At 33.4% G+C, this 68,879-nt stretch overlaps 2 protein-coding genes across 2 annotated transcripts; one reads left to right on the forward strand and one right to left on the reverse strand.

The window, feature by feature from the left end:
• Positions 1–20,766: 20,766 nt before the first annotated feature.
• Positions 20,767–27,173, reverse strand: LOC128554843 (uncharacterized). The gene is made up of 2 exons (XM_053536155.1): positions 25,973–27,173; positions 20,767–22,339 (listed from the first exon to the last, which is right to left on the reverse strand). The coding sequence occupies exons 1-2, from the start codon at positions 27,060–27,062 to the stop codon at positions 22,077–22,079; spliced, it is 1,353 nt and encodes a 450-aa protein (XP_053392130.1). The 5' UTR covers positions 27,063–27,173; the 3' UTR covers positions 20,767–22,076.
• A 20,786-nt stretch (positions 27,174–47,959) lies between these two features.
• Positions 47,960–49,453, forward strand: LOC128554844 (uncharacterized). The gene has a single exon (XM_053536156.1). The coding sequence runs from the start codon at positions 47,960–47,962 to the stop codon at positions 49,451–49,453; it is 1,494 nt and encodes a 497-aa protein (XP_053392131.1).
• The last annotated feature ends 19,426 nt before the right edge of the window (positions 49,454–68,879 follow it).

The raw sequence follows: 68,879 nt of genomic DNA on the forward strand, positions 1-68,879 counted from the left end.
AATAACTCTTTTCAGCCATGAAGGGATTTTAATATTCCTTAGCACAAGCGTTTTCCATAATAAGACAACATACATGTATCTTACGCAACTCTTTATCCCTAACTCAAAGATCAAGATCACTGTCAAAGGTGAAAGGTCAATTGGAAGTTTACCCTTCTGGTCCATAAGCCTGGCATCAATAAATAGATTTAAATATTACTTGACAAATGTTCCCCATAACGAGACAATGTGTCATGTGCAGTACCTAGATCCCTAGTGCAAAGGTCAAGGTCATTCCTGAAGGTCAAAAGTCAAAATTGATCTTTTCCTGTCCACTCTGTAAAATATCTTTTATATAAGCTCATGTGTCTTGTGGACCCAGTCAAAAAATTGTTAGTTTATTTTCTTCAGAATTACTACTCTTTAATATGATGATTTCATTTTTTTCACCTATTTTCCCACTAATTTCGAAATGAAATGTCATCAAAATTGAAATTAAATGCTTTTTTATATTTCTAGATGTTATGAAACATTCAACAACTGTAGATTTTTGTATATGCAAATTTTAATCCAAGTGTTTTGTTATAACATATTGTGTATATAGAACAATATTGATTATACTTCATTGACAGATATTAGATCATTGTTATACTGCAGTAGAGAAAATTAGGTGCCTTCCAGTAGGGGACATTGTATTGCATGGCAATACTTCATTCACTTTTTTTCTGTTTTACTAGATGACCTTGTAATAGCTTCAAGCTTCAAAGTCACAAGATTCATTTTAAAATGCAACATAGTTATTTCAATGGCATCAGTTACAATTATGTGCGAGCTTGGTAATTTTAATGATTACTACCAAATATATGATGTGTTAACTGACAGGAGCAGGTTCGTATATTTATAAAGTGTTACATGTATTAAACACACAACAATACGAGATATTCAATGACAGGGGATTCGTTGTTTTTTCATTATGAAACACTATGCAGTCATAAAAATGTTACTTTTGTTTTATAGAATATTCTACTTCTACTTATTCAAATAAAAACTAGCATGTTAAGCAAAACTACACAGGTAAACTTAAAACGCATGCATCCGTTTTGGCCTGTTGAGGCTTAAACCAGACTAATGAGTGGATCTACCATCTTACATCATGGGTATGTTTTGTAAAAGTAAATTAATAAATAACACTGATACCAATTTCTGAATACGTCCTCATTGTCAATGAGTTTGCTTAAACTTAAAAAAGACAGACCACTCTCATATTGTATTAACGGATTTAAAAATCCCAATCCATCATGAACAAGTTTAGTATGTATCAAGGAACTCAATGACTCTACAACACCAGTGCCCTTCATAGGTTTATTTACACATAAACTGTATCATGACCGGTGCTGTATTTGGAAAAAAGAAAACATCATTTATCATAACTATTACTAAGATGGTGTACAATACCTTACGAAATTCATGAGCGTTTTTCTTTGAAATACCACTATACTTCTTTTCATTTTCACTAATGATGTGTAAACATACCTTAATAATTGTGAGCATACGTTTTTAAGCCTTTGAAGAACTCGTTAAATCTTTCATATTTGAACAAAAATCATCATTCTAATAGTCTAAAGAGGACTTAAACTTGACTGACCGGTACTAAATATTATTAAGGTTGAGTATAATGCTTTAAATACTCATGAGCGTTTTTCTTTGAAATACCATTACGCTTTTAACATTTTCACAAGTGATGTGTAAGCATTCTTATGTGAATGTGATCATACGTTCTTAAGCTTTTGAAGAAATGTTTAAATCTCTCACATTTAATCTAAATATTCTGTCAGAATAGACCTTTATAAAATATTCTATACTGAGGAATATACCACGTCAATTAAACCATTGTCTAATACACATATGCATTATGATCAGTTATCAGTCAGGAACAGCAATTAATGGGTTTACTAATGAATGGGTTTCTATTATTTGACTATTTCATGCTTTAGTTTGGGAAAATTAAAGAAAGATAATGAAAATTCGCAGTAAAACACAATCGTGACAAAACCATAGACAATAACATGCATTCTTCAAATGAAAAAATACACCATAAATTGAATAATAATCCAAGTAATGTGTTTCACATAACTTTTTTCTATGAGGTTGACCAAATACTTAAAATTTCTGATCTGATGTTAGTATTTCTTACCTCTGAGTTAAGTATTTAAGTAAGAGCATTATTACATATTGTTATCAAAATAAAAAAGCTAAATATTTATTCATGACCAAGTCAAAATATCAATCATAAAGATGAGAAAAGATTAACATATCAATCAAAATAGTGACACAAGTTCAATGCAATTTCAATATAACAAATATCTCCAGACATAAATACCAAAACTGAATTTAAATCGACCATAAGCAAAGAAAACATGACGCCATTTTTCCTCTCGATGGCAGATCGATTCAGCATTGATACAAATGGATATGATGTCTATTTAGGATAATAACAGTTATGTGTATGAGAGTATATAAATATGAATTGAAATATGGGCAAGATGCACATAATTGCAATTTGACATTGAATGTACGGAGAGATGATTAGGAGTACATTCGAAATATAAACGATATAAAGACTTATTAGCTCTTTGTTAGATAAATGAAAAATGATATAAATATATTAATTGCCGGTCATTACACATTTCTGTTGACTGCCAGTCGTTTGAACGAACAAAAAACACAACAGCAATAACTCTGTTTTTCATTTTATCATTGCAAATATATCAAAACGTGTTGCTGCTAATAATACCGTCGGAACAAAATATTCCCTTTTTCGTAAAAATAACTCTAGTTAATAGATTGTTTTTCAGCATCATTAAATTCGTTTTTATTTTGTTGGGTGTAACGTCGCACCGACACAATTATAGGTTATATGGCGACTTTTCAGCTTTGATGGTGGAGGAAGACCTCAGGTGCCCCTCCGTGCATTATTTTATCACAATCGGGCACGTGGGTATAACCACCGACTTTCCGTAGGCAAGCTAGATTGCTTCCTCACATGAAGATTTCAATGCTCCGAGTGAGGCTCGAGCCCATATCGATGAGTGTTAAGTGATTTGAAGTCAGCGACCTTAACCAATCGGCCACGTAGGCCCCTTTGATTTCATGAAAGGAGTTGGTACTTAGACAATAAATGCAACAGACAAAATGACTTTAAAATGCAACTTTTGGTCTGGAACTGATTTTGTTATTGGAATACTATAAAGTAAATGATTCTAAATTTAATTGTGACGTAAAATGTCCGTTTGTAGTGTCTTACACATAGAAAAATCCTTTGTAATAGAAAATTATGGAAACATCTGGGTACTAGCAACTAATTAAACTATTTAAACAAATAAATGCTTTAGATATGGAATTCGAGAATAAATGAAACAATGTGACAGATATAACAAAGTGTTTGAAGTGGGCGGATCAAAAGAAGATGTTCACAAGGAATCTGCTCTGATCCAGCGAGTAGTTGTTTAAATGAAAATCGATCCGATATATATTAGACATAATTATTAATATGGGAATATAAATGTATAGCATTTGTTTTACATTTAGTCGACTTGGTCGTATAAATAAAATATCTAAAACTTATTTAGACGAAGTACTTTTGATGTAAAAGTTAATAAATAACATCTAATTAGCTAACTATTAAGTACATATAAACGTTTCCCTCACTTATATTCAAAGCCTTTAAACTGTCTATATATATAAAGGTATTTACATAGTTGCTGTGTAATAGATGCATGTTTGGTCAAACTGCAGGTATATAGGAATATTCCATCCGTGGACAAGTAAGTTGAAATGCTCATAAATAATTATGAAACAGTAATTTAGTACGTATACAGTTCCTCAGTGGTCCATTTCGTTAAAACCCGTACGTTTTAATTCATAACCTAAAGCTAAGACATGCATTTTCAAAAAAGTGCTTATTAACAGGACATAAGACTTGTCGCCACAATCTTAAGACTGTAAAAAGTATAAAAAAGTCTTTGCAAGCATAAAAAGCAACCAAAATTAAATGAAAATATTATGTCAGACTTTACTTTAAGTTGTCTTAACAGAAGCCACCCAAAATGCAAATAAATACTGGTCTCCATGAAAGTTTTACCCAATTTGGTCAATATTTTTCATTCCTAACTCAATTATTAATCGAATACTATGATAATCTTTCTGCTGTTAGTAACAGTGACATTGACCCAAACTACATATAGTATAACCAAAACATTGGTCTCTTTGAAAGCTACCTATTCGCTAGATTTGGTATATCTACTTCATTCCTAACTGAAGACCATATTTCTATGTTAGTAACAACGATCTTGAACTTGACCAAATGCACCCAAAAAGAAACTAAAATACTAAAACATGGCCTTCTTTCAAGCTACCTAAATTCCAAGTTTGGTTGTAATTTCTAATTATTTAGGGCCGTCCATTTGATATTCTTGTATGTGTATGCTGGGGGCTTGGATTATTTTTGAAAAACATTTCCTTACTTTGGTTTTGCTTGAAAAAAATTCTGGCATTAACATATTGAAAAAAAATATCTGATTCCCAAAGTCACTGAAAAAAGATCTGGCTCCATATCACACTAGAATAAACTATTTCCATTACTCTTATAGCCATATTCTTTGCATTGACATTGCTTTTAGAATTAATATTTTATAATTACATAATAAAGTAGGTATATCATGACATAACACTTTTTCTTCATTATTAATTTGTTGGGTTTAACGTCGCACCGACACAATTATAGGTCACATGGCGACTTTCCAGCTTTGATGGTGGAGGAAGATCCCAGGTGCCCCTCCGTGCATTATTTCATCACGATCGGGCACCTGGGTAGAACCACCGACCTTCCGTAAGCCAGCCAGATGGCTTCCTCACATAAAGAATTCAAAGCCCCGAGTAAGGTTCGAACCCATGTCGATGAGGGGCAAGTGATTTGAAATAAACGACCGTAACCACTACATTTCTATAAAGGTTTAAATGTTGAACACTGCCGAAGAAGAGTGAGAGATTGATAGCTGTGTAGTGTAATTCTGACTGCAATATGTTATACTGATAATTTCAGTATATGTACATTAATCCATACTGTATACATAGGCTAAAGATCTTTTGAATAATAACTATATAATTATGTATTTACTTCTAATTTATAAGACCATACTGTTAATTTAGGATAATTTTAACCTAAATGCTCACTAGAATTCAGCATCTAGCTTTTGAAAAATTCAAAGTCATCTACAGTACCACAAAGATCTTGCACCCTAATTAAGATTTCTTTTTTTCCAAGGTTTATTGACATTATATAACTTAAACCTAAATCGACAACCATATTTTTCAGTGTTGAAATCCCCTTAGTATTCAGGATTTGGCATGCACAAGTTTTAACGGGGAGGACCCCTGTATACCCTTATAATATTACAACATCTTTTCAAAATTAGATAATCATTTAATCAAGAACAGCTCGTAAACACATAGACCAAAAATGCAAATATTATAAACGGTATTTATAATTTTTAACCCTTCACGATAAAAAATCATTTAAAATAAGAAAAGTAAAATACTTCAGTTAATGAAAGAATTGACTTTCTCTTACAACTCAGCCTAATGCCCGATTTAATGTTAAAAATATCAAAATATTGCAGAATAGGGTCCCCCCGCGAATAGTCTCTCCCACCCTCCTACATCTTGATATACATACATATATAATAGAGTCAGGGATGTACCCAACGCGCCACTGTTCCTAAAAACTGCAATCATATATTTTTAAAGCCTGGAATACATATGTCATAACATTTTAAAAGAAATTTTCTGCTTGCTACGCTTGCACATCTGGTATCAATAGTATTATATTAAGCTGAAGGCTAAGAGTTAATAGAAAACAGACCCACTGTCTTCTAGTTATACAAGATATTTTGCTTCCATTATTTTAACTGGGGATCATACGCCGCTTTTCATGGAATTACACACTAGTGTAGCATTGAAGGTTCCATGTGCACCGCCGTATGAACACATCTGCGGATGTCTGTAAATTGTTTTTGTACGTTAAGCATGTGTAAATGTCGAGTTCTGCTCAACCCGGGGCTGGAGGGCGTGGACGGTAGCATGCATTTCCACTATCGTCCTTGAACCTGCAACATTTTCGTTTTTGTTGTTGAGCGATCTGTGGCGTTTCCACTTTTTCTGTTTTATTCTTCTCCCATTCTGTACCGATCAGACTGCTTGTACCTTGTATTAGGTCAAGACAGTTATCACCTTTGTTTCACCTAAAAGGCATTATTATTCAAATATATGGGTAAACATTGTAAGACATACATCCACACAGGTCCAGAGGACAAGGTATGCTCATGAAATTCACAGGTATAATTATTATATAAAAGAAATCCAAAATTGGGGAGGGTATATCTCCAAATATACATAAAAATGCACAAGAGCTGTTCTGCAATTCCTTTTTCCTGTGGGAGCATACCCCCATAATTTGCTCGGATCAACATCCCAGTATATTACTGTATTCAAAATAAGGAACTGTAATTTGGGTAAAATTGCTTCTTTTTGAAAAAATAATCAAAGAGACTTGCATTTAGCTATTTCATGTGTGCTTCGCCAAATTACTCAATACAGAATGTCTGTCTTTATCGCGCTTGTTAGTTTTGAATAACATATGTTTAACAAAAATATATTATGTGGGGAAAAAAGAAATTATATTTGGTTTACTCTGAAAAATATATTCTGTCTTTCAAGTTCTGAAAAAAGATATTTTGACTTTCATTGAAGGCAAAAACAAAATTTCTTTGCTCCAAGTAAAATCACACCTCCCCTCACTCTCCCTCGCTCCCCCTCGCCTCCAGAAATTCAAATGGTCACCCCCTTGGTGAAGTTGTTAATCAGAAACATTTCTGTATTTTTAGAAATAGCAACCTTGATCACAGTGAACAGTAGCATACAGAGTCTCAGTCTGCAAGAAAGATACTATTAAACTAACCTGCGTCTTTTGCAGAGATATAACCAATATAGTGAACATTACTTACGGTCCATAACTCTTTTTTTTTTGTTTTTGTTTTTGTTTTGGGTTTAACGCCGTTTATCAACAGTATTTCAGTCATGTAACGGCGGGCAGTTAACCTAACCAGTGTTCCTGGATTCTGTACCAGTACAAACCTGTTCTCCGCAAGTAACTGCCAACTTCCCCACATGAATCAGAGGTGGAGGACGAATGATTTCAGACACAATGTCTTTTATCAAATCGTCACGGAGAACTTACGCCCCGCCTGAGATCGAACTCACGATCCCGCGATCCGTAGACCGACGCTCTACCTATTGAGCTAAGCGGGCGGGTTACCCATAACTATTGTGTTTCTCAAGCAACTTCATGTAGTCTTGCAGGGCCATAGTTTCCAATTACAGCTTATCGTATTGCCATGTTTTATTGAACTCCTGAAAACACCGTCTTTGATATTGCTCAGGAAAAACAGAAAGTTGAATAAAATACTATTTATGTAAATTTAAATAACTGAGGTACCTTTTTATCTTTTAAATATATGTTTCATTCTGAAGATCATTGTGACCTTGACCTTCGATCTACTGACTTCTGAGTTCAAAAACAAAATGAGTCGTTTAGTGACCACAGCGACTCAAGGTCAAAGCGTTCATTAGTAACTAAGCAGAAACCGTTTTCAGTCTCAAGGGCGTGGGTAAAATACCAAATATTTAGCCAAATCTTTTGGAAAAAAGACTAGGCACACTTTTACTTATAAAATGCCGAAACGCAAAACATTTTATAAGAAAACACTAGCCTAAGCAATAAATTCTGCAGCGAAAGAATCACGCTGAACGGTCTTCAGTTTCTCGAGATTATTGTAATATTTTTTATGTAACACATCCAATTATACCTACAGATTTCACCTTAGCGGAAAAAAGCCTCATCAGAAGTAACAAAGCTCAAAAGACTTGCCTTTCGATTGTTGTTTTGTGTAGTGTTGAACTGAAGATCCTTGCATTTTTCAGGTACTTTGCACCCTAAGTTAAACAAAACCGCGGTTGAAACTATTTAGATAAACACAGTGCATGGTAAATATATGTCTATTGTCGGTAGACTGATTTTTGAGAATATACCAGCAATGAATTTAATAAGCTGAAAGTTTAACTTAGAATGTGTCCTGTGTTCCCCCAATTGTTGCAGTGTTACCCAGTTATAAATGACATTTAGGAAATTACTTAATGGAATGATATATCTAAGTTTCCAATGTCTATATGAATGGTCGATCTTCGAAAGACTAACCTATTTTCGTGCGCACAACGTAAAACTTTTCGAATCAAAATATATTAATGAAGACGACAGTGGGTGACCAAAGTTCAAAATTCTCGTACAAACTTCGAAGAAATTTAACTTGAAAGTGTTTCATTGTAAATGAACACCTATCGTGCAAGTTAAATGCTATGAAGATGGGCTTATCATTAGTTTTGAATAATATATAAGATCATTGAATGGTGAACTGAAAATTTAAACATTTATGAACATGAGCATTTTGTTTACTTTACATACAATTTAGAAAACTACTTTACATTGAAAAACATCGACAACAAAAATGGTATCTTTTTTCCATACTGTCGAAAATTTCCCCTACATTTGAAACAAAAATAACGAATAACTATAATAGCAACATAAACAAAGTTCTTACAGCAAACAGTAAAAATGGTATTATATTGGATTAAAGATTTAAATATTTCCCTATTTGTATGTCTGACAGTGCCAAGAATTTTCCTTAACTTTATAGAAATATTTTGATGAAATGACCTGACAGCCAGCCAACTGCAGTTGTTTGAATAGCAACGTCTTGCCAACATACTGTATGTAAACAAATGTGACCATTGAGCGATGTGAACTCTGAACTATTCTGCATGGTGGAAATAGGTTTTGGTTTCCCTTTGGATGTTATAACATTTATTATTTGTAGATTATACAGACAAAGAAGGGCAATATAATATGGAAATATGATTTATTCAAACACGTTCCAAATGGGCATAGTCCCATGACAGTTACAATATACACAATGTAATACATAGTCTATTCGTTTCGATATATGTTAAAAATTTACACTAAAATATATTTTCTGCACGCAACAACTCCTCTTACAGTTATAGTCGTACACAGGTTTAATGTTGGTGACTGAAGATACATTGTCTGTGACCTGCAAAGGTACACCGAAAATAGTGTAAAAGTAAAATAAATGACTCAAACACAAAATCATAAAAACCATCGCAAAAAGGTATATTTCAATGTGCTTCTTCAAGATATATCGACAATAAAAACAAATAAACGACTGTGGGCTAGTAGAACAATCCAATCATATGGGCTCAAACCAGTTCCTGTTCTATACCTGCAAAGGCACCAGAAATAATGTAGCAGTCAAATGAATAACTCAAACACAAAATCGCGTGAACCACCGCAAAAAAGGATAGTTTAGTGTGCGCATGCATGTAGGTGTCGTCAGCCTACCTTTGTATGTAAATGAATGCAATATAGTTTTCGTCTGTCTAGCTAGTAAAGTTAGTAGAGTTAGCAACTGGGTAGTGATGGATGGTTGTTGTGACACATGTGTTGACTGTATTGATGTAGTCTTGCATGGTACATGGCACGTGTATATGCGAATATATATATATATATGCATACGACAAACAAGACAAGCACATACAAAATAGAAGTAAACTATGGAGGACAATACAGGATAATACAATACCGAAAGTGCATAAATAATGAAGTAAAGGAAACGACGTTGCGACAGATGGCATAAGTAAAAGTTCGCATACAAGGATCACTCTACATTTATATATACACAAAAGGAACCATGAAAATGTAATGTGCATTGCAATAACAGCAGCTATATATTAAAGAGTAGCTGGAACGCATTCTGTCAGGAAGAAAATTGTCTATTTTTACATAGCATTCCAATTTGTTGTTATTTAATCGTGATATGTAAAGGCAATTCACAAGTTAGAATATTGCTTGAGAATCACGTGTTAATACGTTGCTATTTTCTATTTCCGCTACGGCAAATCAGGACAGCCAACTATTTTTTTCAAATTTATGGAATACAATGCATAAACTGAGTCATAACCTCTTTAATAGAACATAATTTGTTATTGAAGTCTCAAATATAGGAAGTTTAAGTAATAAAATTATTTTCGACGACGACGGTAATATTTGTAAATTGCAAATAAATTAAAGGCCACAAGAGCTGAACCGCCGACTATAAGGCCCAGCTGCCATGTCCATTTCGTCTTGACACCGGACGATTCATCAACTGACACAGCCTCTTCATAAAATTTCACATCAAAGTCACTAGGGGTGAGGGTAGACTTTGTGCTGTGGTCCTGCGCTCGTATGTAAAGGACTGTCGTGTATTTGGTTCCGTCTAATTCAGTGGTTATTATACTCGCAGTTGAATCTGAAATAAGTTTACATGTGAATCTATGTTTCATTAAAACGAATATGCCAGTAGATATTTAGATTAAAAAGTGTACATATTCAACATGCGCACCTGCCAAACGGGTAACATTTAAACGGATTTTTCGTCGATCCGATCACTGATAAGCCGTTCGTAAAATACCTCCGTAAATCATCGGCGAAACATCCATGTCATATCGTACATAAAAGTTAACAAGAAATGTCTTTGATTTCCAGTGCTGCAAGAGCGCTTATGCACAGTTTTACTGTAAATTTATGCATTTAGATTTTCAGTATTGATAAATTGCTTATATTCTACGTGGAAATCGCAAGGAAATGTCAAATTTCGCTGATTTAAATATTTTCTGGTCCTTTGGAATCATGGAGTCTATTCAACATGTGTGTAATAGAGTTCCGCTTAAGCCGGTGCTAGGGGGCGTGCGAGATGTTGCACATTTCATCACCTCTCATGAACAGACTCAATCAAACCGAGTCTGCTATTATTCTTCTTGGTTGCATTCTTTGCTTCCAAAGGATCTTTTTTACAGATTTTATTAAAGTATCATAATAACGTCTGCTAAGCTCTCTAACAGTATACAACTGATTGCTCGGCCCAAAGCTGTTGTTCTAATAATTTCTTATAAAATTTGTTACAATGACTACGTTTTCAGTTTTAAATTTTTTCCAAGGTTCTTTTATGATTCACAAATACAATTGCTATGCACTTAGTCTAACTGCTTCGCATTAGTCTAACTGTTCTATTACTTTATTATTCAATTCATTCACGCCACTGGAATACCTTCAGTAAAATTTCTATTTAAAATTACATTTGACATTCACCGACCGACGATTTTCAATGTTATATAATTACTTTGCCATAATACAGTTTGTATCTAGAGCGTTTCCCTTCATACATACATTGAAGTATTAAAAATGTTCAAAATGTAATCAATAAGTAAATTGTTTCCGTTTTGCATAAGACCTTGCTTGAGGTAGATATGATAAACATTACAGCGACTAAATAATTGATATCTGAATGATTTTGTGAAGACCGTTGAATATGTAATTTGAAAATTTTCAAATCTGAATATGTATGCGTAAAATTACATTTCAATGACACAAAAGAGACAAACTACATTTTGGTTAAATAATATTCAATAATGTAGGGAATTATAAAGTTTTTATTGTATTGGTAGGAGCTACTTCTTTCGACTCTTTTAAAAGCAACAGAAAGTGAAGGAAAACTGATTAGAAAGATATGAAATTCAGGCGTCAGTTTATAGAAAAATATTGACGTTTCCGGTGTAACTTAACGGTGAATAGAACGAGTATGTAATATATTGACGTACATAGTTTTGTTACGATGACTTTTGTGCTAACAACGTTATAGAGCCATACCAAAGTTTTGACATCTAAATGTCACTTGTACTTTTGACTTAAGGGACACGAGCCAAATATGCGTAAGAAATTATGTACATGTATTTCTGTTCAATTTCACTGTATCAGTAGTATTCAATTATTTGTGGCCTATATAGAAATTATATTAAATAAAAAAATCTGTAAAAAGATCCTTTGGAAGCATAGAATGCAACCAAGAAGAATAATAGCAGACTCGGTTTGATTGAGTCTTTTCATGAGAGTACTAAAATGTGCAACACCACTCCTTGCACCGACTTAAGCAGACCCCTATTACACATAAGTTGAATAGACTCCATGATCCCAAAGGACAAGAAAATATTACAACACTGAATCCAAGTATGGGAGACTTTTTACAGCCTTACAATTACAAGACCAAAGATAAATTTTTCATTGAGGATTTTATGTTTTCTTTAGTATGACAAGTAAACTTGGACTTTATTTTATTTTTGTTGAAGTTATCAAATATCTAGTTCCAGTATGTATTATTTTGAACCAATTTTTACATACGTATCTTTATTATTTGTAAAATACGAATTCTTGACAACTTACTTTGATCGAGCAAAATCTTGAACTCGGCGGCCTGTTCTTGTGAATACATTAGCCAAAAGACTACGTCTTTGCCTAAGACATCAACGTAAGATATAATCTTGCTAGTATCGTCCATACAGTTCTCAAATTTTGTCGCTGATACAATTTTCTGAAGCTGCTCTGGGGTGATAGATAGCATACTGTCCTCTCCACTAACAACAACAAAAGGCATGGTGTTGTCTTTCATCTTCTTTAATATTTTAGACTCCATACACAATAACTTCCGCTGAGATAAAGAACGTCTGTTGCACGATATGGATATTTATTTTGGTTATTGTCAAAGAGTTCCGCGGGGTCAATGATGCGACTGAAGTCTTCCCTTGCTAATTCAAAGAATTTTCCTTTACATTCGTTTTTCTGTACTTTCATGTCATCAAAGAGAGATTCTATTGCCGTTTGCCAAGAAGAAAGAGTCTGATTATAAAGACTTTTCTCTGAGAGTCTTTCATTTAATAGAGCCAGTGCAACTACATCCGAAACCAGAGTCATATAGTAATTTTGAAACTCCTCCAGACTAGTCATCCCGCATTTCAATTCGTTGGCAATGAGTGAGAGCAATGTATTTGTTATTCCTGATACGTCGACGCTGAACGTTAATAGGGTTTTAACTTTATACATTTCAGTTTTATGCCTCGCAAAATCGTCGCGAAATCGTCTCTGCAACTCTTCTCTTGTGCCTTTACTTTTAGCTTTGATAATGTCCTCCATCTCTGCAAGATGTTGTTTGACAGTAAGAGCAACGTTGCGTAGTTCGGAGATATACGCCTGCAGCTCAATTTTAAAAACAATGGTTTCTGTTGACATTTCTATTCTCTCAGATATTCTGTTGATTATCGTGTCATAATCTACAGGTGCCGGTTTACTCTGTGTCTCATTACCTCCTAAGATAGAGTCAAAAAAGGAGTGAACATCTAATCCAAACGATATTACATCCGTTGCTTTTCCTAGAACCGACAGCACTGGTAAAGCAGCATCAGCCGTTTTGCTTGTTAGAATACTGAAAACAATTACTATATAAAATAAATGTAACGTTTTCATGATTTCAGTATTTGTTCTTCTTTTTAAGATTGTTTTTGATATAAAGGAATTATCGTTGTTTTAATGTGATATCCACACAATGAATGACGAGAATCACCGGTGTAGTCGTATAAATATATTCTGTATGCTCCACTGCAAAACTAAAGAGAACGTGTATTTGCGTAGTTGCTAATCAAACAAAGGCGTTGTACGTTTACTACATTAAGACCCTAGAACTAGGAAGTTAGCTAATGCAATTCACCTGCCGTTGAAATGTCTTTTTTAGCTAAAAATATAGCCCGTTTATTCAAAAAGACACACTCACACACGCTCGCACGCACGCATACACACAACACTTATGAATTAATCAATGAAGAGCAAAAACATTCAAATATTCATCGGTACATATTTCAATATATACAAGTATAAAATACAGTTTTGAGCGTGTAAAGTATGATGTTTATTAGGAGATAAAAGTCTAAATGCGACATAAATGCGACATAAATATAGCAGATAAGACTGAAACAGATTATTAAAGAAAAAAGGCAAATTAAATGGTCCGGAAGAATGTAAAATATCCCCCCTCTAGCTCTTCGGGAAAATGACAGCATCGCCAGCAAAAAGTGATTCTATAAAATCATGGTTTTTGATAAGGTTACATCTTTTATATGGGGCTCATGTTTTACCCTAAAAAGAGAACTTGTATTGCTATATTATAGAGAGATAGGGAGAAAGAAGACAGTCTTATCTTACGCAATGACTTAAATAAAAATATTCAGAAAGATGTCCATCCTTTGCAACACAAACTTATATATTACTGCGAAAAAAAGTGTCAATATATGGGAGATTCCAGTCCCGTATATTTCGAAAATACGGGAGTATACGGGATGTATATTACAAATTTACGGACCTAGTGTACGATCCCGTATTCAGAGCATCGGGTATACGTAAAGTCCGTATATTTGTCATGCATATATGGGATCCCGTGTACAGAAATGGTGTTTATTCATGTCCAGCTTTTACACAAATTTTTTTATGTGTTCGAAGGGTTTAAAAACTTTTTTCCGTATACTTACCGTATTTTAGAATATACGGAGCAATTGTATATTCGGAATATACGTAGTATACGGATTCCGTATTTTTGACATATAGCAGGCTGCATCTGCATATAATATACGGGGTATAAACGGACCTGTATTTTCTAATATATGGGCTTCCAATTTTTTCTGTATACGCATGATATACTTAGTATACGGATCCTATACTATTGTCATATACGGGAAAACCACGAAACTGTATTTTTCATATACGGGATACGGACTTGTCCTGTATATGAATGGTATACGTAATATTCGGATCCCGTACTTGTGTCGCATACGGACTGTATTTGCATCTGCTATTGGGGATATACGGAACTGTATTTTTTATATACACATTAGCTGAGCTGGATGATTGATATAACCATCTTCAGACATTGGTAAGTATTGTTCCTGCACAGATTATGTCAATGAGTAAATTTTCTTATTTCCTGTCATCTACTCACATTACCTGAAGAAGAAAAAATCTAGATGTGTGTCTAGAGGACATGGTTCCCACTCTTCCTATCATAGTAGGTCAAAACTAAATATATGGTAATATTACCGCGGGTAGGGGTGCGGTGATACAAAACAATCAAGAAACACATGATAATAGAAACTGAAGGAGGAAAAATATTTTTGGTAGGTGCGGAAGGGGGTGTAGGAAGAGGAAAGTGGTGTTAAACCTGTTAATCAGGTGCATAACTTCAAATGTATGTCTTGCAGAGCGATCTATCAAACAAAACTTGAGCAACATTCGTTGACAGTTCATGAATCAGCTGAAATAATTTGGATATACACAAACAATTATACCCTTAATACATATAAGGTCATAACTACGGTCTTATGTGAGATCCAAAGCAACACTCTCGTGCTCAACTTCACAGGCTGAATAATATTTCTGTATGGTTTCATAAATCTAGGTCAAATACACGTGATTTAACTTATTTCGATGTTTCCGCGCAAGATAAATACACAAAAGGCAAAACAATAAAAAAAAAACAGACTCAACAGATACTAGCAGAATGACAAATACAGCAAATGAGAGAGGCAAAACATGCAAAAATTAATTAAAGGAAATAAAAGACATCTTTAAAAATGTACTAACAAAAGATGACCACTCCCTAAAGCAAAGAACAGCTGAAACGATCAAAGAAATGAAATATGATATTTTAAATTCGATGGTACATCTAGAAGCTTTAATTCATATAAATCAGTAAAAATGAGAAATTAAAAAGAGATAGATGTACTCAAGGAAAGAAAAATATGGAAAACAAACAGACGAAAATATGAAATTCTATTGAACGAAACAAGACAAAATCGATGGAACATTTAAATGACCTAGATCAGTACCAAAGAATAAGTAATACGTATAACAGGACTTACAGACAGCCCAACTGAAACGGCAGCACAAAAAGCAAATCAAGTGTGCTTACAATTAAACCAATACAAAAAATACCTGACATAGATGACATCGACATTGGGCACATACTTCGAAAATACAAGGCTGTAAAGTACAGGTCAGTGACAGTTCGATTTATTTCAAGAAATGTAAGAAACAAAAACATACAAAACCGCAAAACACTTGATGGATCTGATATCTTTGTGAACGAGGACGTTACGACTTTAAATCAGTGTTTGGCTGAAACGCAAAGAAGATATATTGTACGAATACACGTATGATGGTACAATCTTTGACAAATGGAAAACTGACAACAAAATAACTCAGATTTACTTTGAGAATTTCGGGTACTGGCTAAAAGGAGAACCTAAAACACAAAGACAAAAGTCATGACTGTGATCACGACTCGAGCTGTTTAAGCTTTTCATATCGGGACACGCTATTTTGTCTCGGTAGTTACCATATACAACGCGATTATGGGTCGCTTAGTGTTCGATAAACAGGTAAACCTACACGTAAACGATTACCTGGTATTGCAAATTCAAATGAACTTAAATTGTAACTGACGTTTTCACTTCATTGCATATGTAATCATATTTTTTTCAAACATATTTGGATGAAGAACACTCTTCTTTATGGATTGAGTACATGTGGGTCGATAATTGCTAGCAGTATACACATGTTCGAAAACAATGTGTGAAATTAGCTATGCTTTATAGTTTAAAAAACTGGACATTGTTAGTGTTTATAAATGTTACGGTTTTTGAACTTCCAAAAGAGGTACATATCAGTAAGTTATAAATTTCAGTTACAAAGTACAGTCTATATTTTTTCTTCATATTTTAAAATTAGAAAATAAGGTCCTGAAATTGTAAAGTGAAAACATTACGATTATTATTGTTTTGTATGTATTCTGAATAGTCAAGTTATACTTTGTAAGGTCAATATGGGATGGTTCCCCAACCTATATTGACCGTTTGACGGGGAGAATAAATGGGGGCCCGAAACTAAAAAACAAAAACAACAACCTATTTTGATGATATTTTAGAGTCGACAGGGCAATTGATAAATGGAATAAGATTGAAACTAGGTTCTTCAGAAAGTGATGCAGATACATGTAACTACGTAAATAAAATTTGTCCAAAGTCGTACATGATATTTCTTTTCACACTTTTGGAGAAACGTTTTCTTCACAGCCTTAATAATATCAACACGATAGATTGTGACTATTATTTTTAAGATTTTATATTAGTTTTGATATATTATAAAAGACCAAACCAGTCGTTCCCTAAACGTCCCATAAATATATCATTTTATAATAATTCGCAGAACAGTTTGAAAAAAAACAACATATAATATAAATATACACTAAAAAGTGATGGTTTGATTGATCGCGGCCAGCGGCCAGGCCGCGATCATATTGAATAGGTAAAGTATATGCGCGCTGGGGAAAATATTTCATGATGGACCTGTGAATTCTTTACTTATGGGTGAAACAGGTCTCATAAGCGTAAATACGACTAGTTTCTACTGAATATAAAACATACCGTACGATTTGTTGTGAATTAACTGTTGTTGTACTTTTAGTAGTTCAACCGCCACCCTTTTTAAGAGCAACATTTAAAAACACGTTTTTTTTCATCCTCAAGTAATAAGTAAGTAGACTCGCCCAGGTTAATCAATAACCCACAATTGACCGACCCCTCTGGTACAGTATCTAGACGCATAATCTAACTCTATACATAGAGCGCCTACTTCACCCGATTTACATTCGGAACATTTTCACGCGTTTCGGGCTTTGTCATATGTTTAACATGGGATTTTTGAACCGTCCAAAGATGTTGGAAATGTTTGTCTCATTGTTTATTTTTTTTTTTAAGGTATAGGTCCATGTTTCGGAGAAAAAAGTTCGAACGTCATCAAATCATAAAAAAAAGCATTGTTTTACATGAAAATTTAACAGCATATAAAACATTTATATTATTCTACAAAACCATTGTCAATTTACTGATATATGTATTGAATTTCGGAAAGGGACTGCATGAAGGGGCCACACTTCTGGACAGTTCAGCGGCTTAAAAAACTCACCATTTTTTAAAAGCTGTTACATGTCTTCGTTTTGATGCATTTGCAACATCGTGCGAGTGTTTAAACTTTACATAACTAGGTAAAACATCGTTTTTGACAATTGTTTACATTTATTTCTTTATAAATGACATTCTTATTTAAAGGGGGACAACTCATTAAGAATATTTTAAGTATCCAACTCTGTGGGACTGAACAGTAAAACATGTATTGGACAGATAAGTTGTGTGTCGAGATGCTGTTCATTTACTAAAAAAATCTGTTGTTTTGTGATATACTGCTAAACCTTAATAAAAATGTTACTGCTTTCATTGTCTATCACTTTTTTTCCACCCTTGCCTGAAAAACAGTAATGAGTTTGTACACTGTTCAGACAATTGTGCTCTGTTGAAATTTAACCAAACACAAGTTTACCTGCATAAACAGAATGGCTTAAGCATGATATGTCACCATGCGCATCCAGAGGGGGGAGGGGCGGGGGCCGGACCCCCTCTGGAAAATCTTTAAAAAAAGAAAGAAGACAAGAAGGAAAGAAAATGTTTTCGAAAAAGGCAACATTAGGACTGCATGTAAAGTATATGCGGTTGCTGCTACATACGACCCCGACATAATTTGTATTATTTATCTAAAAGAAACTAAGAATTTTACCTTCAAGAAAGTTTGATTAGGTTAGTCGATAAAACTGTCCCAGAATGCAAAAAATGAAGTGCTAAAATTTCAAAATTTCCAGGGTGGGGGGGGGGGGGGCAGGGGAGCGGACCCCCTCTGAGAAAATTGGTTGTGTCCGTGCATGGTCACTATACCTGTCCAGTACTGGACATTATGGTAAACGCTTCTTTCCTGCACAAATGACAATTTCGCAACTTCTGTCCGGTTTGTACAAATTTCTGGCCGCGATAAACCATTTGACTTGTTAATTTTGATATTTATTTTTAAAACTAAACATGGTCACAAAAGTTTTTAAGTTTCATCTTAAGTTATGTGTTTTGATATAACTGACGTGATCTGAGTTTTTTGTCTGCTTTTATATTCGTCCATTAATATTAGCTTGTTCGCAGGATAGAGCTTTCAGTTTTCGAACAATGTACAGATGTTATGGACTCATCGCGAAAACCGGATACAATTCCCGATAGGCAGCTGGTTTTTGGAAGTTTTTCTCATACTCAGTTCTTTTGATATTAAATAAGCTTTTTCAAATAAAATGAGCAACACTCTTAACATTAAAATTAATCAATAGGCGACAGTATGATACACGACCAAAAGACACATTTTATGGCACATATTCTGCTATATGTTATCGTTACTTGCCCTGATATTTTAAATTTATAGGCATTTACCATATATAAATAATGCATTTGCCTTTTGTCTGTTGTCTATACCCTAGTCAGTAAAACACTAACGCTAATTTGCGAGGTTGGAGTATATATGCAAATGCTGAACCAGCATCTATATGCAGTGCAATTCAGGTTTGTACATAAAGCAGCATTGTAACCATGTCTGAAATGTAAAAGATGTTGAAGATCAAATATTTTAGTGAAAGATGGTCATTGGATATCTTTAAAAACATCGACAACAACAATGGTATCTTTTTCAATACTGTCGAAAATTTTCCTTACTTTCAAAATAAAAAGAAAGCATAACCAAAGCAAAATGAACGAAGTACTTTACAAAAACTTATAACCCCATAGTTTGCCTGTAACCCGCAGTTTCTATGATATCTTCGCTATACTTCCCTTGGGTCTACTCTACGAATGAATATGTCATATATATGTATAACGCCAAACCGAATGGTATTATATTGGAATTAAAGATTCAAAATTTTCTCTGTGTGTATGTCTGACACCAACAAGTATTTTCTTTAACTTCACTTAAATATTTTGATGAAATGACCTAACATGTGTGTGCTTGAGAGTTAAGTCCTTCTAAAGTTACGACAAAATTGCCAGCTAACTGCAGTTGTTCGAATAACAACGTCTTGCCAGCGTAATGTATGTAAACAAATGTGACCCACTGAGCGATGGGCCTGTATGAGGGATTTTTTTTGGGTTACCATTTGGATGTTGTAACATTCTTTTTTTGTAGACGACAGACAAAGAAGGGCAATATGATATGAATATATGATTTATTTAAACGCATTCCAAATGTGTATAGTCACATGCCAACTACAGTATGTAAAATATAATATATAGTAGATTCATTTCGCACTAAAATATACTTTTTGCACGCCAAAAAAAAACCAACTGATATGTTTTCGCTCGTACGTGGGTTCAGTGGTGTTTGAGGATATAATGGTTGTGGACTTATAGAACCTGTAAAGGCACCACATACCATGTAGAAGTCAAATAAATGACTCGAACACAAAATGGCGTGAAACCACCGGAAAAAGTGTATATGCGTGTATAAGACGTATGGCTATATAAATGAATACAATATTTATTATCATCGAACTATTTGATGAGTTAGCAACTGGTAAGTGATGGATGGATAGATGTTTTGTATACGAGTTTCAAAAAACAGTGTTGAGTGCATGGATGTAGTATTTAATGGTGCGTAGCACGAGTAAATGGGATTATGTATCTTTATTTGACAAACAAGACAAAGAAATATAAAACAGAAGTAAACTATGGAGGACAATTCAGGACACAACAATACCGGAAGTACCTAAAATAACAAAGTAAGGTAACCGGCCGTGCGACAGATGGCATAAGTAAAAGGTCTGTACACACAATGATATCTTTATATTATATACAATCCAGGCTTAATTTAATATTAAATTATTATATGTTAAAAAGCTAACATGACATACTCACAAGTCAACAAGTGTTGGTACATTGAATGCATCTTGTAAAAATAGAAAATATATTCCTTCGTCACATCACAGCATACACAAAAGTTAAGAAGTTGTGTTACCGCGAGAAAACAGGGGATTCGCCCTCGTGATAATATTAAATCGTCTCCTTTATCGGTGACGATACATTTCTTTATCACATTGAAACAAATAAAAAGTTTCTATTACTTACATAATGCTACTCGTGAAAATATTGTATCTTCTTACTACTGAAACAAACACAAATCCTTCAGTATGTGATAAAATGACAATTACTGAATACAAAATAAAAAGGGACCATTAAAAAGTAATGTGCATTCCGATTACATCGGCTTCTACGTTTAAAAGGGTTATTATAATGGTAGCTCGATCTGGGATGCTGTATTCAGTACGTAAGCGCCGTGTTATCCGACTAGCAAAATCCACGAGAGCAGAATACAAAGTTCCAGATCTAACTACTGTTATAATGACCCTTATATTATATACCTCTACATTTATTGTTTTGTTATTGAATCTTCAATGTTTATCGATATTGAAATGGAACTAAGTGAAGGTTTTGTGTACGCTATTTATAGAACTGTGCCAGGGTCATGCATATTAATGAAAGTAGTCCGGCAGCATACAATACAAAAGGTACAATGCTAAATTTAAAAAGGTGTAATAATAATTTTTGTCTGCCTGTCCATATTCAATTGTGAAATACAAGTTGATTTATTTGACAGAAATTATATAGGTATATAGAAAAATTCTTTATCACACTGAAACAAAAAGAAATTCTATATCTTACATCACGCCACTCGTGAAAGTATTGTATTTTCAAACCACTCGGTATAATATATATCTCATATAATTCTTTATATGCATGCAATTATAATGATAACACACTGTCAGTTATACATCAAAAGCATATTAGATATGTGATAAAATGACGAATATAAAATAAAAAAGGGACCATTGAAAAGTAATGTGCATTCCAATTACGATGAAAGGAGCCAGCATGATATGAACAAGCAAACCACCAGAGAAATTTGCACCAAAGTCAGGCATCCAAAACGTTGCTATTTTCTATAACCGCCACGATAGGAGCTAAACATCTGGACAGCCCGCTGTTTTCTCCAAATTTCAGAGCTGGGTCATAACCTCTTTAATAAAACATTTCATAAATTGTTATTAAAGTCTCAAATATGACAATTTTAAGCCATACAGTTAATATCGACGACGACAACAGCATTTGCAAAGAATTACAATTAAAATTATGACCACAAGAACTGAACCTCCGATTATAACGCCCAGCTGCCATGTCTTTAGACCAGACGATTCATCAACTGACACAGCCTCTTCGTGAAATTTTACATCAAAATCACTAGTAGTGAGGGTTGAATTGGTACCGGGTTCCTGCGCACGTAGGTAAACAATTGTCGTGTATTTGGTGCCCTCTGATTCAGTGGTTATTGTCCTCGCAGTTGAATCTGAAATAATGAGTCCATGTGTTTTAACAAAAAAACATGTAATTGGATATTTACATTAAAACGTGTACAAATATAGGTACGGACATCATGCGCACCTGTCATATGGGTAATATTTACACGGATCTTTCGCTGATTCCTGTTCTAATAAGTCGTATTTGAAATATCTTAGTACCTCTTCGACGAAACCAAAATTCTCCCATCGGACAACAAGAAAATTCTTCGATTTTCAGAGGGCTAAAACTTATGCACAGTTTCGAATCAGCTTTTACGCAGTTATTTTTCAGCACAGATAGTTCAAATTTGACTTTGAAATCGCAAAGACATGTCACATTTCTCCGCGTTGAAGTATTATACAAACATCAGATTAGCTTTCGCAGAGAGGAAATCATTTTCTAACATTTCGTAACTGATTGCTTGGCACAAAGCTGTTGTTGCGATAATTTCATATAAAACTTGTTAGAATGATTACGTTTACACTTTTTACAGATTTAATATTTTTTCAAGTGTTATTTACACGTTTTATAATACAATTTTATAATGATAATTTGATTGTTTATTTCATGTGCCATTAGTGATTGTTTATTACCTTGAAGCTATGAAATGAAACTGTTTGATGTATTGATTCGGCACATGTACAAATTAGTAGATAATTGGAATGGCAGCGAGTGGTAATTTTGCCCGATTTTCGGATGGGTAAGCGATTAAACTAATTATTTACGTTATCATTGCAAATACAGTGTACATTTAATTCAATGTACACTGTAATTATAATGGTAACAATTGAATTACATGTATTAAACTACATTGTGTACCTTAATTAGTTATTTATTATACGCTTTGTCATTTGCTAACTGATAAATGTTCTTTAACAGTCTAATATAAAAAAAAACCCAACTGCTCAACATTCTCCAGAGCATTGCCCATTGATATTTTATTCAGTAACGCCTTATCTGAGCATTATTTTGTAGGGTCTCAATAATAAGACCGATTCAATAATCAGACCACGTTTTACCAGTCCCCCGAGTGGTCTTAATAGCGGAACTTTACTCTACAACAATTTTTGCACAAATGGCTTCACAATAGATTACCTTCTTATTACTTTGATTTAACGCTTTGTGAATACTGTTGCAACCATCTTATGTAGCATTGATCGAACCAAGGCTTAAACCCAACCCGTTACATATGAAATATTCTTCCAATGCTGTAACAGGTGATAGCAATTTGAAAATAAGTTCATATATACATGCATCTTTCAATTTGAAGGAAACTTTTTTTGCAAGCGCTTCGGCAACTAATTTAAAGAGGTCGCCGGTTAGCTCCCTTGCCATGCCATACTATAGAGGTGAAAAAATGGTACTAGCATGTCATCACATGGCTTCCAGCATTACCAGGATACATGCAGTTCTAAAACTTGTCATCCTAATATTTAGTGGGGTATCGTGTTACGTGTCAACGGCGTGGTGTTCAGTGAAGCAGCACCGTAATGTTGGACATTGTGCTTACTGCTACAAGCAGACGTTGTCGTTAATTGTTGAAAAAGACGCTAAATCCGAATACACCCACGCACGCACTTTATTTGACTGAGCCATAATTTCCTATTCATAACAGCTTGGTTAGCTAAGAAAATATGCGCAAGTTACTGGTACCCACAAGCTTTCAAGCTTTTAAATCGATATTATTTATATTAAGTTCGTACAGTGTAAAGTAATGCTTGTCCCTTTTCTATTTCTCGGGTGATCTCGAAATGTACCATACAAATCAATTACCTAGAATTTTCAGGTCTCTCTCGTGACTGAAGCAAACAACTGTTTTTTTTTGTTCACTTATTTACATGACTTTTAATATCTGACGAATAATTTGAAGCAACTTATAGATCAGGGTGATTTCCTGCTATATTTGCGATTAGAGTCGCCAGAAGGTACTAAAATATTACTAGGTTTATCCAATCCGATACTTCAATCATTTAGAAGCATAATAATATAATTGGTTTGAATGCACCCATTCATCACATGATATAAAAAGTGCAATACTTCCAGGCGCCATCCGTGCCTAGTACCGACTAAAGAGAAACTCTACTACAATAACCACCACGATTCCAAATGATCAGAAATAGTCCAAACATTGAGTCATTGTACGGAAAGACTGTACATTTATTATGTATACACGAGAGGTATTGTGAGAGATGAGTTATATTAAAGAGATAAAAAAAAACACTCTTTTCATGCCCGCCGCAATAGCTTTAGTGAAATCTGATTTTAGTTAGATTGGTCTGACATTCACCGACTATAGCATGATTAACTACTTTACCACTCGGTTATGTACAAAATTAAATGCAAAAAAAATCATAGGTATGATTTTCCTTTTCCCATTAACATAAATTATGCCCAATGAATCGTTTACTGCTTAGTCGTTTCTATGATACAAATGTTTAATGTACCAGAACGTATGAATTTCAATGTCATATAATTATTTTGTCAAAATATAAAATCTAGTGGGTTAACATTGAAACATTATACACGAGTGTTGAAAATGTAATGTTCTCTTTTTTGCATAAAACCTTGGTTGTGATCAACATTACAGCGGCTGAATAGTTCATACCTGAATTATTTTGTAAAGACTGCTGTAATTTGAAACATTTTAAATACGAATATAGGTTACTCGGCGTAAAATTACATTTCTTTAACATGTAGGAGAAAAATACCTATAACAGTTAAATAATATTCGATAGTTTATATTTCGACTCTTCTTAAAACAAAATTTAACAACCCTAAGAAAGTGAAGGAAGACTGCTTGGCAATACAACATCTCCTTTCTGATGAAGAGTAATTAACATAAGAAACAAATATCACTCGTCACGACGAATATTTGTAGCCTATGAAATAAATACCTATACACGTGCCCTGTTAAATGAATCATGTTAAATAAATACCTATCCATACATAACGGATAGGAACAGGGACGTTTCATTTGGTGACCTTGACTTTTTAGCTCGCTGTCGACACATTGTTATTCTGGTGAATGTATTTGAATATCAAGTTGTATATAACAAAGGTATAGACCGGAAACAAATGATCTAACATTGGTGATCTCTCACTGTGATACAAACATTTAACCTAGGTTCAAGGTCTTACAAGGGATATATGGTTTTGATACGATGACTGTTTGTGCAAACAGTGGTATATACTAAACAAAAGCCATTTTGATATCTAAATGTCTGTTCGGATTTTGACACAGGCCCAATGTGTGGCAGTATATATGTATCACTCACCGTAACCTTTGTTCTAAATGTATGTATGTATGTATGTAGACTATACAGGTATTCCATGAAATACTGGTTCTCAGTTGTATGTACATGTATATATGTAGACTATACAGGTATTCCATGAAATATTGGTTTAGTATTACATGACAAAAGGTTATGATCAGACGGAAAACAGTAAAATTCAAGGTGGAAATATTTTTTATTGAAGGTATTTGTTTTCTTTGTAACAACAAGTAAACCTTGGCCTTTATTATGTTATTTTTTGGTAAACTAGTCAAATATCTAGTTCCAGTGTATATTACTTTTTACCTAACTGACACAAACTTATCATACAAAAATCGAAGTTTTGTAAACAAGTCCTGACAACTTACTTTGATCGAGAAAAATCTGGAAACCGGCAGCCTGTTCTTGCGGATACATTAGCCAAAAGACTAGATCTTTGCCTAAAACATCATAGAAAGATATGATCTTGCCAATATCGTTAATACAGTTCCCAAATTTTGCCTCTGATACAATTTTCTGAAACTGCTCTGATGTTATAGATTGCGCATTGTCCTCACCACTTATTAAAACAAAAGTCATAGTATTGTCTTTCACCTTCTTTAATATTTTATCATAAGCTTTTAGACTCCACACACAATAACTTCCGCTGAGATAAAGAACGTCTGTTTCACGGTACGGGTATCTATTTTGGTTATTTTCAAAAAGTTTCGAGGGGTCATTGATGAGGCTGAAGTCTTCCGTTACTAATTCAAAGAATTTTCCTTTACATTCGTTTTTCTGTACTTTCATGTCATCAAAAAGAGATTCTATTGCCGTTCGCCAAGAAGAAAGAGTTTGATTATAAAGACTTTTCTCTGAGAGTCTTTCATTTAATAGAGCCAATGCCACTACATCCGAAACCAGTGTCATATAATAATTTTGAAACTCCTCTAGACTAGTCATCCCGCATTTTAATTCGTTGGCAATGAGTGAAAGCAATGTATTTGATATTCCCGATACGTCGACGCTGAACGTTAACAGGCTTTTAACTTTATACATTTCAGTTTTATGCCTCTCAAAATTATCGCGAAATCGTCTCTGCAACTCTTCTCTTGTGTCTTTACTTTTAGCTTTGATAATGTCCTCCATCTCTGCAAGAAGTTGTTTGACAGTAAGAGCAACGGTACGTAATTCCGAGATATACGCCTGCAGCTCAATTTTAAAAACAATGGTTTCTGTTGACATTTCTATTCTCTCAGAAATTCTGTTGATTATCCTGTCATAATCTACAGGTGCCGGGGTACTCTGTGTTTCATCATCTCCTAAGATAGAGTCAAAAAAGGAGTGAACATCTAATCCAAACGATATTACATCCATTGCTGTCCCTAGAATCGGCAGCACCGGTAAAACAGCATCAGCCGTTTTACTTGTTAAGATACTGAAAACAAGTACTGTATAAAATAATTGTAATGTTTTCATGATTTCAATAATGTTCTATTTTCTTTTTTAAACTTTTTTATGATATAAAGGAATATCCCTTATGCTAATGTGATATCCAAATAACACATGATGCGAGTCCCCGGATGTAGACGTGTAACTCTATCCTCTACGCTCCACTGCAAAACTAAAGAGAACGTGTGTTAGGGTAGTTGCTGTTTATATAAAAACGTGGTACTTTTTCATCATTTAAAATCTAATTTTGTATTTAAATCTAGAGAAATGCTTATTTTTGTGATCATTCTATTTACACCGTATTAAACAAATGAATAAGTAAGCCACAAATACGAATAGCGAATATATGAAGGATTTTTGATACGTTGAAACTCCATCACAAAAATATTTTAAAAGGTTAGGGTAGATTTCCCGGAAGCACATGGCACAGTAAACACGGCCAGGGCCATGACACGCAACACATAGAAAATGTAGTAGAAAGATTTAGAAGAAATGTTGCTTCGAAAATCCAGCAACAAGTACAGTAAAGTCATAAAACCAGGAAGTCCGCTAAAACAGCTCACCGGCCGTTAAAATATGATGTACTTTCTGATCTTACTTCACCTTTGCTATTGTTATAAAATTAGTTCTTTAAGCACTAGAAATAGTAAATTTGAAACATAAAATATTTTCATCTTGGTTATAAAATTAAATTTTGCACAAGCTCTGCACTTTTTTACCTCACGTCTACAACTTGTACATGTCAACCACCAAATTTTAACAGAAAGTCGCATACAAGAATAAAGTCTATGCCTCAGAGGAAAGTGTTACATTTATCGGTGAAACATTTTCTGTTTATTCCGACAAATATGTGTGCTTTACATGAAAGTATTCCTCGACTACGATCCGTGTATAACAAGAATTGGGAATGTACAACATGAACAAATAAGTGACAGGAATGCGACCTGCATTTAATTAGATAAAAGTATATAAGAAGATCTCCTGTTAAATAAGGGAGCTTATCTAAAAATTTTATAACCATGCAGAGAAAACGTCTGCGTTAATTCAGCGGGCACACCTATTTTTAGTGGCAGTGACTTGCTATAAATCCTCTTTATACACGGGAAACAAGCTCTAGACAGAGAAGGTTGAGTAAACACCGTTTGTCAGTCCTAATCCTGTCCATGTTTTCTATAAAAGTTTATTTATAGTTTTTTTTCTATCTGTTTTCTGTCATGAACTTGATGTCACTACACTAATTATACATTTCTATCTGTTTTCTGTCATGAACTTGATGTCACTACACTAATTATACATATCCATATTTCCCTATCTAGATCATTTGTTAACTTTTGAAGAACATTTTTGTCATGAAACCTGACTTATAGATGGTAGGTTATTTGTAATGAAGCTTATAAATGTGTTTTCTTACATTGCATGCATTATATGATATAATTTGCTATAACTAATTGCATAAACAATCTGATGTTTGAAAGATTTTATGCCTCTTTCATAGCAATTATAGTAGAGTTTGACAAATTTAATATGACAATCAAATAAGACTAGTCCCATACCGGAAGCGGGCATTTGTCCTTACTGTTGTCATAGGAACTAAAACTTAATAAACACGTACAGTATGTCCTACATAGATAAACAATTCTGCAAAACCACGTACTTTGACATCAATTAAATGTCTAACAAACAGAATTCATTAACGCCTACTTCAACATGAAATAGATAAGCGGTTTTTTCTACACAAACTCGATCTAAGCGTATTATATATGTATGTCATGTACATTTTAAGAGCTTTAAAACACATTGTATAAGATTATATAATGGCAAAATTGAATCTTGCTGACATTTTGACATCTTATTACCGATATCTTGTGTGGTTTAAATAAGTTATTACTATAATACTGGCAAACATCTAAGACTTGCGTTAGAAGATTTCTTAAATGCTATAATAAACCCTGCTAAAATCAATATTAAACTTTACCCTGCTTAATTTGTAAAATGGACTGATCCATCATTCAATTTTGGCAGTACCAATTATTATTTAAAGGAATTTTCGCTGAAAATTAACTGACTGAATAGCGAACAGTGCAGACCATGATCAGCCTGCACGTCTGCTTTGGTCGCAGAGGCAAAACCACTTGCAGCCAACAGGCTAAAGGTTAAGCTTTACATAAAATGTTGATGTAAAAAGCAATCTCCGTTGCTCTGCAGACGCAAACAAAACAGTAGATTGTTATCCTTAACAATGAACTACTTCTAATTTTTTGGTCATTCTGTTTGAAATAAACAATTTATCTTCTTGATATATTCTATTTCTCATTTGATTGTTTTGTCAATCCTGAGGAAAGCTAATAATCAGTTACTGGTAGCTGCAGCAACGTTTCAGCAAGTTATAGCCGGTTCAACATTTGACTGTAAAAATGCATCTTTGATTCTTTGTATTGGCTTTAGCAGCATTTATTCAACAGCATTTCAGTTAAGTTACGGCGGGCAGTTGCCCTAACAAGTGGTTCTGTATTCTCTACCAATACAAACCTATCCGCCGCAAGTAACTGCCAACTTCTCCATACCGGAGTTAAAGAGAAAAGATACATTCAAAGAAACATTTAGTAATGAAAGGGGAATGGTATATTGTTTCTGACCAATCAATTGTTTGAAGATCTATTTAATTCTATATAGAAAACATCGAATAAAACGAAAATGCATTATAAATGGAAAAAGGTTAAAAGGTTTCTAGAAATTATATATTTTCTATTCGAGGTATTTTCAAAGATATTGAGATTGTAAAATATTTAGATAGTATTAAGTAGAATGAAAGTGTTACTTCACTGAGGTAATATTGCAATGGCAAGCTGCCTGCTGCTCACACAGTTGTTTTCACAAATATACAAAAGACATTTTGCGTCGAGTATGATGTGTCTAGTCAGTGCGGTATTTATATTACGTTTCATTATCTCGGAAAAATAAATATGGCTTTAACTAGGTATGCAATCTTGTTACAGAACACACCAATCTTTTTTGTGGCCCGATCAATCATTTTAAATGGTCCAGATTGAACATAACTTTAGAAATACATCTTGTATATGCTGGATAATGATACACAATTCAAAAGTTTCATTTCAAATATCAAAACAATTTGATAACGTAATACAGATAATTTTCTGCTTCAAGACTCTGTCTATGACGTCATTAAGCATTGTATCAATATGTAAAACATTACTTTTAGACATGTTGAGTAAATATTATTTTACTAGTTTAATGACATTTGCATTTATAAATATTCAAAATCAAATTTTATCATGACAGTATTATACAGAAGAAAATATTGACATAAAAGCTTTAGATAAAGTATATGTTCGTGCAAACCAGTAAATGATTCACATAATTTACTAATGGACATGTTTGATATTTGTAGGAATAAATACATATAAAAAGATTTCTTCTAAGTATAGATTGCAGCCAAGCAAACTTACAGCAGGTTCGGTTAGATTAGGTCTGTTCATGACCCTTCGCTATCTGATAACTTGCATATGCATATGCCTCTCTTAAGTAAAATATGAAGGTGAAAGTAATTTTAGTTGTCGATTATGACTAAGTATAGCAATGGTATGTATAATAAAGAAACTTGGGAGTTATTGTCTTTTTCAAAAATGTTCAGCTTCTGTCTGGAATACGGCAGAATATAAATATCATGTGTATGTCATTTATTAACTTGGAATTTCCATATGTATACTCGTAATTTTGAGTTACTATGTCGACATTTTGAGTTTTATATTTCGAAATTTTGACATTTTAGCTAAAACTTTTGAGCAGCTAACTACCGAGGTAAACGTAGATGTATAAGTTCTCGTCATGATCAGGTACTTTGTAGTAGCCATATAGTGTGATATAAGAAAACCGGGAAGCGTTACTTGTATAGTTATTGGCTCAGGCGGTTCAAAAGTAAGGACATTATAAAATATACCTTACATTTTTGTCATCCTGCCAAGTTTGTATGGTTGAATATTTCTTTTACTTAATGATGTACGAGCGTTTTTTTTTTTCAGGATATCCGCCATTTTGAAAACATGTTTCTTCAAATATTGCTTTCTAACAAAAGATTTGCCAAAAAATAATGCTAAATAACTAAAATATGGCTAATAATGTACCATTTAACCAAATAGATTTTACTTTTTTCACCCTTATTTTTGGCTGGCATTTGCCTAAAATTGACGTAAGATTTACAATGGGGTAGAGGCAGATAATTTCATATATCTATTAAAATAGATCAGGTTTGGTTTTGATATTTTCCTGACTGATACATATAATGATGAGCTATAATTGGAATAAAAGTTTTCAAGATAGCGCTTTATATTATCTAGAAAGTATAAATTAAATAAAAAAGAGCAAAAATATCAAAATTCACCAGTTTTTAATAGCTTTTTCTTAATAAATTTCTTAGATGCACGGTGACCCCAACTTTTTTCTTTCCATTTTGAAGAATTTTTGTGTGTCATTAAAGGTGCAAAAATAGCTTGAAAATCTTAACGTAATAAATTTTTTTGTAAATCTAAATACGTTTTTTCCATTGAAAATAAAATGGGTGGGGTAATTATGTCAACATGTAAAAATGAAAGATATTTGTGAGTGACATTTATGCTTATATAATACTGACATCACCTTGTATTCATATTACCTGTAAGACTTGAAATCTCTATAACATTAAATGGATATTATATGTTTTATAAAGTACTACCATTTTTTCAATTTTACAAAATTTCAGAAATGCTTAAACAGTGGGTGAAGAAAATGCCCTATAAAATTAAAACGAGTTGGATGACCTGTGTTTCTTCTTCTCTTGTTAGCCTTGGAAACTAATTTTCTTCAAGCTGACAGGGTATGAAAAATTTCTTAACATTAGAAAAAATTCGTTCTTACATCCTTAAACCAGACGTTTCTAACAGTGCTTAATGCCATATGAAAATGTCGGCGTGTTGTTACAGAAGGTAAACAATACTTTTATATTGTATTTTTGGTAAGACAACATTTTGCTTTTAAGCTTTTTTACATTTTTTGTCGTAAAGATGTAAAAAGTATAAGGGTATATTTTTATTAACTTCAAAACGAAACACATAAGGTCACATGGCGACTTTTCCGGCTTTGATGGCGGGATAAGAAACTAGGTGCCCGTCTGCATGGGGGAGCACCTTCCGAAAACCAGCTGGATTGTTTCCTCACATAAAGAATTGTACACCCAAACGAGGTTTCGAATAAACATCGGTGAGTGGCAAGTCATTTGAAATATGATCACGGAAGTGTTAAAAGGCATTCTATTTTTCGTAATTTAGATCAATGCACGAACAACGTTTTCATACGGTGACGGAATGTAGAACCAGACAGCTAAAGACAAAATCTAAACTATGAAAACAAGTAAAAGAATCCTCGAACTATTTCCATTTCACTAATGAACCTTATTTGCATTTCTCTACATAAAACGCATAGTGCGTTTGCGACCAGCATGGTTCCAGACCAGCCTGCGCATCCATTCTGTTCGCTAATGGTTCTCTAATTGCAATAGGCTTTGAAAGCGAAGAGCATGGATCCTGACCAGACTGCGCGGATGCGCAGGCTTGTCTGGATACATGCTGGTCGCAAACGTACTATGTTGATTTTCTCATGGTGCGGCTCAATTCATGATGAGTGTCGTTAAACACAAATAACAGCATCGATTTATTAAGGTAATCCTTGTACAATGTATTACTCGCAAAACAAGGAATACATGCAAAATTTAATGTTACGAGGGATATTCGACAAGAATTATACCAAATTTTCGAATTTGATCATGTTTTACGCTAAATAAGGGACTGGAACCTAGATGTAAAGTTTGATATTCATTACAAATCTTAATCAAATATGCAAATAAAAAAAAATTGCTGCGTAAGTTTGATTTAAGTACTTTCATATCCATAAGCAATAAACCGTATTTTGATTTACAAGCTAATTTGGCTCATACTCTTTGGATGACTCTAAAATGTTATATAATTGAACTCCATAATTCATCAACCAAACGTGGAATAATGTAATTTTGTATGAGTGAATCAAATCCAGATTTATATTTGAATTGTCGGTATGTTTATAAAGAAACAAACCACTGAAATTTGACATCGATTCTAAACGTAGGTATCTCGAAGCAGAAAAATATATTAAAACCCGAACATTAGTTTTCTTTTGAAAATATCTTTGGAATAATACAGCCATAATTACAAAAAAAATCGAAAAGGATTCTTCTTTTAGAAATTCTTTGAAGAAATAAACATTGTAAGTAGTGAAAGTTGAAATAAGTTTACTGAGAATAATGAAATACAAATGAATGCTAAACACCCCCAAATAATCAGTTCCAAGAGAAAACACTTGGTTATATAGGAATTTGATAGAAAATACAACATCTTACAACACCTAAAATAATTTGGCAAACCGAATATGTTGCGGTTTTTGACAGATTTTTCCAGTAAAACGTAATGAAACTGTCCTTGGAAATTATATGGCGTTCTTCATTCATTTTACTCAGATAGGTAGTAAACAGAAACATGTCTGGCATTAATTCGTCATCTATTACATTAACTCTATACAACTTTGTAAGCCTAGGGCCTTTTACAGTCAGAAATATACAATCATACTGATGTCTGTGGAATATACACATTAGATATAATAGAGTTTTGTTAGATATCCAGTTTACGAGTCAATGCTTTAAATTACATAAAGGGTCACTTTTATTTACAAAGTATATTGTCTTTTGAAGTAACAGATCCGATATGTGATAGACATAGCCCTAATCTCTTCCAATATTCTGCCTAGGGTAATTGAATACCAAGGTTTCATAATTTGATTTTCAAGAATTGGAATATCGTCTACAATAAACGTCAGGATATCTAAATATTGCTCTTTGTATTTATCTCCGAACTGTTAAATGAAACAGTGTGTAGGAGTCACGCCGTGGTAAGCCAACAGCAGAAAGGAGAAACAAGCAACTTTTATGAGAGGGTTGACAAATGTTCAGACTCAAAATTCAACGCATTGTAAGCGTTTAGAGTAGGTAGTAAAATTTTATAGCTTACTGTTCTTTTTTTATTTTAGCACTTTATCGTTGCGAAAATGAAGAAAATACATATGTATGCTCATTATTATTATTATTAAAACCCAATGATAATATCGTATATTGCTGAAATGCAATTTCGTAATTCTTTAATCAAATTATGAATAAAGTTCTATATTTACTGGTTGAAAATTAGTTTTCGGTTGAATTCGTTCATTCATTCCTTAGAAGTCATTAATCAAAATGAATACTGTAAGAATAAGCAGACATATTTGACTGAAAAGACAAGTAGGAAGTCGGAGAAATCTAAACACTACGGGCGCTACATTGTTTTGTCAACCGCAGAAAAGTTTCAATATAAGAAAACAAGCTGCGTTATCTATCAATATAACCCTGTTATTGTTAATTTTGAATGAATTTCACACCAAAGTCATGTTCTAGGGGCGATAACTTCACAACGAAGAATAGAAAATGTTAAGAATTTTTTTTTTCTACTTAGCAGGATAAAAAAGTTGTAATTGTATGACAGACAATGCATGTCTATATTCTATAATGTCTAAACTGTTGAAACACATCTTCATAGTCTTATTTTCAATTCCATTCTTTCGTACATTCAAAGCAGTATATGTTGATTTAATATGACTTCTTTAGTTTAGTATTATTTCCTGGACACAGCACATAACATTCAAAGGATCTTGACTGGGAATTCTAACAGAATCAGCAGCAATTGCTATTTAAACATATAGCAAACAGTCTATAAATGAATCTTCGACGATGGTAACATAAGCGATATTTTTCTCAACTTCTATTATATGCCGTTTATAAACACATTTGTTTTCAGTGCTAAGTAGTAGTAATACAAATTACTTCAAGTTTTCTGAGACAAATACTTTCTAACTGATATTTAGTTATAAGTTAAAAGCAATTTTTAACGACGTATCGAGCTAAAATGTAGTTCTGTAAAATGTGAATTATTTTGAAAAAAAATATATTAGTTAATAATTTCGTTTTGATGCGAATAATCATATCGCTCGTTCTACGCACACGTGATTTGATTATTACGCATCCGAACTCCTGCTCATATAGTTTCAACTGTTAAAATATAGGGACATACATATTATTTCTTAATCCATCTACTGGCTCTGTGAATTAGTTTTAGTATGAAATAGGAATATACTGAACCTGCTACTCAGAGATGGAATCCTGCCACTAAACTGATTGAATTTAACACCACAATGTCTCATAACGTTACAGTGTGTCTGTTAAACCTTTATTAGACAAACATAGTTTGACACAATTGCAGAATGCTCTGACAGTACAACATGCCATTTTCCTGTGCAAAATTATTTAGGAACATTGATTGTAAGATAAATCATAATTATTTGTTAATACAATATATTCGAACACAATTTATGTTGCAATCGTTTAGAATATAAAGGATATGAATATGTTATTTTGTAGTGTGTTTACAGCTTAATTTGCACCTCCCCTCCCCCCTCCCCACACAATAATAGCATAAACTCGAATATTTGTTTGCTTCAGGTCGTCAAAAGCAAACATTACTGACTGGCCTTTATACCATATGAACATTCGTTATATCTGTGTACAAGCTAGCTAAATACCTTTGTCTTACACCACTTTTGGTCGGAATAATTCAATCTTGTCACTTGGATGCTTTCATTTTTAGAAAATGAACATGTTGTGAAATTTATTTCAAAGTAGTACGGGGACTTATTAATAAGATAACACAGCTGTATCTCTAGACATCCATACCAAAATAAAATTAACCGGATCATAAACGAAAAAGACATTTAATATTAGGAGGAATGATCAAAGGCACTGTGATTTTTCAAAGAAAGTAATAGCTACAGCTCCAAAGTATAATCAGTATGTAATATAAACTGATCGTGTGACAGACTTAATTTTCTTTTGTTTTATTCGTCCGTATTTTAATATGGTACTGGTCGAAGAAGAACCATGGAACGTAAACAATAAAAACGATTACACATTCATGTGAGTTAATGTAAAGTGTAATATCCCTCACGCTTCGAGAATCGGCTTTTAAAGCGAAACGCTTTTAATTTGAAAACAGGAAGATGTTTCGTAAGCATAGAACTAAATTGTTTTGACTAAATTGATATTCTTTTCTCGAACAATCCTTTATTTTGCTCATTGTTCTAATTATCTGCTAAATTGTTAAAAAGTATAAACAAAAATGTTGACAACAAAATATCTTTTTTTTTCATAAAGAATAACTCAAGTTGAACAAACTTGTTCAACATTATTGAAGACATTGGTACTTAAACAAAGTCTAATACACATATATACATGTATATAAAAAAGCGTAGGACTTTTCGAGATGACTGTTATTTTGAAAATAACCAGAATTTTTTAAGGAGATATTCTCAAGGAATTTGTTTACGACCCTGTTATGGTTAGGAATCATTCTGTGAGCAGTTCATATACATATATAGATAAACATATCCAAAACAAATTATGGAATAAAACGTTACATTTTTACAATGAAGCAGCTAGATCGCAGAGTTTTGTAAAAGACAAACAGAAACTCCCATGTGTTTAGATCTTGGTTGTTTCAATTTCTGTATCGAGATAACTAATTACAAGCAAGATGTCTTTCTGTTTCCGATTAAACTGTTCTTAGTACATTTGTCATAATCTAATTCTCTTTACAAGAATCAAGAAAAACAGGATAAAATACCGAAACAAATTCACATTTAAAACAGAAACTGTAAAGAAATATCAAACGTTACTCTACGTAGACATTGACAAGACTAAGTTGGTATTGATTACTTTAAGTACCATATCACTTTGTTATTATAAAATATATTGCTTAGAATGTTTAGTATTGGATGAATTTAAGATGCATTTTCGTAGTTTTCCTATCTTTGCATGTGTCTAAAGAGTTCCGAAATCAAATATATAAAGAGCTTTCCGCAAAACAGCCAATGCTTGTCTATAAGAATTGTTGTTCCTGAAGCAGGAATATCACGCTAAATGTTAAAATATCTATAGAATATCTATCCAGTATCTGCATTAGTTTGGGATATAGCAACATGCATACAAAACTTTAACCAGAGGTTCAAAATGGGATAAAATACATGTCAGAGTTACGGGACTTGATGCTATAACTAGTTTTATAAACCCGAAGGAACGTGTGAAGTTTCAATTCAATCTTTGCTTTAGTTTTTGAGATAGTAACTTGCATGCGAAACTTTAGTCAGGAACTTCGAAGTCCAAAAGTGGGCATTATTTGGCCAAAATAGATGCCAGTTATAGGACTTCAGGCTTGAGGAGATAGTAACTTGCATGCAAAACATTAACCAAAAGGGGTTATAATTTGGCCAAAATACATGTCAGAATTATGGGACCTGACCCAGTAAGGTTGGCAATTGACCTAGAAAAAGAAAAGAAGTTTTAGTGCAGTTGAATGATAGCTATACGTACTTGCATGCAAAACTTTAACCAAGGCGTGACGCCAACGCCGACACCGGGGTGGGTAGAATAGCTCAGACTATTCTTCAAATAGTCGAGCTAAAATGATTGATAAGTTCCTTAAACATGTGACAAACAATTTATTAAGTTGAACATAAATGTTAAATCTGTTTGACATTGATACAATTCGAACAGTATTCTTACTTACATATGTGTGGCATCTGAAACCGATCAATAATTAAGAAGATAATTTAAAATAATAAAAAAAGGTTGTGTTTCATTCTATCTTTTAGTAATTCATGACTATTGCTAAATATATAAATGCTTTAATGTTTCAGTGATAGGTTACTTAGTCTAATGTAACAAAAGTTTATTCAAATTTTGCAATGAAAACAAAATCGCCGACTTGTTTTCGTTTGTTTTTCACAATTTACAACAAATGTAAGTAACATTTAGTCTAAAGAACCCAATCGTTTTTAATACATAAGGACAGGCCGCTTCAAGCTCATTTGGCCATCATCGCTGGTTGTTCGAAACCTCGCTTAGGTTATAGAATTCTTTCATGTGAGGAAACCATCCAGTTGGCTTACAGATATGTCGGTGTTTCCACCAAGTTGCCCGCACGTGCAAGTAATAATGCCTAAAGTGGCACTTGAGTGTTTTCTGCCGTCAACCAAAGCCGGACAGCTGTCATATGATCTACGATTATATAAATACTCGAAAAACAAACGAACAAACAACTAAATAATTCCTTAAGTACACTGGTCACCACCCGCGAATCAAACCGGCATGACAGTTTCCTTCGAATTTATATGAACTCAAATATCACAAATTATTGTTTTGAATCTGTAGTTTTCCTTACGCTATCATATGTAACTTGAAACTGATAAAAAATGTCTAAAATGAGATTTATACGACAAGGGTTTATTGGCGTTACCTCTGATGCATTTGTTTCTTACCGGATATTGCTCAAATATATCCTCTAGCAAGTAATGTCTGAACATTCTACATTGATATTGCTACGGAATGAAGAATCAATCAATATGCTATGATATTCGGATGGCTTTGATTTAGATGACTTTGACCATTGTAATTACTACCCAGCCTATAAAAATATCGAATAATACTTTTCAAATGAAAAATAAATGTCTTTAGTTTTACAAGCCAGCGTAATGACTTAATAAGTCATAACCTTGTTACAGCAGATGATAAGATATGGCATTCCATCAAGCCATTCGAGTCAGGTCGGAATGGTCTGTTTATTTAGACATCTTCAAGGATGCAATATCAATTTCTTCTAAGACAGGAGGAGTTCAATATAATGGATTTGCTATTATCCTTGTACCTTTGAACAGTTACAAAATACCCATTACACTTTACGCTGTCTTCTATAATAGTTTTTTAGGTTTTGTATTTGAATAACTCGCTTAAAAACAAAATTCCCAGCTTTATTGCGAAAATATTTGCTTGTTTTTAACAGAAAACTTGTCCGTTACAAAAAACATTCATTTTGTTGGGATGTTGTAGTGTTATTATATATGTTTTTACATGTTCATCAAATGTGTGCTGTTTTTAGTTTTGTTTAACTTTTGACGATATAGCTTATTCTAGTGGTAACTATCAACTTTTGTAATTGTAACGTCTTTTGGTGGGCAAATTCAATTCACACAATCCATGATAAGCTAGTCACGTGGGTTGCAAGAAAAATATTTCCACGGCCACGAGAGCTGCAATTATAAACAAATAACTAAATAATATTTAATCAGTTATGGTTTTCTGTTATGACCTGTTCCGTATAAGCTGGCGAAAACTTTTTTTCTGGTATGTTTATTAACCCTGAAGTTTCAAATGTTTATCCGAATTTATATTGCGAAAATATACAATCTGCAACTGATTTACCGCGCCGTAAACCTGGACAGTGCCGGGAAGGAAACAGAATGTCTAGCTGGTTGCCAGCGGCGATACAGCGTATGTCTCAACAGAAACACGGATGTACCACCGTTGACAACATTATTCATTGTTTGTATATACTGTATGTATATACCACTTAACCTTTAGCCTGCTAAATTTCTATATGGACTGGCCCATCATTCTATTTGGGCAATACTATTTATTATTCGAAGGGGTGTTGACTGAAAATTTACTGACTGAATAGCGAACAGTGCAGACCATGATCAGCGATCTTGGTCTGACTTGGCGCAAAGGCAAAATCTTTTACCGCCAGCAGGCTAAAGGTTAAAACCTTTGGTTTAATAAATATATGTCTATCTATTGTATTAAAGGCTATAAATCCTATGAACTATGCTACATTTGGCTATTTACTTTATTTTTATTGATAATATGTGCTTACTTTTAAAGATATATATATTTTTTTAATTTTATGTATAAAGTATAAAAATATTACAGTGCATTCCTTGAATAAACACCTTATAATTAGAGTTAAAATAAAGTACGGACTCACCACATTTTATGTTATATGTCCACAAAACGTAGCCAATTGTGTGTGTGTTTTGGTTTTGGTTTTGAAATATCAGACAAGTGTCTTCCATTTGTAAATGGAACTAATTATCTGAGCAAGCATTACACTGTACTAAAGTATATAACTAACTTACACTAAATACACCAGTACAATAACCCCAGAAATAGATAAAAGAAGGGAGACACTCGTGGTGTAAAACTTTAGCCAAATACTTCAAATAAGATATCATGTTTATATACAAATGAACTTTTTATCCTCTGGCATACTCTGGGGTTTTACAGAATGTAATTTCCACGCCAACTCCCAGCAGTATACATCTGTAAAGATATTCATTTTCTCTTGTCCTTGAGTATTATGAGTAAGGTTTTAAGAAGTTATAATTATGTGGCTAATGCGGAGAGCCGTTTAATGCTCATTTTGTCACAGAGCATACTTATTTGTAACGATGTAACTCATTGCAGACTTGGAGCGGTCTTCTGCGCATGCCCGAAAGTGATTATCAATTGTAGCGCACGGCAAAAATATGCATATTTTTGCATGTCCGCATGCATTTAGTGTACAATATGCATAAAATACTGACTAAAGGTTAGGGTTAGTATCACCTTGGTTACAAAATATATACATTTAAGATATTATTTGTAATTGGCTATGTTGGATAAAAAAATTTCTGTCAATGAATGTTTACCCCAAACTGAAGCATGTAATGTAAACATTTCCAATAGTTCTAATATCTGTTTCTTAACTTAAGAAAATATATTAACATCCAGTCTGAGTTGATTACATAAAAATCATTAAATATGTAATTAGTATGCTAGACAAAAAATCAAAATCAAAATAGAGATATTAATATACATATACATGTATATAAAACTAATATGTTATCTATGGTTATATATCTGATGCTCTTCCATTATTAGTGGGATATGTTTGGTATCACGTCTGTTGAAAACAAAATGTCTCCCGAATTTTATTAAAAACTACCATATTTTTTGTTTGTAGAAAGGTATATAAATTTTGTCTGATGTCCAGTTATGTTGAATGATGGTCGGAACATCTAAGATACTTTATTTGAATACGATGATATACTGATAAAAGAATTATATATCACGTCGAAGGATTTTAAATGAAAAAACAAGTATCACCTTTGTAGTGTTAAAGAAGTAGAAAACTGATGTTGTCTAGACATCTAAATGAGAACTACCTTACACATTATATCTTATATTAGATTAAAAAGAGTTGACTGTATTTTGAAACATTGGAACATCTGTAATGGTTGAACATTCCATTTTTTTCTCAGATACATTAAGGACTCAGACAAGGTAACTAGTCAAACGTTTAATTTGTTGTGACTGCAAACGTAGCCATACCAGATATTACAGTATTTCTCGCTAAAAAAGAAATAAGTTTTATTTAAAACAGCCTTTTCACTTAAACATTACACTCCTTAGAAGTGAATATCAACAATATAACAAAATCTTCCTTTAAATATATAATCAAATATCTATTAAATATGTACATGTATATGGTTTTCCTTTGCATTACATTTTTCAGCGTACCAGACAATATGTTTTATTCCATACATAATTAAACTTCCCATTTTAGCAATTTGCTTCAGTATAGTATAGTTATATATGTTTTTCTTATTTCTACTGCGTTATAATTTAAAACATACAACTTTTAAAAGATAAATAAACACCGATGTCAATTCTTGCACTAGTTATTAACAGTTACTAATTTGGACTTGTTTTGAATTTTTCGAAATACCATTATAACTTAAAAACAACGAAATAAACATGTTGAGTGTTTTCAGTTCATGATTGTTTTCTAAATGTTTATCTTACGTGGATTTTTAAATGTTTTAAATGCATATCGTGCGACAACAAAAATTGAGAAAATATTTAGATCTCAGGAAATCATTGCTATATTTCTTAGGGAGGCTTTTAAACATAACTACTGACAAATTAAATGTTATGGAAACACATGAGAATTAGTTGTTTTTACTATTATCCAATCAAATTTGAAAAGCTTTTTAACTGGGTACCCGAGGTTACCTGTGTTAATTATAAAGCTTTATATCTAACGATCGTTACGTAAGTATGGTGTGTTTGGCAAGAACGCAGTACATTTTAATGCCTCGGCGACCCGGGTATGATTCCCGACTCGGGCATGTTTTTATTCTTGCTTTCGCATTTATAAGATTGTTAAGAAACAAAAACTGTTCTAATGTTCATAATATGATCAAACTTCGATTTTAGAGAAGGCCATTTTAGCCACAGTCTGGAGGTCAGTGCCTTTAATATTATACTGGTATATACAAGGCAGTCTGAAAGACAGCTAAATCCACCGCCACTGTTATGGATATTGAAAGGGTAAAGCTTTGACCTTGAGCTGTGACCTTGACCTTGAACTGACACGACTGACTCATGAATTCTGCACATCATCTTGATGAGGTTATTATTTGACCCAAGTTTCATGAAAATCCTTCAAGGGGTTTAGGAGATACAGAGTTCAAATGTTTGACCTTGAGTCGTGACATTGACCTTGAGTTGACATAACTGAATCATGAGTTCTTGATGTGGTTATTATTTGACCCAAGTTTGATGAAAATCCTTCTAGGGGTTTAGGAGAGAGTGGACACAAAATGGAAGGCTCAAACCTTTACAACCTTGACTTTGAGCCGGCATGGCTGACTCATGAGTTCTGCACATCATCTTAATGAGGTGATCATTTGACCCAGGTTTCATATGAATCCTTCAAGGCGATAAGGAGATACAGAGCGGACACAAAATGGAAGGCTCAAATATTTGACCCTGAGTTGTGACCTTGACCTTGAGTTAACATGGCTGACTGAGTTCTGCACATCGTCTTTATGAGGTGATCATTTGAACTAAGTTTCATGAAAATCCTTCAAAGGGTTTAGGAGATACAGAGCGGACACAAAATGGAATGCTCAAACCTTTAACTCTAAGTTGTGGCCTTGACCTTGAGCCTTCACGACTGACTTATAAGTTCTGCCCATTCTCTTGATGAGGTGATAATTTGACCCCAGTTTTATGAAATTCCTTCAAGGGGTTTAGCAGATACAGAGCTGACATAAAATAGAGACTACAATCTTTGATCTTGACTTGTGACCTTGACCTTGAGCCGACATGGCTGATTCATGAGTTCTGCACATCGTCTTCCTTTGACCCAAGATTCATGAAAATCCTTTAAGGTAGAACGCGACACTTTGCGAACTTTCGAGTAGCGTCTTGAAATTTTGCATGTGTAAAGTTGACCATATTTCAAACAAGATGCAGTTTATTTTATACCAATAGAGCCAATCAGTTTTTGTACACGAGACGTCAAAGTTGACCATCAAAGCCCATTTTTGAAACTGACGTTGCCGCGTATCCTTGGCAACTGTTACGGGTACTGCAATGATATCAGTCAACAAATTTTCTTAAATTCTACACTATTCGACGAAAATTAATTTTTCCTTTATGCTGATATAAAAATCATTGTTTTGCGCCTACAAATATTTGAAAAATGGAAAGAAAATCGTCGTTTTTGTCTAAAAATGGACGTTCAGTTTCGCAGCATTTTTCGGATTTAAAGCGACATATTAAAAAATCCCTGAATTAAATTTTTGATTTTTTTCAATAAACGGTTTCTAAAATGTATATAGAGTCCAAGAGACAAATAAAATTGGGGGGTCACCGACTCAAGTTTTTCCGTACATGTGATTTTATTTCCCCCACCCCTTTGGACCAAAAACATGATTTCGTTAATTTGTTTGTCTGTAAAACGGCCGTCCTGTCTTAAAATGCCGCTAAACGGCATCTAACGCCCTTCTGACGTTCAATGACGTCATTTGGAAATGTTTTCCGTTGCACAAACAACATGGCGTCCGGAGATGCAAAGAATATCACAAAATGCACAGCTAGGCATAGTGGTAATGGGAGATTCTTAAAAGTGTCAACACGAAAGAAGGGTGAGAACATGACTAGTATCCGGAATAAATCATTGAAAAGTCCTTACAAGGAGTTGCCTGGCAGACGAATAATCGATATCCGTCACTTCAGTAATAAGTTCGACGAAGGATGCTACAATTGTGGAAGTGCGTTTCAGTTTAAAGACATCATAAAAGAACGTAAATATGGACTCTGTTCTGTCTTTGTATTCAAATGTAAAGTTTGTTCATCAGAAACTAAAGTAGCATCGTCAAGGCGACATAAAATGCCGGATACTACGAAACGACCATATGCAGTAAATGTAAAATCAGCTATTGGTGAGTATAATTAAAAAAAATATGTGTTTGCTTTAAATGTGTAAGAAAGTTACAATCCTTATGCTAGTTCTACGTAATACACTATAGAAGCAAGTAATCATTTTACAAAGTCCGCAAAAGTCACATTTTTCTATTTAATTTCAAGTACATAATAGATTCTACACGCGGTTAATGCACGAATGATTATTACAAATTAGTGCGAAAATTATACAATGAAATTGTTCTTGGTGTGACTTCATGGAGAACGGTCACCTAAAATGTGGCATACAGAATCGGTCGTATACTTAGATCTCTGTAAACGACAGCAACTTGCATTCCTGACATACGAACGTGTATGCTTATTGTTGAAGTCCATAAAAAAAACTACTTAAAAGACGGTGCCATCTTGTCTTCGCCACAAGTTGTCTTTACAAATTGTTTTGCAATGCCGATTTTATGAAGATTTTTTTCTCATTGAGTACTAAGAAAATTTTTATAACCTCGGACCTGGGCTGATATCTGTGATTTGTCATATTTCTCTTCCGTGTATAGGTATGATACACACGGGCATAGGTGCAACACACGTTAATGGCTTTCTAAACACCTTGGGTATTCCTGGAATTCATCACAAAACAATGAAAAAAGTAGAAAGACTAGCTGGGCCAGTTATAGAAAGAACAGCAAAAGATTCGTGTACCACAGCAAGTAAACTAGAGAAGGAGATTTTCCAGAAGCAGTGCAGCACTACAGATGCAGTCGATGAGCAAGAGGAACAAATCACTTTCGAAGAGGCCATGGATATTCTTGAAGCTGCAGATGGTATTTAGGCATTACGTATCTTTTAACAAATGCAGAATGTTAGTCATGGCTAGAGCTAGGCTTATCATCTCGGAAAAATAATTATGAGAATATCTCAGTAAAAAATCAGTCCGAAACAAAAATTCTATACAACATATATATCGTAGTCAGAAATAAAAAATCTCAGCTAATAAAACACCGGTGTTTCAATAATAAACTCGAAGACCTGTATATTTTATAACGGTTCTTACCAAATAATCGGTTGAAGACTGAATAGAATTTTAGATTTTACTTCACTACTATAGTCGAAAAATTGTCAGGCTTATATAGTGTTCTAACAGAATAATCACTTACACGGGAACGTAAAATTTGCATCTATATTGGGTCTGCATGTGTATTTATTTTTTACTTTAAGTTGCTTTAATACAATAATAATATTTTGAAAGCAAACATATTTCCATATGTATTTTTCTACATTATTTCTTTAATACTAATATCAACGAGTTTATACTTGTTTTTTTTTTCATGCAAAATAATCCAAGGGAGACAAGCAGATTTTTTATGTAGACGTAATTGTATTCTGTCGCTAACAGCACTTCTATGGCAGGTGATAACATGTTCAAAAAATACCCCGGTAATTAAGAGTAATGTCGGAAATGTCTAAAGCATATAAACCTTCTTTATGCTGTGTTTCATTACTTTGGATGTTTTTCTAAAAAATACAAACAATGTAATAGTTACACTGATTCTCGAATTTACATATATAATTAAACTATCATGCGAAATGTGTTTATACAATACATTTTTTCAGAGGAAGAATCTTCTGAAGACATGAGTACGCCAGCGATAATATGTGAGAAGGGAAATATGTCAACGGCAAAAAATCGGATCACAGGTATTTTCTTTTTAAATCAAAAACATTTCTCTGCTATAAGTGTTCGTGCGGATTATGAAAATATAATTTCTATTAATTATGAAACTGCAGTTACGGCAGAAACAAAAGTACAAACACCAACAGCGAGAATACAGGCACGTGCATGCTGATCAATACAAGATCGCAAATGTTACTGAAATTGCTGCGAGCAAATTTTTTTTATAGAAGAAGAAGAATATTTTATTAGACTCTAAAATTTACAGTTTCTGGTCTATAAGAATATTCATCATTATACACACATAAATATAGGTCAATCGCGTCGGACACTCCAGATAGACAGGAATAAAATAGGGTTATTATAACAGTAGCTCAATCTGGGATGCTGTATTCAGCTTGAATTGATTTTGCCAGATCGGATCTCACGAGGCGCGCAAGCGCCGTGTATGATCCGACCTCGCAAAATCAATTCAAGCTGAATACAGCATCCCAGATTGAGCTACTGTTATAATAACCCTTTTATTATGTACCTCTATCGTTTTGTGTTAATGAAAGTAGTCCGACAGATTCAATACGGAAGGTACAATACGGAATTTAAAAGGTACAATATGGATTTTTTTCTGCCTGTTCATATTTGTGAAATACAAGCCGATTTTTTACAGAATTTATATAGGTACAGTGCAACCTCTGTAGAGCAACACCCTTTGGGTGATACAAATATTGACTGTTATGTAGAGGTTGTTGTTTTGGAGAGGTAATTTTGATAGTATATTTCAGATTAGGGAAATTTTGATGATGTTATTATAGAGATGTTTTTCCTTAAGAGAGTACCGCTCTGGTGAGGTTGTACTGTATATAGTTAAAGGGTTTATCACTACGTTTTCTTAAGTGGCACTGCCATAATACTCTAACACTGTTATAACAGATGCCTCCCACCCCCTCTCTTTGAAATATATGCTGATACTACGTCTTATCAGGCCGACCTACATTTCAGAATGCATCCCTGCTTCTGCAGACAGCTTGGTGAATGTGACTGTTAGCCAAGATGCTGCATGGTCGAAACGCGGCCGCGGAATGAATAGCTTGTCAGGTAATTTCCCTTTTCATGAAGTATAATAGTTTTGGCAGACAAAAGATGAAGGGGTCCAACACTGTCAAATGAGAAAATTTACAAAAATGACAAACTGAAAAAGTCGTCCTTGTGCATGATTTATGTTTCGAGGGGTGATCATTTTTCATATCACCCTCTAATGAATGCTGTATTCCGTTTATTATATAAAAATATTAAAATAAATAATTAAAACATGAACACATCAGAAACTGTGTTTTAGATCAACAGGCGCTTTATATCAATAATATGTAAGAGTTACCAAATCTTCTGACTGATATTTTTGCCGATGAACGAATTGCTCACCGTTTACGCACATGTGGCATGTTTTATATCACCCTCACGCAACAATTACGTTAACAATCTGTGATAAAAATGTTCAAGGAAAAAGCAAGTAATATCTACTATGGCATTGTATCGTTGGGCATTTATATGAAATATAATAACATGATATATTTCAGGTTGGGGTCATGTCGTCGGAATTCGTTCCAAAAAATGTCTAAACTTTTCAACAAGGATCAAGAACTGTGCAACGTGCTCTTTTTATGAACGCACCGGACGTGAGAAACGGCAGCATGATTGTAGAAAGAACTGGTGCAAAAGCGCAAAAGCTATGGAGCCAGATATTGCAGTACAGCTACACAGAGAATCTAAGTCAAACGGCATAAGGTATTCGGCTGTCGTAGGTGACGAGGACTCAAGTTCTATACAGCATGTTCGAACATACGTGAATCCGGACTTAGTTAAGTATTCAGACATACATCACATAAAAAGGGGAATAAGAAGTAAGCTGGAAATTTTAAAAAAGTCACATAAAGCTTTGACGCCGCCTGTGCGTGATAGTTCATTAAAATTTTTTCCTATGCAGTAAAACAAAACGCCAACAAATCAGAATACGATATGAGAGCTGCTCTGCAGGCTATTCTACCACACATGTATGGTAACCACGGAAAATGCGGTACATGGTGCAAATTCATGGCCGGAGACGCTACCCATCATAGAAACATATCTTGTGATTTACATGATACTGATTTGAAATTGTCCTTAGAAAATCTTCTAGCACCGTATATAACCAATGCGCAGAAATTGATGACAACTGCATCTTCACAAACAAATGAAGCTCTAAATCATGTTGCTTGGAGCAAGACACCAAAAGTCCGAAATTACAGTCATAGTGAGAGTTTTGATTTTCGGGTGTCTGCTGCCGTTTTGCAGTTTAACGACGGCCTGTCGTACCTTAATGATGTTACTAAAAATTGCAACCTTTCTCCAAATAAAGAGACAGAAAAGCATATAGTTGTCCAAGACAGAATAAGAGACAAACAGAAAATGTACAAACAAAATCGAGAAGCGAAACGCCGGAGGTTTGAATTAAAAAAGCAAAGATTATTAAAATCAGCTGTGTCCGAAATTAAAGAAGGCGTCTCGTACCAGTCATGCTGTGCTTTTGATGAACTTGAAGTTTTGGATACGACTCCGCTTCCCGAGCCTGCGGTGAAGTATGAACAATGTCATCCTGAATGCCCTATTGTATATTACGATTTGGAAACGTCGAATGTAGGCGATCATGCAGAAATTGTCCAGCTTTCGGCAGTCTGCGGCGATTCGCACTTCACTAAGTTCGTTCTACCTAAAGGCGATATACATGTAAAAGCAACTGCTGTTAACGGTCTTGAGGTCCGCATAGTGAAAGGAAAGAAGTACCTCTTTCAACATAACCAGGAAGTTGAATCCTGTGATGTATCAATGGCATTGTCCGAATTTTTAGCATGGCTGAATTCCTTAAGTGAAGGGAAAGTTATTTTAGCGGCCCACAACGGAAAGGTTTTCGATATGAAATTCCTATTGAAGTATGTCACAGAAACAAATTGCTTTAATCTCTTCTGTGAAAATGTCTATGGATTTATTGACACACTACCTCTCCTTAGAAAACAGAAACCAAGGATGAAGTCATACAAACTAACTAATCTGTATGAACAGACATTTGGTGTTACATTCGAAGCTCACGACGCATTACATGATGCAAAAGCTTTACAGGATATTATCAAAGACCGGAGCATAGCGTTCAAAGAAATGGAAAGCTATATTTTGACTGCAACTGAAGCAGTAAACTACTTGTTGAATAGGCGCCGGTCACGTGCTTGTGCTGCTGAAATGGAGAACAAATTATGTAAAAATGAAAAAGTTATAACATGTTCTATGGCAAAAAAGATCTCTGAAAGTGGACTTTCTTACGACCATTTAAACACGGCATACTTACGTGATCCCGAAAATGGAATAAAATTGTTGCTTTCAGAAAAAGTCAACGGGAAACCGAGAGTTACAAACAGAACGGCCATAATCAAGTCTATAAAATCACACTTTGACACTGTCCATTCACAGCTACTTAGCTAGACAAGTTGAGTTGATTATAGCATTTTTTGTCCACTTGACGCAAAAAGATACAAAACACTTTGGACAGCTCTTAATACCTTTTCTAGTTATATATTATACATTATATATTAATGTACTTAGATGTTACGTATTAATATACCTTTCATCTTTGTATCCACATTATAAGTGCCTTGCCATAGAACGAAATGTTTGTTGTTGTTTTGTATAAAGGTCTCTGAGGACCAGTAAAACACTAAATGGTGCACCTGATAAGCTAAATACAATGACCGAATTATGATGTCTCGAACGTATTTGCAGACGTCGAATTACGGTACAAAGTTTACGCATTTAGGGTGGGGAAATAAAATCACATGTACCGAAAAACTTGAGTCGGTGACCCCCCAATTTTATTTGTCTCTTGGACTCTGTATACATTTTGAAAACCGTTTATTGAAAAAAATCAAAAATTTAATTCAGGGAATTTTTAATATGTCGCTTTAAATCCGAAAAATGCAGCGAAACTGAACGTCCATTTTTAGACAAAAACGACGATTTTCTTTCCATTTTTCAAATATTTGTAGACGCAAAAGAAATGATTTTTACATCAGCATTAAGGAAAAATTAATTCTCGTCGAATAATGTATAATTTAAGAAAATTTGTTTGCTGGTGTCGTCACAGTACCCGTAACAGTGTTGCCAAGGATACGCGACGACGTCATTTTACGCATGGGGGTGGGGGAAATAAAATCACATGTACCGAAAAAACTAAGTCGGTGACCCCCCAGTTTTATTTGTCTGTTGGACTCGGTATACATTTTAAACACCGTTTATTGAAAAAAATCAAAAATTTAATTCAGGGATTTTGTAATATGCTGATTTAAAGCCGAAAAATGCTGCGAAACTGAACGTCAATTTTTAGTCAAAAACGGCGATTTTCTTTCCATTTTTCAAATATTTGTCGGTGTAAAACAATGGTTTTTACATCACCATAAAGGAAAAATTAATTCCCGTCGAATAATGTATAATTTAAGAAAATTTGTTGGCTGGTGCCGTTGCAGTAGTCGTAACAGTTGCCAAGGATACGCGGCAACGTCAGTTTCAAAAACGGGCTTTGGTGGTCAACTTTGACGTCTCGTGTACAAAAACTGGTTGGCTCTATTGGTATAAAATAAACTGCATCTTGTTTGAAATATGGTCAACTTTACACATGCAAAATTTCAAGGCGCTACTCAAAAGTTCGCAAAGTGTCGCGTTCTACCTTAAGGGGTTTAGGTGATATGGAGCGGACACGAAAGCCTTACGGACGGATACACAGAAGGACGGACGGAAGGACGGACGAAGACCATTCCTTTAACCCCCACTACTCTTGGCGGGGGATTAAAAACAAAAATATTAAGGTAATGACAAACACAATAGTTTGAATATGTACACAAAAGGCAGTTTACGCCGAGTACAATATGTAATTTGAGTGTGGTATTCACACTACGCGTCAGTTCAAAAACTGTATTTAGGGAAACACTCCTGTTACAGACCACATCGATCTTTTGTTAAAATTATTTTCCAAATTTGTGACTCGATCAATCATTACAATTGGCCCGGCTTAAGCATAGCTCTAAAATGTATCTGTTTTATATACTCGATGTAGAAAAACCGTTTAAACGTAATACCTAATAAGTATTTGCTTCAAGACACCATCTGTGGCGTCATTAATCATTCTATCCGTATACATAAGTTCTGTAATGAATTACTTTTAGATAACTTGAGCTATTTCGTTTTAATACGCCTTTATGTTGATAATTTTCAGCATTACGAACATCATTGCCATTCCTAGAAAAAATTGAATTTTATATCGGCGGTAAACAGAGTTATACAAAGAAAAAAATCTTATTTGGAGATAACACTTTGTTTATGGTTTAATTAAAACCAGTGAAAGGTTCTCGTGTACAAAACACAATTTATAAGATCTTATGGAAGCATATAATGCAACCAAAGAAAAAAAATGTCAGACTGGTTTTGGTCGAGTGTGTTCTAGAGGTAATCAAAAGGTCAACGTTCACTAATACCACCTTAAGGACTTTGAATGATCTAAAATTAAGACTTTTTTCATACTCTGTGAGCTTGAAGAACATTAGTTTCAAAGACAAACAAGAGAAAAAAGCACAGGTCACCGAACTCGTTTTAATTTTTTTAGGGCATTTTCTTCACCCACTGTTTAAGCATTTCTGAAATGTTGTAAAATTGAAAAAATGTTGGTACTTTATAAAACATATAATATCCCACTTAATGTTATAAGGGTTTCAGGTCTTACAGGTTAATATAACTAAATGGTGATGTCAGTATTATATAAGCATAAATGTCACTAAGAAATCTGTTCCATTTTTACATGTTGACATAATTACCCCATCCACTTTATTTTCAATGGAAAAACGTATTTAGATCTACAAAAAAATCTGACGTCAAGATTTTCAAAATATTTTGAAGCATTAATTACACACAAAAATGCTTCAAAATGGAAAGAAAAAAGTATGTAAGAGATTTATAAAGAAAAAACTGTTAAAAACTGGTGAATTTTGATATTTTTGTTTTTTTTTGTTTTAATTTATATTTTCTAGATAACATAAAGTGCTATCTTGAAAACTTTTATTTCGTTTATAGCTTATCATTACATTTATCAGTCAGGAAAATATCAAAACCAAACCTGATCTTCTTTAATAAATATTTGAAGCTACCTACCACTACCTCATTGCATGAAAACAGTGGTATTATTTGAATGATTTTTTTTCTGGTGTTTATGCATGTGTTAGCCCTGCCAAATAAAGCACACATAGAATAAAGGTCCGAAGCGGTTTTTTGTTAAATGTATGTGTTATGTGTGCATACCTGAAAAAATCTAATCTTTTTAATTCCAAATAATCTTGCTTCTGCAAAATAAATCGCATTCATTATATGGTTTTCGTCTCCGCTCCAAACATTTCGAAAACAACTTTTTTTTCCATATCTTCAAATCGGATAGGAAATGATTTAAGAAGAAAATGAATAATCAAACTTATTTGTTTCATTCAGAAATAAAAAAAAGCTATCGCTGATTTTCGAATATTACAGTTATCGGTTTTGGCATTGATGCGAAAGCAGCACTGATGACAGTAAGGAAATAATCCAAACAAAAGTAAGAAAAAATCAAAGAAGTCTTCTCCTTTTCACTAATAAATCTTGTTTACTTTTCCACACATAACAACCATCGTTAAACATTAATAAAATGTCATTGGCATTGATTCATAAAGTCATACATTATCCAGTGCGTCACATATTTAAAAAGAAATGGATTCATTCATCAAAATAAATAAACAACTTCCACCGTGTATATCCAGTAACACCAGCATGCAGTTAAACGTTAAAAAATCTGCTCAACAAGTTTATATTGAAAACTGAGCAGTACTGAGTTCTAATTGGATGTCATCATGTGTCCATGCTTCGCTTGGTATACACAGAACCCTTAGATAGACGTTTTTTTTTAAATGTAAATACAAGAACTTCTTCTATCTATCTATCTATCTATCTACCTACCTACCTACCTACCTACCTACCTATCTACTATCGATCTATCTATCTATCTATCTATCTATCTATCAAATCAGCTCTAAAAAATCGTGTTATGCTAAGAATATACATGTCAACCTTATTTATACATCCATGTATGCCTACTACACACATACATCATAATGATAGTTTATCAGATAACTATGTATGTTATTACAGGAGGGATTATTTAATAGGGTAACGGGTTTAAGCCGCTTTCATAATTTGGTTTATGCAACATTGAGCGTATACATAAGATAGACGATCAAACAACTTTTACCAGAGAAATGAGTCACCTGTTTCAACGAAGAGGCAGCAATAAAGGATTTACTAAAATGTTCTATTTTATAACTTACTATTTTCATAATGTGTTCCTGTGGGAAATGTCCAAATGCATGAGTGTTTACTCGCAGATATAAAATTCGAACTGATGTTAATCAAATTTTATTGCATGAATACCGTCGAAATAAAGATATTTTACTGTTCCAGAAATATGTCCAATTTAGAAACTGGTTACGTATTTATTTGTTATCAGACGATCAAAAATGTAAATTTCATAACATGGAATTATTTATTCCTTTACCGCTTTTATGCATTATTGAGATTTGTAATCAAAGTAAAAGCTATATATTTATTCATGCTAAAGTTGTATGCATTTCTGACATTTGTAATCAAATATAAAATTTATATTAATTAAAAAGCTAAATTGTCAAAGAATTACGAAGAGCAGAACAATTTACATAATTCAAAAACAAAGTGTAAAACAGAAATAAAACAACAAATATCTCTTGACATATAACAAAAATAAAGTAAACTGATCATAGATGCTTGATGGCAAAACAATACTGCAGTGATACAATTCAAAAATTGTCTGTCTAGGATAATAAACGCGAAGTAGTGGAGAGAATATCTGGACAATATATAGATATTGCAAGTTGAAATTTAATGTGTGAAGAGCCGATCAGGAATACTTGTATTTAATATGAGAATTCAATAGGAAGAGGTCCGAGATTTTTAACAATAAATATTTTTCATCGATCGCCTGATGTATGATGAAACAATGAAAAAACAAATCGTCACATAAATGCATTAAATGCTAGCTAATATATAACGTCATGATACTGCATTGTCCATTGATTTGACCGCAGGCTTGGCGCTTGGCAGAATCGTTGCTTTTTATTTTGTAGTCGATTGTACTTTTGCAATGTCTCATTTAATGCATTTCTGAAAATGCATGAAAAGAGGTTTATATAAATATGGTAAATTAATACTTCTACTACTACCATTACTGTACTACTTTTCACAGTTAGATAAAAACACTAGTTTTTCGGCACTAGATTAACATTCCTTTTTAGAAACATTCAAAAATAGTTTGCGGAAAATAGTTACCTTTTTACATAAGAATATCTACGACGAAAGAAATTCTTTTCGATTTTATCAAACAGAAGATGAAAACAAAAACGACGTCCGTGCTATGAGTTTTGTAGCGAATTAATTTATTGGAATATTAACTAAATAGGATCTACTTTTATGCGATATAGTGTTTCCATTTTTATTTTCTAACACATCTTGTAATAAAAAGTTTGGACCATAAAGTTAACATTTGCTACAGATATGGTAACCGAGTATAAAACATAGCAGCATGAAGCATGTAATGAAGTGTTTGAAATAAAGATATTATAAAAAAATTGCTTACAGCCTTATAACAGTTAAATTCAATGAGCAATCCATATAGAGCATCGTCAAACTATAGAAAGCATTTGCCTGAAAGGAAACTTAGGAATTAAATGTTCTATTTTTTTTTTCGGTTTTTTTTTCAAGCGCCGAGTTCATAGATTTTGTGAAAAACTAAATTTTTATGAAGTACTTTCTGTTAACACTTGTAAAGTTTTGTAGACAAATTTAGTATCATCATATAGAACATATATATGCACATACATGTTTGCAAATGCTATATAGAAAGGGTATATTTTTATGTTTTTTTTTTTCAATGTGTCAGACATACATCTATTGGCAAAAAGCAGTTATATGAGAAAACAGGAAATGTAGAAATTGTATAATGATAATATGTAGCAGGAACAAGTACATTTTAAATGCTCGTTTAGAGTGATATATTAATCATGTTAATAGAATTCGGATACAGTTATTAAAATGTCGAAATATACAAGTAACTTTTTCAATAATGTCCTCCTTCCAAAGATGTTATGGAAAGACATTTCAGTACAATTTCTTTCTTACAAAAACTAGATAACTATTATTTTCAAAACAACTAAAATCTAGTTTGATATCTATCTCTAGAGCATTAAACGATGTATCTCTGTCTCTATATCTATGTCTCGTCGATACGCATTTTCCATTTCAATGTCTTGTTATATCAACTTTGAGAAATTCTGAGTACCTTTGACGAATTCTACAGAATCTTTTAAAAGTCAAAATGTAACTTACCAAATCGATAAAAATGACATAGACAATTTCAGGAAAAAGCAAACAGACACCCATTATCAAATTTTGTGGCTGTTCAACTGTGTATGGTCTATACCATTACCGAGAATATAACTCGTCAGAAAATTGATGGACTTTTCCGGCTCCAAAGGCTCCAAAGGCTGTTGAATTAGTCTGAATATATTTGTAATAAATGAATTCTCTTTAGAAGGAGTCCACTGATGGAAAGCAAGCAATTTAAAGTACAATAAAACAAATTTCTTTTAATAGAAACATTTAAATAATAATAAGGCATAGCATATTTTAGTGTATAATGACATTAACAATGTTTCCTTATAATGTAGGTAATTGGTAGCAGGTTAAATGATAGACACTGTAACAGTGATCATTCATTTAAATGAAAATCAAGAAATGCAGTGGTGAAATTGACATTTTCTGAATTGAAAATTATCAACACATTTACGATTCGTTTTTAAAACCAACAGACTTTAAATATGTTGAAAATAAGATAATGACGGACACAAGAAAATCAAAGATAGCAATTTTAGGACTATTATTACCTGTACTTCAAGTAACACAGATTACTATTTTTCCATTTCATTGATATGATAACATGGATAGGATTAAGATTGATAAACGGTGTTCACTCATCAATTTTCATCAAGAAGGTTGTTTTCTTGAGTAGACAGAGGGGTATGGAAAGTCTCTAATAAAAAAACTGAATTCTTATTCTGATTGAACAAGAAATAAAATCTGTAAAAAGATCCTCTGGAAGCATAGAATGCAACCAAGCTAAACAATAGCAGACTGGGTTTAATTGCATCTGTTCATGAGAGGTAATGGAAAGTGCAACATCTCCCATGACCCCCCCACTTCCCCACCTATCCACCCATCGCCGGCTTAAGCGGAATTCTATTACATAGGTATTGAATTGACTCCATGACCCCAAGGACCAGAAAATATATCAACATTGAATCAAGGTACGGGGAGACTTTTTACTTTTTAAGTAGCATTTACATGAAGAAACACTGCTTGCTCATCTAAGAATAGGCAAAACAGAAAATACATGAAGGTATAGTGCGCATAACATTTTTATGACCAGTTACGGGAGAAATCAACAAACATAAAATGTGGTTAATGGTTATGAAGTGACCTTGTTTATTTTTACATCAGAAAAGTAGAACAAGAGTACCAGGCTGTCACAAAATACGCCCGTCTAAATACAATGTATTCAGTTACGTATCATAAAGGTAATAATGTTGATGTTGTATACCTTGTTAACCCCACAAAAGAGCAAGAAGGAATCAAGGTATTTGTGAGATTTCATGTTGAATGAAAATGACAATCGGATCAAAACTGTTTGAATGGACAAGGCTAATTTCGCAGATTTTGAGTAATTCAAGAGTGCCTGGGGTCGATTTGGGTGGCTATCGAACCTAGCCGAGAAATTATGCCCACAAACATTGTCAGCAAGTTTGGTGAAGATCGGATGAAAACTGTTCGACTGGGAGAGCAGACAAGGCTAAAATCGCAGTTTTTCGAGTAATTCAAAGATACGAGTTATAATACCCAGGTGTGTGCCTACGCCTTTAGTATCTTGAACAATGAAATGGGTCCAATCGCTAAGGTGACTATGTCTTAGACTAGCTGACAAACGATGTAGAATGTCCTTTGTTAAAAACGTATAGCTGGTGAGACCAAACATCTCGTATATAACGTTTTTCTTTTTCTACCTTGCCTAAATGATTCGTGTACCAATGATTCGTAAAATGATTTCAATTAGGAGCTAAATAATTTCAGGGATCAGGCAAATCACTAAATGTTTCAAACTAACAATCTTCAATTAATGATAATCAGCTCAAACTCCTATAGGCTGGAGATACTATACTTGACTGGTCTTTTTCAAACAATGTCTTTGAATCAACAACGTACGTACGAGTCCTATCGCATAGATGCTTAGCCTATGTCCTCTTAATTGAAGCTGCAACCCTGGCTCCTGGATGCTCAGCGCCTATATTCTTTTACATTTACATATTGCATTCAACTATAAAATAAGTATAACTCCAATGTCCAACTCCAACGCTTAACTTCATCTATATGCTGGAACACTTCAACTATCTCAGTAGATTATTAAACTCCATGTCTCTGCCTCAGCTTTCCGATGTACAGCGCCTATAGCATTCAACTGCCGTTAAGGAAAACATCCTATGCGCTGGCCCTATAGCTCAAAACATTGTTTAAATTCTGCAACCCTCCTTTAGTCTATGGACGTCAAACGTCTTCTTTTTAATAATTTATCCGAACTGACAGCGTAGTTGCAATAACCTTCTCATCAAGGTACTGGGATAAATTATTAGTTGAATCCTCGATGCGATGTGTCTACATCAATCGCTGGATACAGAATTAATTCTCTGTCATCTATCTATATATTAATACAATAGCAGAAATGAGCTTTGATTGGTGCTATGTATAGAACTTGTTTCTGATTGGTTAAAATTCGAACATAGTATTTTACACTACCAAATATTTGGTTCCTTTTACTATTGTATATAACATAATGTGTGATGCTGGGATCCAGTTATCACTGTAATTAACCCAAATCGTCCATAAATAACCAAATCCTATTATTTACAGAAATTCAACTATAATTAAAGCAATGATACAATGAAAAAGGTGTCAAGCACCATCTGTGCTTATTTGTTACATTAGTAATATATATGATATATAAATTATTCTGACAGTAGACTCATGAGCTTATTAAAAGAAAAGATAGCACATTCTCCTATAATTATAGGTTATTAGATTCGTATCGAGAAATATGCACGAGTTCTGCAGCTGAAATATTACGCGACTTTAAAGAGGAGCGCAATATTATTCCGCGAAAGAACGAGTGCTTTCTTTATGCAACTCTAATAATCTTTTTATTACATACGCATCTACACTTAAAATTATTGTTTAAATGATAAAAAAATGTTATTACGCCTGAGCGAAACTGAAAATGTCGTCGTTAAAGATCTTTTAAACGTGACGATATACATGAAACTGGCGTCACAAACGACGTCACGCACCCGATATAAAATCTGAACGTCAATATGGAAAAATGAAACTTAACGGATTTATTTATGTAATAATCTACAATATCCAATGCTCTGTTGAACCATCAATCGTTCCTGGATAAATGCTATGTTTTTACTAGATAAAGAATACTTGAGCTGACCATTCGTTGTGCTTTTACGTGCAATTGTATACACCGTTTATATCAATAATTTGTGTCAAGTGGCATGCTACTGCGATTATGTACTAATTTTCATGTTTCCACGGGCCCATGTCTTATTGAATTTGAAATAAAACCTTCTTCCTTTCCTTCGTCTTCTTGAGAGGTCACCACTTTCCAATATGATATTCCGTCGAACCTAATTATTTTAGTTTAGATATATTCAAGGATGTTATATTAATTTCTTCCAGAAAATGAGGTGAGAGCAAGACTTACGATCTACCTCATAACAATGACAAAATACTCATAATCCTTTGATCTTTTTTCTGCAATTATCAATATATTTGTTTAGTTTTTGTTACTGAATAACAACTTATATGCTCAATTTTCTGTCCGATGGTGAAATTATTTAAAAACAGGAAGAATGCACGTTTCGTATTTGATCGTTGCAGCCACCAGTGTCAACACAGACAGAAAATGATAATCTCGCTTATAATCTGAACGGACATTTAAATTAAAATGGCAAAGACAAAATGCAATTTTCATTTTTAACCTTATTTAGTGCTGAAATTTCAACTATACCATCAGCAATAATTATGAGCATTATGATTTTCTAGATATGATTATTACCTGCTAAATTATTTTTTGACAAAAGCAGATCAGAATTCACACAGTGATACGTCTGAGCTATACAGCAATACATGGTCAGTAAGATAACAATATATATTTTATTATACGCAAACATTATACAAGCTTACAACTTGTGTAACTGTATCATACTATATCAGGAATATAATGCTATCACACCAACATGTAGCATTTTAAGTATGACACAATGTTCCATACTTTATCCAGATTCAAATGCTATCAAACTAGCATCTTTCGTATTTAGGTGATACTAATGACCTTAACTGGACTAGTAGCGTGCAGCTTTGTAATTTACTAATATACGCATATATTATTTCGAATTGAACATAAAAGGTGAACGAATAGTATTCGTCGGATCTGGCACCCTCCCACATTAACCTTGTTTCCCGTTGTTTTTTTTTTTTTTTTTTAAAAATCCAGTCTATTACGGCCCAGATATGTAGTAGACGCTGCTGTATCCCAGTGTCTTGCAGATATACCCTAAAATAATGACGAGTGCGCCTTCTAGAAGTTGATTTAACGACCAGATTTTGCATAATACTTTCAGGGTAAGAAATTAAATTAGTAAATACCTAGTTTAGAAAGTAAGCTTTAGTAAGTCTGAAGCCACCAAAAAGGGAAAACATATTACTGCCTTTAGATCTATAGTGTCACTAATAGTCATTAATTTCAACTTAAGTTTTCTATAAAAGTTTAGTCACAGTGCATTTTTGTATTTGTTTTCTGTCATGAACTTGATGTCACTACACTACATATATTTCCAAAATCAACATGAGACTTTACCCTGCTAAATTTGTAAAATGGACTTGTCCATCATTCAATTTTGATAGTACCACTGATTATTTAAATTTTACTGACTGAATAGCGAACAGTGCAGACATGATTTTGGTCTGCACTGGTCGCAAAGGCAAAACCACTTGCAGCCAGCAGGCTAAAGGTTAAGCTTTACATAAAATGTTGATGTAAAAAAGCAATCTCCGTTGCACTGCAGACACAAACAAAACGGTAGATTGTTATCCTTAACAATGAACTACATCTAATTTCTTGGTCATTCTGTTTGAAACAAACAATTTATCTTCTTGATATATTCTATTTCTCATTTGATTGTTTTGTCAATCCTGAAGAAAAGCTAATAATCAGTTGCTGGTAGCTGCTGCAGCATTTATCATCCTTAAAACAACACACAATAACTCTGTTGTCAAATTGTCTGGTTGGAACGTAAATAGCCGGTTCAACAATTGACTGTAAAATGCATCTTTGTTTCTTTGTATTGGTTTTAGCAGCATTCATTCAACAGCATTTCAGTCAAGTAACGACATGCAGTTAACCTTACCAGTGTTCCTGGATTCTGTACCAGTACAAACCTATTCGCCGCAAGTAACTGCCAACTTCTCCACATCGGAGGTAAAGGGAAAAGATACGTTCAAAAACAATTACTTCACATGAAACATTAAGTAATGAAAGGGGAATGATATATTGTTTCTGACCAATCAATTGTTTAAAGATCTTCTTATTAATAATTCTATATAGAAAACATCGAATAAAACGAAAATGCATTAAAAATGGAAAAGGGTTAAAAGGTTTCTAGAAATTATATATTTTCTATTCGAGGTATTTTCAAAGATATTGAGATTGTAAAATATTTAGATAGTATTAAGTAGAATGAAAGTGTTACTTCACTGAGGTAATATTGCACTGGCAAGCTGCCTGCTGCTCACACAGTTGTCCACAAATATACAAAAGACATTTTGCGTCGAGTATGATATGTCTAGTCAGTGCGGTATTTATATTACGTTTCATTATCTTGGACAAATAAATATGGCTTTTACTAGGTATGCAATCTTGTTACAGAACACACCAATCTTTTTTTGTGACCCGATCAATCATTTTAAATGGTCCAGATTGAACATTACTTTAGAAATACATCTGGTATATGCTGGATAATGATAAACAATTCAAAAGTTTCATTTCAAATATCAAAACAATTTGATAACGTAATACAGATAATTGTCTGCTTCAAAACTCTGTCTATGAAGTCATTAAGCATTGTATCAATATGTAAAACATTACTTTTAGACATGTTGAGTAAGGACTTCGGACGCTTTCTATATGAATTTGCCTACTCCAAGAGTGAAAAATAAACCACTAAGAAATAAGTATTTAATTACATATACCATCAAAATACATATTTGAGATTATTTCTTAAAGTCAAAATTTTCAATATTTTTTCATAAAATGGTAATTTTTGCTCTAAATAGAATTACGTACCCTGTTATATACATATAAAAGCTATTTTGCTTTAAAGAACATTGTTTCCCCCCGTGCATCAAAACCATATTTGACCAGCATATGTAGATATTAATTATACACACTTTCTGTGACTATTGTGTTGATGCAAGGGGTGGAACAGTACTTTTAAACAAAAAATATAACTACAGGGTGTTCCCAAATGTAAAGTAACCAATACTTTTTATATTCATTTTAATAATTTGATAGTCACATATTTTTACATCTGTTTGTAACTAAAATACTATACAAATGTTTGAATGGGCACATATAGGCATGTTATACATGTAGAGTAGTGAGAGAAGCAAATACTGTTAATTCATTATTATTCATTGGGTTAAATTTTCATTCGCATATCCTGTTTGTTTGTTGTAGTAGATTGGCAAATGTGTGCTGTAAAATACTAGCAACACACCAGGTAATCTTCTGCATGCCCTCCTCGCGACGCGCACACCAGGATGTAATTTGTTTTCCATTTTGTTTTTTATTTTTTTTTTTTTTGTATTTTTATATATTTTTCATTTCTTTATTTCTTCATCTTTTTTCTGTGCATTTATATTTATTTCTTTTAGACACATACTACATGTGACACGCATTCATCACTTCATGTTCTTCCTTCAGTAAAAACTGAATTGAAGATTTTCTTTGCGGCGGACTAGGCCTAAACACAACAAAAAAAGGGGCAATATGTGCACAGCATTTTATCTGATCCTGACTATAGTCTATCCAACAGAAATAAAGCTTGGCATTGATATGCCTGTGATGCATAGGTCAAGAACAGTAGCTTCTTGGCAGGTCATATCAGTGACGGTTTCACATTCAGTGTGATGCCACGAAAGTGATGTGTCAAGTCGCTTTCCATGCAGATGGCATATACAAATACGGCTAGACGCGAACACGAACTAAACGGTCCAGCCGAGTTTCAGGTGGAACTTTTAAGCAGCGACCTGCTTCAACTTTTCGAATATGTTTTGCCCACAACTTCAGCCCTGAATAGACAACATTATCTATAGATGGGTTGTTGTCAGACTTATCCGGATTTAACTTTTTCCGATCCAGCTTCCTTAGGCAAGCCTCTGATAGAACTGTCATTTCGGATACATTTTTATTACATGTTTAAGCGAAATGAGCCGTGCTATGAGAAAACCAACATAGTGGCTTTGCGACCAGCATGGATCCAGACCAGCCTGAGCATCTGCGTAGTCTGGTCAGGATCCATGATGTTTGCTTTCAAAGTCTATTGGAATAAGACAAACCGTTAGCGAACAGCATTGATCCTGACTAGACTGCGCAGATGTGCAGGCTGGTCAGGATCGATCAATGCTGGTGGCAATTGCACTATGTTGGTTTTCTCATGGCGCGGCTCAAATATTATGTGTGCCACTGGTACTTATCCTAAACAAAATCCCACCCTACGGCCTTGATAAGATTACTGACTTTTCTTATTATTAATGTTATACATCACACAAATAGCTGCCATCACTTATAACAGAGCTATACAGACATGTACATGTACTTAAATAACTACCTGAACCACTGTAATAAAACTGACCGGTCACTTATACATGTATACATATTCACACAATGTAATGCGTCAATAACTTTACATTATGAACAGTGTATAGATAAATCAAGTACAGGTTGTTTGGAAAAATATCGTTCCCCTTTTTTATTTATTTATAGGATTTTAATCTTAAAATGTTATTTTTTCCTTAAATAAACAGATTTTGTCACTTTTTTCGACTGGAATTAAAATATTTAAAACTTCCGTAAAGTGATGACATTATATTTTCACGGAAATTTAAACCCTGGCCCAGATAAAATAAGAAAAACATCTTGATAGGAACAGATACAAATCAGTTTCTGCTGTAATAAATTAACTAATACATTGGTTTATCACTGACTCGAAACGCTTTGGGTATTGTTTAAATACTTAAGGAGAAATTTGCATTTGAAATGTAGGCTAGAAGCATATGATAGTGTCCGAAGTCCTTTCATTTTACTAGTTTAATGACATTTGCATTTATATTCAAAATCAAATTTTATCATGACAGTATTATACAGAAGAAAATATTGACATAAAAGCTTTAGATAAAGTATATGTTCGTGAAAACCAGTAAATGATTCACATAATTTACTAATGGACATGTTTGATATTGTCCCGGGAATAAATACATATAATATAAAAAGATATCTTCTAAGTATAGATTGCAACCAAGCAAACTTACAGCAGACTCGGTTAGATTAGGTCTGTTCATGACCCTTCGCTATCTGATAACTTAGATGCATATGCCTCTCTTGAGGAAAATATGAAGGTGAAATTAATTCTAGTTGTTGAATATGACTTGAATATGAGAAGTATAGCAATGGTATGTATAATAAAGAAACTTGGGAGTTATTGTCTTTTTCAGAAATGTTCAACTTCTGTCTGGAATACGGCAGAATATAAATATCATGTGTATGTCATTTAATAACTTGGAATTTCCATATGTATACTCGTAATTTTGAGTTACTATGTCGAAATTTTGAGTTTTATATTTCGAAATTTTGACATTTTAGCTAGAAATTTTGAGCAACTAACGTAGATGTATAAGTTCTCGTCATGATCAGGTACTTTGTAGTAGCCATACAGTGTGATATAAGAAAACCGGGAAGCGTTACTTGTGTAGTTATTGGCTCAGGCATTTCAATAGTAAGGACATTATAAAATATACCTTACATTTTTGTCATACAGTCACAACCTAGCTCATCCTGCCAAGTTTGTATAGTTGAATATTCTTTTTACTTAAGGATTTTTTTTCCAGGATACCCGCCATTTTGAAAAATGTTTCTTCGAATATTGCTTTCTAACAAAAGTTTTGCCAAAAAATAATGCTAAATAACTAAAATATGGCTAATAATGTACCATTTAACCAAATTCTACTTTTTGCGAAATAAATTTTTTTCACCTTTTTTTTTGGCTGGCATTTGCCTAAAATTGACGTAAGATTTACAATGGGGTAGAGGTAGATAATTTCATATTTCTATTAAAGTAGATCAGGTTTGGTTTTGATACTTTTCTGACTGATACAAATAATGCTAAGCTATAATTGGAATAACAGTTTTCAAGATAGCACTTTATATTATCTAGAAAGTATAAATTAAATAAAAAAGAGCAAAAAATATCAAAATTCACCAGTTTTTAATAGTTTTTTCTTAATAAATTTCTTAGATGCACGGTGACCCCAACTTTTTTCTTTCCATTTTGAAGCATGTTTGTGTGTCATTAAAGGTGCAAAAATATTTTGAAAATCTTAACGTCAGAGTTGCTTTTTTTTGTAAATCTAAATACGGTTTTTTCCATTGAAAATAAAATGGGTGGAGTAATTATGTCAACATGTAAAAATGAAAGAGATTTGTTAATGACTTTATGCTTATATAATACTGACATCACCTTGTAATCATATTACCTGTAAGACTTGAAATCTCTATAACATTAAGTGGGATATTATATGTTTTATAAAGTACCACCATTTTTTTCAATTTTACAAAATTTCAGAAATGCTTAAACAGTGGGTGAAGAAAATGCCCTATAAAATTAAAACGAGTTTGGTGACCTGTGGTTTTTCTTCTCTTGTCTGCCTTGGAAACTAATGTTCTTCAAGCTCACAGGGTATGAAAAATGTCTTAACGTTAGAAAAAATTCGTTCCTACATCCTTAAACCAGACGTTTTTGACAGTGCATAATGCCATATGAAAATGTCGGCGTGTTGTTACAGAAAGTAAACAATACTTTTATATTGTATTTTTCTTAGAAATGGTAAGACAACATTTTGCTTTTAAGCTTTTTACATTTTTTGTCGTAAAGATGCAAAAATTATAAGGGTATATTTTTATTAACTTCACAACGAAAAACATAAGGTCACATGGCGACTTTTCCGGCTTTGATGGGGGATAAGAAACTAGGTGCCCGTCGCATGGGGGAGCACCTCCCGAAAACCAGCTGGATTGTTTCCTCCTACTAAAGAATTGAAACCCCCAAACGAGGTTTCGAATAAACATCGGTGAGTGGCAAGTCATTTGAAAATGATCACGGAAGTGTTAAAAGGCATTCTATTTTTTGTAATTTAGATCAATGCACGAAAAACGTTTTCATTACGGTGAGGGAAATTTGTAGAACCAGACAGCTAAAGACAAAATCTAAACTATGAAACAAGTAAAACAATCCACGAACTATTCCCCTTTCACTAATGAACCTTATTTGCTTTCCCTGAATAAAACGTATTGCGCCGCACCAGGAGAATCCAATATAGTGCTTTTGCGACCAGCATGGTTCCGACCACCCGCGCTCCATTGGTTCGCTTATGAATCTTTAATTGCAATAGGCTTTGCGCAGTCTGGTCTGGATACATGCTGGTCGCAAACGCACTATGTTGATTTTCTCATGGTGCTGCTCAATTCATGATTAGTGTCCCCTAAACACAAATAACAGCATCGATTATTAAGTTAATCCTTGTACAAATGTGTTACTAGCAAAAACAAGGAATACATGCAAAATTAATTTCACGAGGGTATTCGACAAGAGTTATACCAAATCTCGTTTTGATCATGTTGAGTATATATTGGACTGGAACCCTAGATGTAAAATTTGATATTCATTACAAATCTTAATCACATATGCAAATAAAAAAATGTTGCGTAAGTTTGATTAGGGTACTTTCATATCCTTAAGCAATTAACCGTATTTTGATTTACAAGCTAATTTTGCTCATACACTTTGGATGGCTCTAAAATGGAATTGAACTCCATAATTCATCAACCAAACGTTGAATTATGTAATTTTGTATGTTTGAATCAAATCCAGATTTATATTTGAATTGTCGGTATGTTTATAAAGAAACAAATCACTGAAATTTTACATCGATTATAAACGTAGGTATCTCGAAGCAGAAAAATATATTAAAACCCGAACATTAGTTTTTGTTTGAAAATATCTTTGAAATAATACAGCTATGATTACAAAAAAATCGAAAAAGGGTTCTTCTTTTAGAAATTCTTTGAAGAAATAAACATTGTAAGTAGTTTTAAAGTTGAAATAGTTTATGAGAATAATGATATATAAATTAATGCTAAACACCCCCAAAAAATCAGTTCCAAGAGAACACACTTGGTTATATGGAAATTTTATAGAAAATATAACATCTTACAACACCTTAAAGTGTTTAACGTACCTTAACGTTTAATGTCATTGGGAATATGCAAAGGAAGTGGTCAAAATGAATCCCTTTGTCCTTAAGCTGAAGTAAATGAGGCGACAATAAACCATTTAATTCAAAATAAACATAACTTTCTAGCAATCGAATAACAGACCCAGTTGTTTACTTTTCGAACACCCCTCGCAGATCTGAAAAATCAGGTTAAAAAAACAAAATGTCTGCTCAGCTATTTTGCAGGGGAAATTACGCAATGCTTGTTTTAGATCTTCATATGTAATGGTGTCCAGTCTTCTTACTTGATGTCAACAGACACTATATTCTTTTCACCGTAAAATAAACAAAATAATTTGGCAAACCGAATAGGTTGCGGTTTTTGTCAGATTTTTCCAGTAAAACGTAATAAAACTGTCCTAGGAAATTCTATGGCGTTCTTCATTCATTTTACTCAGATAGGTAGTAAACAGAAACATGTCTGGCATTAATTCGTTATCTATTACATTAACAACTCTATACAATTTGGTAAGCCCAGGGCCTTTTACAGTTAGAAATATACAATGACACTGATGTCTATGGAATATACACATTAGATATAATAGAGTTTTGTTAGATAATAATCCAGTTTACGAGCCAATGCTTTAAATTACATAAAGGGTCACTTTTATTTATAAAGTATATTGTCTTTTGAAGTAACAGATCCGATATGTGATAGACATAGCCCTAATCTCTTCCAATATTCTGCCTAGGGTAATTGAATACCAAGCTTTCATAATTTGATTTTCAAGAATTGGAAAATCGTCTACAATAAACGTCAGGATGTCTAAATATTGATCTTTGTATTTATCTCCAAACTGTTAAATGAAACAGTGTGTAGGTGTCACGCCGTGGTAAGCCAACAGCAAAAAGTAGAAACAAGCAATTTTTATGATAGGGTTGACAAATGTTAAGACTCAAAATTCATCGCAGTGTAAGCGTTTAGAGTAGGTAGTAAAAGTTTGTAACTTACTATTTTCTTTTAATTTTAGCACTTTATCATAGCGAAAAAATACATATGTATACTCATACCCAAAAGGTAATTATTGAAGCCCAATGATAATATCGTACATTCCTGAAATGCAGTTTCGTAATTCTTTAATTTAATTATCAATAAAGTTCTACATTTACTGGTTGAAAATAATATTTCGAATGAATTCGTTCATTCATTTCTTAGAAGTCATTAATCTTTCTCTTAAAATTGAATACTGTAAGAATAAGCAGACATACTTGACAGAAATACAACTACGAAGTCGAAGAAATCTAAACACTACGGGCGCTGCATTGTTCTGTTAATCGCAGAACAGTTCCAAAAATAAGGAAACAAGCTGCGTTATCTATCAATGTAACCCTGTTATTGTTATTTTTGAATGAAGTTCACACCGAAGTCATTTTCTAGGGGCGATAACTTCACAACGAAAAATAGAAAATGTTAAAAATCAATTTTTCTACTTAGCAGGACAAACAAAGTTATAATTGTATAGCAGACAATGCATGTCTATATTCTATAATGTCTAAACTGTTGAAACACTAACTAAACGGCGTTTGATTGTTTTGTTACCCATCAAACAAGAATCGCAGATTGCACAATCTGTCTACCTTCATATTTTATTTTAAATTCCATTCCGTCGTACATTCAAAACAGTTTTTGTTTATTTAGTTTAGTATTACTTCCTGGACACAGCACATATTTAGACTTCCTAAATATTCAAAGGATCTTGACTGGGAATTCTAACAAGATCAGCAGCAATTGCTATATAAACATATAGCAAACAGTTTGACGATGGTAACATAAGTGATTTTTTACTCAACTTCTATTATACGAGGGGCGTTCAATATGTAATGTTACTCTGTATGTAGTTTCGTAACCGCTTGTTATTTTTAGATGCGGTTTTCGGCATATTATAGAGCCATTTATTGGAAACACAATGCTATATAAATTATAAAAATCGGTAGATTCAAAATAATTATATAATAATTTGAGTGAGGTGTACTCTGGTATACTGGACAATTTTATGTCCAAAATATTGAGATTGTAATATGCAATTCCTTGATT

Source organism: Mercenaria mercenaria, unplaced genomic scaffold, assembly GCF_021730395.1.
Source record: "Mercenaria mercenaria strain notata unplaced genomic scaffold, MADL_Memer_1 contig_800, whole genome shotgun sequence".
Lineage (NCBI taxonomy): Eukaryota > Metazoa > Mollusca > Bivalvia > Venerida > Veneridae > Mercenaria > Mercenaria mercenaria.

Excerpts from the sequence above, each read along its gene's own strand:
- LOC128554843 (XM_053536155.1), bottom strand. The coding sequence starts at position 27,062 with ATGAAAACATTACAATTATTTTATACAGTACTTGTTTTCAGTATCTTA. Across the intron at positions 22,340-25,972 it reads CCAGATTTTTCTCGATCAAA|ATTCAACTGCGAGGACAATA; the intron begins GTAAGTTGTCAG and ends TCATTATTTCAG.
- LOC128554844 (XM_053536156.1), top strand. The coding sequence starts at position 47,960 with ATGAGAGCTGCTCTGCAGGCTATTCTACCACACATGTATGGTAACCAC.